The sequence below is a fragment of the Leucoraja erinacea genome, chromosome 7 (genome assembly GCF_028641065.1).
Source record: "Leucoraja erinacea ecotype New England chromosome 7, Leri_hhj_1, whole genome shotgun sequence".
Taxonomy (NCBI): Eukaryota; Metazoa; Chordata; class Chondrichthyes; order Rajiformes; family Rajidae; genus Leucoraja; species Leucoraja erinaceus.
Window position 1 is genome coordinate 69,758,089 of NC_073383.1, and position 71,068 is coordinate 69,829,156.

Consider the following 71,068-nt stretch of genomic DNA (forward strand, 5'->3'; position numbering starts at 1 on the left):
AAATGTTGCCATTGCGTCAAACGATAAATATAATGCAGAACTTCTATAAAGTGGCCCTGCTTATTTTACACCTCAAATGTTACTAAATTAGAACGTGCACATGGGACTTCGTTAACACTGCAATTATCTATTCGATTCTACACTACCGAGAACACTTGGCTGATGTTTTTCACAGATACATGAAGTTTTTTTTCATTTGTCCCTGCGATGTATGGATAAAATCGCACCACACTCTTGAGCTTCCAATTTGTTTTAAAGTCGCTTATTGCCAACCAAGCAGATGCAGCGACACTCCACTAATATGCTGAACTACTTCATCTCACAATAGTGTGCTTATTCAACTCACTGTAAACTTTACAAGGTCGTAAACGCAATGTTTGCGCCGCCATTGTGAAGTTGTCTGCAAACTGGAATGCAGTATCTTTTCAAACACCCCGCTTGGTCGGATGGTGAGGTTAGTTATGTGTTTTAACTTGTAAAAGTTCGTGTAGAGCGTCTCTGTGCAGGTTACATATCATGAAACACGTTTCCCCCAACTTTGAAGAAAGGTCTCGACTCGAAATGTCATCTATTCCCTTTCTCCAGAGATGCTGCCTGACCCGCTAAGTTACTCCAGAACTCTGTGTCTATCTTCCTCCAGAAGGATACCAGTCTGAAGAAGGGTCTCGACCCGAAACGTCGCCCATTCATTCCGTCTATCCAAAGATGCTGCCTGTTCCGCTGAGTTATTCCAGCATTTGGTGTCTATCTTCGGTGTAAACCAGCTTCTGCAGTTCCTTCCTACACAATATATCACTCACGACCCACAGTTTCTATCCCACACGACCCACTGGCCTTAAAAGTAGCATTGCCCCCAGTATAACATATGTTGAAAAGATATTCGTGGCGCTTGTCTCCAAACGCAGTTCCCCTTGAAGTTGTGCACTCAATGTTCAGAGTTGTTTCAGCACCTGCATGATATCGTGATATTTGCTCACTTGAAGAAGAAATCCATCCTTAATTTCACGGTCGACTTAAATGCCCTCAGATCTAGCTGGTTTTGTAACATGGGCAATCTGCCGGCTTGCAAATAACAATCGTAGAATCATAGAGGCTTTCTGGCCCTCCACGTCGACTTTAAATTCGGGGTAGATTTTACCTGCCACCGCACGATTGAACGTTGCTTAGTCCAAATTTTACGCCACCCCCCCCCCCCCCCCCCCCCCCCCCCCCCCCCCCCTCCTCCCTTGCTCCTGAATTCTGCTGTAAAGACGTAGCTACGTCTAGTGCAGAAAGTAACCGGGTTATGCCAAGAGAATGTTTAACCGGGACATACTTGCACTTTGTTTTTGCTCATCCGCTCTGTGCACGATCTCATTCGACATTCCAATAAACAGCTGTGTGTGTGCGTGATGAATTTTATCAACTTTTTCTTTTCTGCTGGAAACGATTTTAAATGCTTCCCGAACATGACATCAGCCCACTTTTCATGTAATGACCATAAATTAAAGCTTCACACACGCTCACCAATTAATTTGTCATTTACTAGCAAATGCTAAGCCACATTTAATTGTCCCCCAACGTACGTTTTGACTGTAACCCTTTCAATACTATCCTTAAATGTCACCCCCCTCCCTTTCCTCCTCCCTCCCCAGTCGACATATTTTATGTTGGGCAACAATATAACTACCATTAAAACAAATGTTCGTCCAGTAAAATAGAACCCAATTAATCATTGACTAAATTGACAATAACATCTACATATGCTACTGGATCTATTCCTGTCCTTTGCATACATTCGGTAGCTCTAGTGGTGGTAACGAAAGGTTACAGTTTCAGGTCTGATGTTAGTTTGAATTTGCCTAGACTGCAGCCACGGAACAGTAGAGAGAGGGGGAGACCTAATCTGAGTGCGAAATTTACTAACCTGCCATTTCCAAAGAGTTCCCATGCTGCTGTTAAATTAGATGTTTCTAAATTAAGAACAAGTCATCCCTATTAAATCCCAATGGGCGGAGGACGGTTTATGTGAAGCACTGTAATAGAAAGTAAGGGGGGGGGGGGGGGGGGGGGGGGGGAATTCAATTGTAATCTAGTCAAATTATCTGAAGCTCAATGTTAGGATTTTTTTTTGGCACTCTATTGAACTTTGGTTACCTGTTTCGGCAAAGCTGATGATCTCTGAAGTTTGTTCCTGCAGGTCTTTCCTGGAGACTGAAGTTGCATGGCCGTCCAAGTTCGGGATTTCCATCCTGCCGTCCTCTTTGATTTTCCCAGCGTGTAACTTCCTCAGCGCCGTGACCATCGCAGCCTTGGGGACGGGGTGAGTGATGTTGGGTCTCTCCTTCATCTGCAGCCGGTTTAAGATGTGCCGCTTGACGGCTTCCAAGAAGACCGTGTCCGCCTTCTGTGGCTCGTCCCGCTGCCCGATGCCGCACGTTGTGCAGAAGCTGGGAGTGAAGGGGGGCGAGGTGCCGGCGGAACCAGGGGCCGGGGTGGAACCACCAGACACCAGGGTCACCAGCAGACAGGCGCCGCTCAAACAAAAAAGCCTCATCTTCCCCAACCGGCAACAACCCCGCTGGCCGGAGATTGGACAAGAGCGCGGATCCACTTCCAGAATCACTATCAAATATGGCTTAAAAGTGATCTAGTGTTAGTGCAGAGGTTTCCAGGGATCGCTGGATGAGCCGCAATAAGCATTCTCTAATCAGAAATTGGTCTGCTCTCTAATTGTGAGTTGTTTCCAGGTCGCATCCGTTCCCTTGCGATAGATTACTTTTGTTTAAGGAAACTAAAGAGCCGCTGGGATACAGAGAGAGAGAGAGAGAGAGAGAGAGAGAGAGAGAGAGAGAAAATAGCATCCACCCTCTCAACACACTACTCTTTATTGCACTTCTGTACGACGTTGCTCGGAGTTTAGTCTGCGCGGTTTCAAAGCCCCCAAAAAAGTGATTGATCTGAAAGTACCAAGTTTGCAATATTGGCCCCCAAAAATAAATAATATATGTATGGAGAGAAAAAGAGAAATCCAGGCGAGAGAGACAGAGAGAGGAACAAATTCAACCGGGCTCCGTCAGGACAGCTCTTGTCTTGACCTTAAAGCAACAATCCAGCAATGATGATGTGCGCCAGGCTGGCTATTCAGTCCTGCTAGTCCACAGGCTTTGCCGAATGAGCTCGGGGCTCTGACAGTGGCGCTGATTTGATTCCCTGAACGCGCAATTTAACAGCATTAGCGATCCGCTCCCCGAGACGGTTCTGCCGACAATCACGACATTGTGGTACTTGCCTGAAAGTTTTATATAGCCGGTGGCATCACGTGGCAAGTTCCACCTATTAACAGGCTCGGTCCAGAGATAGGCGAAATTAACCCCTATTTCTCACCGTGGACGTAAACTTCCTGTGAAATCATCGCTTCCCCCTTTCTCACCGCTTATAAAAAAGGGAATTTCGGAAAGAGAAGGGGTGGTGTGTGTGTGGCTGTGTGCGAGAGAGAGAGAGAGAGATTGGTGACGGATTAAGGGGACGGATGATGATGAATGGGCTGGTTAGAAGAAAATATAGAATTGATTCCAATTCCTGTATGTCTCTTTGCTTTCTATTTATTTGGGTGGTCTGTGTATCTGTGTGCGAATGAGAGAGAGAGAGTGAGAGAGAGAGAGAGAGAGGGATAGATTTTCCCCTGACTCTCAATCTGAACAAGGGTCTCGACCTGAAACGTCACCCATTCCTTCCCTCCAGAGATGCTGCCTTGTCCCGCTGAGTTACTCCAGCATTTTGTGTCTATCTTCGGTTTAAACCAGCATCTGCAGTTCCTACACGAGAGAGATTGGTGGCAGATTAAGGGGACGTGTGTTGAATGGGCTGGTTAGAAGAGGGGGGGAGGGGGGGGGGGGGGGGGGGGAATGCCCAATTCATATTTGTCCTTCTACTTTTTGTTTTGTTTTTAAGAAGGGGGTTTTGAAGAAGGAGATACAAAAAATGTAAATGACATCAATGCATAGAAACAGAGTCCGAGCGATTTTAGTCGGCGTGGCTGTGTGTGTGTGTGTGTGAGAGAGAGAGAGGGGGACCAGATTTGACCAAGGGTCCGATTCTGTTATATATGTGCAGCGAAACTAAATGTAAACACACATATTCCGCACTGTACAACCCAAACCTTCTGTTTCCAGTGTTAATTCTGAACTGGGGAGAGGTCTCCAAGTGGTGATCACTCGGATTAAATAAAGTTAATGGTTGGAAAGGGCACTTTGTAAATTCACCAATTTAAAAGTGGCACGAAGACTTTACTTTCAGCACTTGTGGAATACATTCTTCCTGGTTCCGGGCGACTGTGTTCAGTGGTCAGTCCGGGTCAAGTGCGGTTATCTAAATGACAAGCGTTCTCCAGCCTCGGGCGCCACCTCTCCTCTGTAAGTGATTTGCATGGGGATAATTGTGCACCCATGTTAATACAAAAGTCTCATTCACTTCATGCGGGTCAGTCTTCGGGGGTGGGTGGGGGAAGGAGCTGCTTCAGAATGCATCGTAAGGCGAGGCCGGTCCAGGCAGGTCGGCCTTGGCCATCATTCAGGTAAACTTCAAGTGTTTGAGTGAGTGAGGCGTCTTTCAACGCTAAGTGTTAACAATTTTATTGGCTTCTAACGCCTTCCGCCTTTGGTTAATTCAAACTGACAGAGAACGTGAGCTCGGCCTGAGAACCCCTTTCAATCTGTTCCAAGTGACGCCGGGAATGAACAGTTTAAACCTGGAATTTGGTGGCACCAGTCAAGTTAAAAAAAATTGGCTTCACCCCCCATCTTGACATTGGTGTATGCAAACCCCGAGCGGAGAAGTCAGTTTCCTCTACGTCCTCTTTAAAAGCTTTCATTTAAACCTTTTCTAAATTCGCCGCTAGGTTTACAAAGAAGATGGGATCAAACGGGGACACTGCGAATAATTAGCCAGTCACTTGGCGTTGAGTCAATGTTCCTTTTAGCACACACAGTAACTCGCCGCTCGAAGGCACGTCCGATCAGCACAGCGCCACCCATCTTGAAAAATGTGCGAGCGGACAACTGCAAGTGGTGGTGGTGTCGGTGTAACTCGGTGGGACGAGTCGACCATCGCGCAGGAAGGATATCTGCAAATGCTGGTTTACACCGAAGATAGGCAAAAACAAATGCTGGAGTAACTCAGCGCGACAGGCAGCATCTCTGCACCCATCCCTTCTATCCAGAGATGCCTGCCTGACCCGCTGAGTTACTCCAGCATTTTGGGTCTATCATTGATGTGTGCATCCTGATTTGCAACATGATTTCGTGTTTTGTCATTGCCACAAAGGAGTCAGTGTCAGGCACGACACGACAGGTGCACTTTGCGAAGGTTTTGTAAATGACATTTTAGGTTTTGTTTAAAATCAACATCCTTTTTTTCTTCCCACTGTCGCCAGATGTAATCGTCAGTAAATAATACCTCGTTACCTCATTCACAGACGCAATCCCCACCTTAAGATACACGGCGTCTGCTGAGCTTGCATATTCTTGCCGTGTTACACTGTCAACGTTTTTTTTCTTCTCTGTTTCTGAGAAGTGAATGATATTCGAAGAAATATCTGCATAATCAAGAAGAAAAAAAAAGACACAGAGTGTTGGACTTTGCAGGCAGTCCCTAGCATCCCAAGCGAAATATGGAAGGAAATGCAGATGCTGGTTTACACCGATGATAAACACACAACGGTGGAGTAAACTCAGTGGGACAGGCAGCATCTCTGGATAGAAGGAATGGGCGGCGTTACGGGTCGAAACCCTTCTTCCAAGCGCAGGCTCGGCCTCGGAGATCGTTTCGCCGAACACCTCCGCTCAGTCCGCCTAAAAATACATGATCTCCCGGTTGCTCAACACTTCAACTTCCCCTCCCATTCCCATACCGACGGACCTTTCTGCCCTGGGCCTCCTCCACCGTCGGAGTGAGACCCAGCGCAAATTGAAGGAACAGCACCTCATATTTCGCTTGGGCAGCGGTATGAATATTGACTTATCTAACTTCAAGTAACCCTTGCATTCCCTCACTCTCCATCCCTCCCCCTTCATAGTCTTCCTGATTAAAAGTTATCCCTCTCTGCTTGGTTGCTACCTTCCCATAGCTAACAACGATCTATTCTAGATTATCCTCGATCAAAGACAATCTTTGTTGTCTCGTTTTCACACCTTACACTTCCTTATCTCTGTGTCTCCCTTTCCCCTGACCCTCAGTCTGAAGAAGCATCTCGACCCAAAACATCACCTATTCCTTCTATCAAGAGATGCTGCCTGTTCCACTGAGTTTTTGTCTAGCATCCCTAGTGAACATGGATAGGTGACATTTGGGGTTGGGACCCTTCTTCAGCCTGGCCGTTCCTTGTTTCTACTTTGCGTAATTAGAAATACGTTCTGATGTTCCATATCCCTACAATTTATACAGACTTGGGAACCTATCCTAGTTTGAAAACTACCAGTGCCAACCTCACTTCTGAATTAGTTTATGAATTCATAGATGCTGAATGATTTACAGATTCATAGATGCTGCCTGACCCGCTGACTTACTCCAGCACTTTGTCTTTTTTTGTTTGCAAACCAGCATCTGTGGTCCCTTGCATCTGAATTAGATTACGTGTTCAAATGCAACACTAAATATATAAGTATAGACATCTAGAATAACATTGCAGTGCGTTACTGAGGCACTGTAACACCGTTAAATATGTTATTTTTCCTATGCTAAGTCAAGACTATTTTTGATTACTGGGGTTTTCAAAAAAATATTTTAGGGTGATGTTGGAAAGGCCAGAATTAGAGCTCAGTCCTCATCGTCCTTGGGTAAATAGTGATGAGCTATCCTCTTACATAGAAAAGAAACACAGAAACATAGAAAATAGGTGCAGGAGAAGGCCATTCGGCCCTTCGAGCCAGCACCGCCATTCATTATGATCATGGCTGATCGTCCCCTATCAATAACCCGTGCCTGCCTTCTCCCCATATCCCTTGACTCCACTAGCCATTAGAGCTCTATCTAACTCTCTCTTAAATCCATCCAGTGACTTGGCGTCCACTGTCCTGTGGCAGGGAATTCCATAAATTCACAGCTCTCTGGGTGAAAAGGTTTTTTCTCACCTCAGTCTTAAATGACCTCCCCCTTATTCTGAGACTATGGCCCCTGGTTCTGGACTCGCCCAACATTGGGAACATTTTTCCCGCATAATTTTATGTTTCTATAAGATCCCCGCCTCATCCTTCTAAACTCCAGTGACTACAAGCCTAGTCTTTTCAATCGTTCCTCATATGACAGTCCCGCCATCTCAGGGATCAATCTCGTGAACCTATGCTGCACTGCCTCAATCACAAGGATGTCCTTCCTCAAATTAGGAGACCAAAACTGTACACAATACTCCAGATGTGGTCTCACCAGAGCCCTATACAACTTGAACGATTGTAGTCCATCCAATGAGTCAAAAGTACCAGAAATGAGACCCATTGGAATAGAAGTATTAGTAAGGGTGTCAGGGGCTATGGGGAGAAGGCAGGAGAATGGGGTTGAGTGGAAAACATAGACCAGCCATGATTGAATGGCGTAATTCTGCTCCTAGATCTTATGAAGAAATGGTGATATACTTCCCAGGCAGAGTGTTGTGTGACATGGAGGGGAACCTGCAGGTGTTGATGTTCTCAAGTACCTGCTGGCCTTATCTGACATGCCAGTAGTTGCCAGTAGAAATCTGCAGTGCATTCAATAAATGGCACCCACTGCACCCACAGCTTACTAGATATGGGGAGAGTTTAAAGTTGGTGCCTAGGGTGGCAATCAATATTGGCATAAAAATCATTTTTTAAACTATTTCAAAAAGTGAGGAGTGCACAGAATGAGAGTACCCCAATGTACAGATCAGTATTAGTTTAGTTTAGTTGGTTAAGAAGGAACTGCAGATGCTGGAAAATCGAAGGTAGACAAAAGTGCTGGAGAAACTCAGCGGGTGAAGCAGCATCTATGGAGCGAAGGAAATAAGCAACGTTTCGGGCCGAAACCCTTCTTCAGACTAAACTTCAGTTTAGTTGGTTGTCACAGGAACAGTGAAAAGCTTTTATTGCATGCTAACCATTTAAAAAAGAACTGCAGATGCAGGAAAAATCGAAGGTAGACAAAAATGCTGGAGAAACTCAGCGGGTGAGGCAGCATCTATGGAGCGAAGGAATAGGTGACGTTTCGGGTCGAGACCCTTCTTCAGACTGATCAGACTAACCAGTCAGTGGAAAGACTGTGCATGATTACTATCAAGCCATCCATCATGTGCAGTTACAGGATAAAGGGAGTAACATTCAGTGCAAGATAAAGTGCAGTAGACTCCGATTAAAGATAATTTGAGGGTATCCAATGAGGTAGATAGTAGCTCAGGACCACTCTCAAGTTGTTGAAAGGATGGATCAATTGCCTGCTAATAACTAGGAAGAAACATTCCCTGAATCTGGAGGTGTGCGTTTTCATCCTTCTGTACCACCTGCCAGAGGGGAGAAGAGGGAGTGACCGGGGTGAGACTGGTCCTTGATTATGTTGGTGGCCTTGCCGAGGCAGCGTGAAGTGTCAAAGGAGTCAATGGAAGGGTGGTTGGTTTGTGTGATGGTCTGGACTTCGTCCACATTTCTCTGCAATTTCCTGTGGTCTTGGATGAAGCTGTTCCCAAAATATGCTGCGATACATCCCGATTAAATGCTTTCCATCAAAGGAATGTACCAAGAACTAGGTTATTTAGTCTTATTACATTGCTGTTCTTGGAGTCTGCAATGTCCCCTATATTACAAAAACTTCCCCATTTCAAAAGTATTTTATTGGCTTCAAAACATTTTGCAATGTTAAGATGCAATATGAATGGAAGAATTTCTTTCCTTTAGCCGGCTAGTTTAGGGACCAGTGCCAGCAGATTAAATGTCTGACATGGAACTGGTTTGTATTACAAAGCATGTGAAAGTACTTCGTAATAAGATTTATTCGACGAACTGTCTTACTATTACAGTTTATCCTCAATGTGGTATTAATAGAGTTGAACCAATTTATATTGAGTGGGTTAAAAACTCAATTGAATGTATTTTTTAGCTCTGCAGTAATACAACTGTAACGTGCGGCTGGGGTGAAAGTGAACATTATTCGAATGTCACGGTCTTGGATACGGTACCCTGGTCTGAGAAAAATCTTTGGAAAGCAAAAGAAAACTTTCGATGCTGAAATTTTGAAATTTGAATTCAGAAACACTCATCAGGACAGGCATCTCTGTTTCCTCCGTCTCTCTCTTTCTCTCTCCCCATAAATGCTTAATGACAGCTGAGTATTGGCAACTTTTCTTTATTTCAAAGTTTAAAGAATCACCTTTCTGTATTTCTGTATGACACTAAGCTGGGGGGCAGTGTTAGCTGTGAGGAGGATGCTAGGAGACTGCAGGGTGACTTGGATAGGCTGGGTGAGTGGGCAAATGTTTGGCAGATGCAGTATAATGTGGATAAATGTGAGGTTATCCATTTTGGTGGCAAAAACAGGAAAGCAGACTATTATCTAAATGGTGGCCGATTGGGAAAGGGGGAGATGCAGCAAGACCTGGGTGTCATGGTACACCAGTCATTGAAGGTAGGCATGCAGGTGCAGCAGGCAGTAAAGAAAGCGAATGGTATGTTAGCTTTCATTGCAAAAGGATTTGAGTATAGGAGCAGAGAGGTTCTACTGCAGTTGTACAGGGTCTTGGTGAGACCTCACCTGGAGTATTGCGTACATTTTTGGTCTCCAAATCTGAGGAAGGACATTATTGCCATAGAGGGAGTGCAGAGACGGTTCACCAGACTGATTCCTGGGATGTCAGGACTGTCTTATGAAGAAAGACTGGATAGACTTGGTTTATACTCTCTAGAATTTAGAAGATTGAGAGGGGATCTTATAGAAACTTACAAAATTCTTAAGGGGTTGGACAGGCTAGATGCAGGAAGATTGTTTCCCGATGTTAGGGAAGTCCAGGACAAGGGGTCACAGCTTAAGGATAAAGGGGAAATCCTTTAAAACCGAGATGAGAAGAACTTTTTTCACGCAGAGAGTGGTGAATCTCTGGAACTCTCTGCCACAGAGGGTAGTTGAGGCCAGTTCATTGGCTATATTTAAGAGGGAGTTAGATGTGGCCCTTGTGGCTAAGGGGATCAGGGGGTATGGAGAGAAGGCAGGTACGGGATACTGAGTTGGATGATCAGCCATGATCATATTGAATGGCGGTGCAGGCTCGAAGGGCCGAATGGCCTACTCCTGCACCTAATTTCTATGTTTCTATGTTTCTATGCATGTCGATGGACCAAATACTGCAATACCCCAAGTTTTACTTTTGGACCACGGTAAAATGTGTTACATACCACCTTACCGTACAAAACAACCAGCTGTGTGCATTGTAAGGATGAGACACTCCCCACAGCCTCTCAAATAGCTTTTAATAATTTTTCTCTTATTTTCCCTTCCTTTCTTGAAGGCTAGCCAAGGTATCATTCCCTAGTTGCAAGACTGGATACAATGCGTGTATCAGGCAACGTCTGATAGTGAATAACACACATAAAACTGTTTATCTTTGAGAAATTAAGTGAATCAAGGGATGTAGAGTTAGTCGAAGTAAGATGCATTGAGATGGAAGATTAGCTGTGATCTTATTGAATGATGGAAACATAGAAACATAGAAAATAGGTGCAGGAGTAGGTCATTCGGCCCTCCGAGCCTGCACCGCCATTCGATATGATCATGGCTGATCATCCAACTCAGTATCCCATCTCTGCCTTCTCTCCATACCCCCTGATCCCTTTAGCCACAAGGGCCACATCTAACTCCCTCTTAAATATAGCCAATGAACTGGCCTCTACCTTCTGTGGCAGAGAATTCCACAGAGAGCCAGAACAAGGGGACAAATGGCGTATGTTTTCTTCTTTCACTTATGTTCATCTGGTGTTAAATTGTAAACTGTTCTCTGAGTTGTAACAGGAGACAGTGACTTCCTCTGGACCAGCTAAATCAGTGCAGTTCAATACTGGACTGTGATAGATTGGAGCTAGGATTGACAACATTCAGAGGTGGTAACTGTAACACAAGGGAACATATCATAATTAGTGGGGTGAACTTAAGTATTTGTAAAGAATTTATAAATTCATAAAGAAACCTGAAATGGCCGGATATATATTTAGTCCAACTTTAAACAGTGAGCAAAACTTTTCTTTTCAAAGTAATTCAAAGTTGACAAATCTCACTGCACGGGAAGCCATTAATCCCATTGTTTGCGCTTCCCAAGATTGTGATCTTGAAGATTATGGGAAATTGAATGCCTGCCCAATTATTCCTTAAATAAATTGAGCCCTCATCCCTGAGCTGCCTTTACAATAGTGAAATCAACACCTCACTCTTTTGATAAAATAATATCTCCTTGACTCTCCCCTAAACCTTCTACCTATTATCTAAAATCTATGTCCTCAAATCATTGACCTTCTCTACATCTAGGACACAGTAATTCAGACTAAGGGAATAGACATTTTAATTGTCACAACACCAAACTGTTAAATTACGTAGACTTGAAATAAATTATTGATAATTGTTAATGTACTCAATGTATTTAAGTGTTATTCAAGAATGAGAATAAAAACCCCATAAAGAAAAGATTCTTCCATAGCACATGGCTGTGGTGGTCTTTTCATGACCAGCAATGACCGACTGCTTGCTCCACCTGTTTAAGTATGTAGGCAAGATACAAAATGTTGGAGGAATTCAGCGAGACAGGCAGCATTTGTGGAGGGTTTAGGTGTAGGTTTATTAGTGCCACATGTACCGAGGTACAGCAAAAAGCTTTGTCTTGCAGTCTATGTAAAGAGATTAGATAATAGTATACATATATTGTATACAATCAAGTCAAATTCCAATACAATAGATAGAGCGAAGGGGAAGATACAGAGTGCTGAACATTAGTTCTCAACATTGTAGTGCAGCAGGTCCATGGACAAGGTCCAACATATGAAATGGGGAAGAGATGAGTTGGGAATATGGAATGAATGGGTGACATTTTGGGTCGGGACCCTACGTCAGATTTATTTATTCAGAAGTAATTAGGCTGCGATTTTACTGCACCTTTGAGGTCACTTGGCTAAGACATTGAAAGCGCAGTAATATCTCATAGCAAACATTATTACAGTTCCTGAGAGATGGTGCTTGAGAATAGGGAGGTTTCTCTGAAGATAGACAAAAAATACTGGAGTAACCCACGCGGGTCAGGCAGCATCTCTGTAGTCGGAGGAATAGGTGATGTTTCAGATCGAGACCCTCCTTCAGACAGATTACTCTGATATGACTTCATTTTGAGTCTTCACAATTGTGAGTCCATTGCGGAATCAAGGTACATTTAAGAGTGTAACAATTTGAAGTGTGTGCGGTATCAGTTTAAATGGTTAAATTGTCAAAGTGCCGCAGTCTGTAAAGATCGACATGCTAACTCTCAGGAGAGCAAAGGGCAGACTGGGAACACCATAAATGCACCCTTAGAGAACAAATTATAACCTTAAATCACTATTGACATAGAGAATGGAACACCGCTCCCCGTGGAAAGAAAATATTTTTTATCACCATAGCCACCTTCTCTTCCTATAATGCCTGACTTGGCAACACACTGATCAGCAACACATTCCAAACTTGTAAAGAGCAGACTGTTCCCAGCAATTCTCTGTCTCCACACCAGCAGAAAATACATGGAGCCTTCACTGAAACCACTTTAAAGAGAAACAATCATTTATCCCGCTGGTATTCAAAAATGCTGGAGAAACATCTATGCAGCAGCATCTATGGAGCGAAGGAAATAGGCAACGATTCAGGCCGAAACCCTTCTTCAGACTGATGGGGGGTGGGTGGATTTACCACTGGCAGCATCATGTTTAGCAACCAAATGTCACAGGGAAGAAGGGTGTCCAACTTCTCTGATGTAAAAATAATGGACTTCAAGGCAGCGCTTTGGAATTGAAAGAAACTCAATACTATGAGGTGTCAGTAGCAATATGCATCTAACGATAATGATTTTCCTTGGCTGTACATAAACATAACCCACAATAACAAATTATCAAAGGTTATGATGAATTGCTAAGGAAGGTCTTGGAAAATTAAGGCATTTTTACATTCAGCATCCAGCTAAGTTACTGCGCACTCACTCACACTGTAATCAGCTACAAAAGAAGTTGAAAGAAATTCAAAACAAAGGTTTAATCCCAATATATTGCTGAGCACTAATTGCCCATTCTGTAATGCAGGAGTCTAATAGTAGGCTGCATCCTGGGAAGAGATTGTGTTTGTCATTTAAATGGATCCTTTTAGTTTTAGAGATACAGCGCGGAAACAGGCCCTTCGGTCCACCGAGTCCACGCCGACCAGTGATCCCCGCACATTAACACCATCCTACACACACTAGGGACAATTTTACACGTACACCAAACCAATTAGCCTACATACCTGTACGCTTTGGAGTGTGGGAGGAAATTAAAGATCCCGGAGAAAAACGAGGTGAATGCCTAAACTCCGTACAGACAACACCCGTAGTCGGGATCAAACCCGTAGTCAGGATCGTACTTGGGTCTCCGGCGCTCTAAGGCAGTGGCTCTACCGTTGCGCCACTGTGCCGCCCATTTCATTAATAATTTACCAAATTTCAACACAGATCGTTCAACAAACAAATGACCAATGTTCCACAATTGTTAGGTTATTTAAATAAATAAGGCGAATCAAACAAATCAGGGATTGTGGTTTGAGAGAATTTATTTACATTTTTAATGTGTAACTACCATAGGGATTTTCCAACTTTTGTTGATGCTTTTTGCATTTAGTTTGGTGCATAGCGAGAAACCAGATGAATGGTTTGAGAGAGTGAGAGGGAGATACCAAGAGTTGAAAGTGCAAAGTATCGGAAAAGAGCCTGGAAGGCAATGAAAACAGAAACCCTGATATGATGATAAAGGAACAGCCCTAAGGTTGCAATGGAGAAGATTACATGGGAGAACATCTTATGATCTGGGTATGTGTTTGGTTGGTGCTTATCATTGTTCATGTTCTAATGCACTTTAAAGTAAACAATTAAAAAAGCAAGTGGGATAACATAAGGTAGGATATAGAAAACATAGAGCATAGAAAAGGATTTGAGTATAGGAGCAGGGAGGTTCTACTGCAGTTGTACAGGGTCTTGGTGAAAGACCACACCTGGAGTATTGCGTACAGTTTTGGTCTCCAAATCTGAGGAAGGACATTATTGCCATAGAGGGAGTGCAGAGTAAGGTTCACCAGGCTGATTCCTGGGATGTCAGGACTGTCTTATGAAGCAAGACTGGATAGACTTGGTTTATACTCTCTAGAATTTAGGAGATTGAGAGGGGATCAGTTATAGAAAACTTGCAAATTCTTATGGGGTTGGACAGGCTAGATGCAGGAAGATTGTTCCAAAACTGTTAGCAATACTCCAGGTGGGGTCACAGCTTAAGGACTGGGGTAAACCTTAAAAAACCGAGATGAGAAGAACTTTTTTCACACAGAGAGTGGTGAATCTCTGGAACTCTCTGCCTAAGTGGGTAGTTGAGGCCAGTTCATTGGCTATATTTAAGAGGGAGTTAGATGTGGACATTGTGGCTAAGGGGATCAGGGGGTATGGAGAGAAGGCAGGTACGGGATACTGAGTTGGATGATCAGCCATGATCACTTGAATGGCGGTGCAAGGCTCGAAGGGCCGAATGGCCTACTCCTGCACCTAAATAGGACATGTTTCTATGTTTCTAAAAGTAAGGCACATGAAAAAAGCGTTTGGCCGGGCATGTCTGTCTCGACCATGATGCCAAACTAGTAATCCCATCTTTTACCCACAGTCCATATCCCTCTATTTCCTGCCTGTTCATGTTTCTGTTTAAATGCCACATAAATGTTTATATCATATCTGCTAGTGAGCTGCAGACACCTATCACTCTCTTTAAAAAAAAAACCTTGCCCTTCACTCCACCTTTAAATCCGCCTCACCTCAAACCTAGGCCCTCTAGGATTTGACCTTCCCACCCTGGTAATAAAAGACTCCGATTATTCTCTTAGAATAATGGGAAGGTCTTAGAATAAAGGGGAGGTCATTTAGGACTGAGGTGAGAAAAAAACGTTTTCACTCAGAGAGTTGTGAATTTATGGAATTGCCTGCCACAGAGGGCAGTGGAGGCCAAATCACTGGACGGATTTAAGAGAGAGTTACATAGAGCTCTAGGGGCTAGTGGAGTCAAGGGATATGGGGAGAAGGCAGGCATGGGCTATTGATAGGGGACGATCAGCCATGATCACAATGAATGGTGGTGCTGGCACGAAGGGCCAAATGGCCTCCTCCTGCACCTATTTTCTATGTTTCTATGTTATCTACCCTATCTCTTGCTCCCATTATTTTTTATATATCTATTATGTTGCCCATAAGCCTCCAATGCCCTATATAAAATAAACCAGAGCTTGTTCAACCTCTCATTATAGCTGATACTCTCTAATCCAGGCAACATCCTGTTGAACATCTTCTGTATCTTCTCCGAAACGTCCACATCCTTCCTATAATGTGACAACCAGATGTACACACAATACTTCAAATGAGGCCCGTCAAATGTTTTATACTCCGAGCCTGTCCAATGAAGGCAACCACGCCAGATGCCTTCTTCACAAAGCAACAATGACATATTTAACGGAACTCAACATTTGTGGAGGGAAGCGGATCATCACATTTTGGGTCAAACCTGAAACATCTACCATTTCTTCCCCTCCACACATTCTGCTTAAGCTGCTGACTTCCTCCAACTAGCTGATTAGTTTTGCTCCAGATTCCAGCATTTTTGAGTCTCTACCATGTTTACCGCCCTATCCCCTTATGTTGCCACTTTCATGGAGCTTTGAACTTACTACCGAGATCGCTCTGCATCAACGCTCTAAGGATCCTGCCACCTACTCAGATCATAACAAATAGGAGTAGAATTAAGCCATTCGGCCCATCAAGTCTACTCCGCCATTCAATCATGGCTAATCTATCTCTCCCTCCTAATCCCATTCTCCTGCCTTCTCCCCATAACCTCTGGCACCTGTACTAATCAAGAATCTATCTATCTCTGCCTTAAAAATATCCACTGGCGGCCTCTACTGCTTTATGTGGCAAAGCATTCCACAGATTCATCACCCTCTGACTAAAGACATTTCTCCTCATCTCCTTCCTAAAAGAACATCCTTTAATTCTGAGGCTATGACCTCTAGTTCTAGACTCTCCCACTAATGGAAACATCCTCTCCACACCCACTCTGTCCAAACCTGCATCCTTTTCTCTTACGTGTAGGAAGGAACTGCAGATGCTGGTTTAAATCGAAGATAGACACAAAATGCTGGAGTAACTCAGCGGGACATCTCTAGAGCGAAGGAATGGATGACGTTTCTCTCCAGAGATGCTGCCTGTTCCGCTGAGTCACTCCAGCATTTTGTATCTATCTTCCCTTTCTCTTACATTTGACCTTCCAAATGCATCACTTCACACTTGCCTGGCTTAAACTTCATCTGTCATTTCTCCTTCCATATTTCTAACTGATTTGAAATTCTGATTTACATCCAGCAGTGTTATTTGACCACCTTCCAACCTATCCATAATATCGCCAATGCTCATGTCATTGACAAACTTGTCATCAAACTACCTACAATATATCTAAAAGAGTAATATTTATTTCCAACAGAATTCCCAACACTGACCCTTGTAAAATATCACTGGTCACAGGTCTTAAGTCAGAAAAACACCCCACCCCCTCCACTGCCTTAGTTGCCTATGACAGGCAAATTTTGCATGCTACTTACCAATTCAGCATGGATCCCATGTGATATTACTTTTTGAACCAATCTATAATGAGAGAACTTGTGAAATGCCTTACTGAAATCCATGTAGACAACATCAGCTGTCCTACCCTCATCGATCATTTTATTAGACGAATTATTAAATAAATTACATAATAACAACAATAAATATTAAGTCAGTAACCATTCACATTGACTTAAAGGCCATGGGCTTTAATTCTTTATGGGCTCTTTAATTCTTTAATTCATGGGCTTTAATTAAAACTTTAATTCTGTTTTCCTTTCCAGATGCTGCTTGACCTTCTAGGTATCCTCAGTATTTTCTATTTTATTGAAAATCTCCATAAAAGAGAGGCGTTGAATGTTCGGACATTGAGAACACTGATAGGGAGATTCTAGAATAGGGCAATTGAACAGCAAAACTCAAGATATAAATCTTATTGAATAATAGAAGATGTTTATGGGGCCAAAGGCGGTGCATGGTTTTCAACAGCAAGGAAATTGGCCCTTCAGCCCATCCCACCCGTGCTGACCAAAATGGCCCATCCAGTCCCATATGCCCGTCTTTGGTCCATATCCCAATATGTATCTGCCCAATTGTCCTTTAAATGCTGTATTTTACCCCTGCCTCAACCATTTCCTCTGGCACCTCCGTCCATATACCCACCACCCTTTGTGTGTCGTGCCGTCTATTTAATGTTTTCATGTGTAACATCAGCAGTTTTGTTCAATTACGCCCCTTAATATATATTTAAGTTGTTGCTTTGAAAATGTATATATTGGTCTGATTGAACTTAAGTTGTTTGCTGTTAATTTTACAGTTGGTTTTTGCCCTTTAAAATCCTGTCTGAAACATTTTTAAATTTGAGTCATTTGTTTCAAGATCAAAGTGCCATAAAATAGCATACATGAAAAGCATATTTTGAGTCTTGTGTTGGTTAATTTTACAGAAGATCAGAAGACTGCAATGCCTTCTACATTCTTCAAAGTCATTCTTATTGCCGTGGTACTATTGTAGCCTTCATTTTCCTAAGCCACCACTGGCTTGCATTTGTGGTGTCATTGAAACCATTTTATTCATTACGGCTTGAATGGATTTGATTGAGGAGATGTTATTCAGCCCGCAACTCACTTGATCATGCAGTTTCTTTCATACAGCCTAATCTAATCCAGGGGAATCGTGACAACAGTAATTGTCTTCTACATGATAGCCATCATATGTTAAAAGATTAATAAATCCTACCATGCAAAGTTATGAAATCCATCTTGCATGTTAGTGCTGTTGGTTGGTTTACTGCCTACTCCCACACCCCTTCATCTTGCTACATCAGCATTGCCTTATGATTCTTTTCATATGTTTTCATAGCTTTCCCTTCAATCATCAATACCATTTCCGTTAACCATTCATTGCGCCAGGGAGTTTACATTCTAATCGGCATCTAGGTAAAGAAGGTAATTCAGTAAATCTGCTAATTCATGGCTGGCACCAGAAAATTGGCCTTTAAAGTTACTGATAGAAAGCACCGTAGAAAGCATTTTATCAGGATGCATCGCAGCTTGGTTTGGGAACAGCTCCATCCAGGACCGTAAGTATTTTGCAGCAAATTTTGGACGCAGCCCAGGCCATCACACAAAGCAACCTCCCGTCCATCTATTCCATTTATACCTCACGCTGCTTCCGCAATGCCAGCAGCATAATCAAGGACGAGTCGCACCCTGGCTACTCCCTCTTCTCCCCTCTTCCATCAGGCAAAAGGTATAGAAGTGTGAAAATGCACACCACCTGATTAAGGGACAGTGTCTTCCCAGCTGTTATCAGGCAAGTGAATCATCCCATCACAACCAGAGAGCAGTGCTGAACAACTGAAAGTCCGGTCAAGGATAGTCTGAGGGACATCTACCTCTTTGATGTCCCGCAAACGATCCTTGACTGGACTTTGCTGGCTTTACCTTACATTAAACGCTATTCCCTTATCATGTATCTATGCACTGTGAATGGATTACTTGTAATCATGTATTGTCTTTCTGATGACTGGTTAGCATGCAACAAAAAGCTTTTCACTGTACCTTGGTACACGTGATAATGAACTAAGCTGAACTGGCCTGAAACATCGCCTAAACTAAATTAGAATTAGAATTAGAATTAGATCCTTTATTTGTCGTTACTGATGAAACAGGTTCAATAGGAAAATAATCTGCTATCCTTGCTCAGTCTGGCCTACCCATAGCTCAGTCCTGCACCGTATGGTAGACTGTTAACTGCTCTTCGAATAAACAAACTCACCTGCAACCCCATGACCAATCAACAGCCGCTCATCCACCTTCTCTAGCGAACCATCTTCTCCAAAAGAAATTGGTGTCAATCTTGCAACAAGTGTAAAGTGACAACATTCCTAAGGTAATAAGGAATAGAATTAAGCCATTCGGCCCATCAAGTCTACTCAACCATTCAATCATGGCTGATCTATCTCTCCCTCCTCACACCATTCTCCTGCCTTCTCCCCATATCCTCTAACACCTATACTAATTAAAAATCTATCTATTTCTGCATTAAAAATATCAACTGACGGCCTCTACAGGCAAGTACAGAGAAGGTTCACCAGACTGATTCCTGGGATGTCAGGACTTTCATATGAAGAAAGACTGGATAGACTCGGTTTGTACTCGCTAGAATTTAGAAGATTGAGGGGAGATCTTATAGAAACTTACAAAATTCTTAAGGGGTTGGACAGGCTAGGTGCAGGAAGATTATTCCTGATGTCGGGGAAGTCCAGAACAAGGGGTCATAGTTTAAGGATAAGGGGGAAATCTTTTAGGACCGAGATGAGGAAAACTTTTTTCACACAGAGAATGGTGAATCTCTGGAATTCTCTGCCGCAGAAGGTAGTTGAGGCCAGTTCGTTGGCTATATTTAAGAGGGAGTTAGATGTGGCCCTTGTGGCTAAAGGGATCAGGGGGTATGGAGAGAAGGCAAGAACAGGATACTGAGTTGGATGATCAGCCATGATCATATTGAATGGCGGTGCAGGCTCGAAGGGCCGAATGGCCTACTCCTGCACCTATTTCCTATGTTTCTATGTTTCTGTTGCAAGGAATTCCACAAATTCACCACCCTCTGACTAAAGAAATGTTGCCTCATCTCCTTCCTAAAAGAACGTCCTTTAATTCTGAGGCTATGACCTTTAATCCTAAACTCTCCCATTACTGGAAATATCCTCTCTACACCCACTCTATCCAAGCCTTTTCACTATTCTGTTTGTTTCAATGAGGTCCCCCCTCATTCTTCTAAACTCCAGCGAGTACAGGCCCAGTGCCGACAAACGCTCATCATAGGTTAATCCTCTCACTCCTGGTTAATCTACTCAACCTACTCATTCATCACTGCCTTGAAGAAAACTAGCAAAGAAAAACCGTACTCATGCAGACAGGATGAGGGCCCAGCAAAACAAGGGGGAAGCAGAGTGCTGTGCAGTTCTGGATGCCCCATTATTATAGGAAGGATGTGGAGGCTTTGGAAAGGGTGTAGATGTGGTTTAGGTTGGAAAGGGTGTATATTTGGGCGTATTAGCTACAGGGAGAGGTTGTGCAGACTAAAATTGTTTGCTCTGGAATGCCGGAGGTTTCGTGATAAAAGTATATAAAATTTTACTTCGGAGTCACGTGAGTGACTTCGTGAAGAACCCCGCTTCCACGCATGCGTGTCATATCGCTACACGCATTGCAACGAGTCACACAGGGGGGAACGGCGTTCCCCAAGCGGGAGATTTGAAAGTCGGGAACAGCAGGTAAGAGACTCTGCGTTCCTTTTTTCTACTTACTTTTAGGTGGCTGCGGAAAGCCGGCGGGGAGACCCGTGGAGGGCGAGCAGCCAGCAGCAGCAACGGCACGAGTTTCCCTGGAGGGGAACAACCTGTGCCCGGCTTCGCTCCCGCACCGGCAAAATTCACTTCTCGGCCGGGCGGGAAGCAAAGTAAAGAGGTCCCTATGCCAGTCTCAAACGAGACTGGCTTGGGAGCAGTCGGTAGCAGCCAGCGCAGAGGCTGCGGGACAGACAGCTCGGACCAGCGAGGGGCTCGGAACGCTCAGCGAGTGCAGCGGCACTTATGGAGTCGGAACGGGACGTTCGGGCTGAAAACCTTCTTCACAAGGTAAGGCCCAGGGTCCAGGGGATCCATAGGTACAGCGGGGGTTACCGGCTGCGGAACTGCCGCGAAGGACCAGGCCCGTGAACACCGGGGTCGGTCCAGGCGACTCGAACCCGACACACAGGGAACGACGGTCACCGGCGGGAGAAGGAAAGTCGGGAACAGCAGGTAAGAGACCCTGCGTTTCCTTCAACTTACCTTCTAGGTGCAGACATGGACCAGGTCCATGTAAGGTGCAGAAGGCCGGCGGGAGAACCACGGAGGAGCGGCAGCAGCAGCAGCAGCAGCAGCGGCAGCGGCAGCAGCAGTGGCAGCCGGCAGCTGCAGGAGTACTGACAGCGGCAGGAGCACAGGCAGCAGCAGTGGCAGCTGGCACTTCGTGAGGAGCTGGCAACGGCAGGAGCAGCATGGGCACATCGGTTCCCGGAGAGGGAAAAACACCTGTGCCCAACTTCGCTCCAGCATGGTGAGAAAGTTCATTTCTCGACAGCAAAGGACTTTGCAGTTGACTGGCTGCAATCTACTACAAGGGACCAGTATGTGAGTTCCAGGGTCGGTCCCAGCGGGGTTTTCGTTACAATAATTGCTTCTCGGCTTTTTGGCTAAGATCAAGTGTAGTATCTGTTCTTATCAATTTAATATCTGATACACCCCTTATCTAGGGACCATATATATTAAATAAAAACTATAGTAGCTGTTATCATCAGTTTTAATGTCTTATATGTCCCTTAGCTAAGGACCATATAAGTAGGAGTGCCCAGAATTGAGGGCATTAGAGTGGGGTTGACCGGCTGCAACGACCACTAGGGACCAGTACCGTCAGTACGGGGGTCGGTCCCAGGGGTCTAAGATAAAGGAGCAGCCAGGAGTGCTGAGAGCGTTGGAGCCGGGTTAAAGGAATAGATGGAAGCAGCTGTGCCAGTTATCCCCCTCACCGGCCATATCCACTTCACGGAAGGAAGGACAAAACTGGAGAAGGAGGACCATGGAACAGCGGGCAGCCAGCAGCAGCCAGCGGCACTTGGATCAACCGTAGTGGGATCAGCTGTGCCCGATGTCGGCCCCGCACCGGCCAGATCCATGTGACCGAGCGGTAGGCTAGACACAAATTAAACAAGGTAGTGGACTCAGAAGGGTCCGACTTTGCATAAAACCGCCGGCAACCAGCGCCCAAGAGGGCTGGAGCGGGAAGAAGCGGTGTATGGAGCCTTGCTCCAACGTGATAAAACCACAGCAGTACCTCTTTGAGGGCTGCACAATGCTTCTACCCCATCAGAGGGGAGCACTGTGGGTCAGTTCTGGGTTGACTTGCAAGAGGGGTCCGCAGAACAAAAGACAAGTGGGCAGCAGTTAAGCCCCACAGGGGTACCCCGTGTGGGACCCTAGAGATCTCTAACTCTATAAAAAAGAGTAGGCAGGACCCTGATGGGCCAGAGCCTGGTAATACAGCATCCCATGATCCTAACACAGCAGGGACTCTGCTGGACATGGTGGCTGATTACTTTAGCCAAGTCAAACATGGGTAGACTTGGATCCAGGATGGCAATAGTATTACTATATGTCTGGCCACATACGCCAACAAGGGAAAAAATTTACAAGCACTGGCCAGACATCTGCCACCTGGCAACGGTGAGGCATTACAGGTGCCCAGTGTAAACCAATGCATTTGGCAGCATATGGGGACGAACATCAGGAACCAGGACCTCAAGATCCAGAGAACCTTAAAGGGATTGACGGAAGGCATCATAGCATACACCCGCACCCTGGACTAAACGTAGGTAACCAAAGACCATCAAGACGCACTAGATCTGTTTAATAATATCCAATATGACCTGAACTACACGTGGAAGGCGGCCATTCAGCCAGCACTAGGACCCCAAAAATGCTACCATTTGCAAACAAAGAACCGTGTGTGGACTAAGCCAAGACACTGGGGCTGATTAAGGCCAGCGCAAGGGCCTATTTTGGAGCATGATACCAGCCACAGGCAAGGCCATAAAAAATGTGGCTCATACCAGTAGCAGTGTCAGAAATCAATATAACCTGCAGGATCCGTTTTAGGGTATGGCCAGGGCGGCCACCCTGGAAGATGCGGAAGCCTAAACCTCCCACACAACCCCGAACAAGAAATATTAAACCAGAACCTTATTTTCTTCTGTTAAAATAGGGACCTACGAGGGTAGGGGAGGTTGCAACACTACAGTTATGTATGGTATATAATCACTACAGATTCATATAATCTCAGCAGTATTCAGGGTTATCTGATAGGGGTTTTTCTCATCCCAATAACCACAGTACATCATACACCAGAAGGGCATTTTGTCCTTACATAAACCAAACAATCTAAAACCCACATGGTGCTACAAGATTTGTACACGAAAGATGGGATTGAACATATTTATTAAAATAAAATAGAGTAGGGTTGCAGGATTATCATTGATTTCACCCTATTTAACCCTCATTTTAAGATGGATGCTCTTATTATTGATAAAGACTTGGTGTCAGTTGCGGGTTTCTATATGGCAGGCATTGACTCAATAGAGGAACTTTGGCAATATAGAGCTTACAAAAGGGGCAATCATTAGCCCCAATATTATGTACTAAAAATCGTAAACCAGCTTGGCATTGTTATGTAAATAAGCCATAGGGTGATGTTTTCCCCCGTTCGGACCCATCGTTGGGGTACTAGGGTAAATTCAACCACACTCGGCATCTGGAATTTTCAGAGTACCCGACTGACCTTCTCAATCATGGTATTTCAGTCTTACAGGGGATGGTGTTACAACCATGTTCCCTAATGAACATAGCCAAAAAATTATTGATTTATCCAGTGACTGGAGGCAGTCATCCATGCCATAACACTATGGATTTATTGATTTGTAGAGTCTAACAGACCCACTACACTGTCAGACAGGACGATGAATCTCATCTCATCTGCACTAAGACTGTCAACACGGAAGCAGTACCTTGGACACATCAAGAAATGGGGCATATACTGCTTGGACAACAATCTCGACCAAAAGGCCAAAAACATTCTGGCCGTATTGGGATTTTTAACAAGCCTCCATTAGGATAATCGATGGAGCTACCGTGCCATTAATAGTGCCACAAGTGCACTCTCCAATTACCTATCACAAGGATCGGAACGGCACGCGGTGGGAACGCACCCCTGGTAAGCTAACCAGGTACTCCGAAATCTGGGACGTGGGTGTCGTTTCTCAACATGCTGAGGAGCTTGTAGCTCATAACAGCGTTGTCACCTCAGTAACAGACCAGGAAGATGGTTATGCTCATGGTGTTATTTACCGCACAACAAGTCCAGCCATTAAGCAAACTGAGCCTGGACTCCCTGATCATCTCACCGAGAAACTGGTGTTGTCATACAGGATTTAATAAAAGAAAACAGATCGGGTTCCTTGGGTCTAGGGTTTGATTTTATGGTACACCCATATGGCAAACGACTGTGAATAACAGGACCCATCTAACAATACATAGCATATACTCAGAACATTCGAGGTCAGAGTATGGAGTTGTTTATCTCTTACAAGAAACTGCATGATAGGGTCACGACTCAAACTATATCAAGGTGGCTCAAATAGGTCCTAAAAATGGCAGGAATAGACACTGATGTTTCAAACTCTCATTCCACCAGGACTGCAGCAACATCCGCAGCAATATTGTACAGGTACCCACAGACCAAATCCTCAGAATGGCAGGAGGGTCATTTTAAAAAAGGGTTTTTCCACAGGTTGTATAATAAACCAGTTTATTTGGAGCCATCATTGTATTAAGAAAACATTTTAGGTTCAACATAATAATTTGCCCGATAGGTTACAGGGTTATGATTCTCAAATTTTAAAAAAGTGTTATTTTTTCGTTATACCACACAACTCTTTGTATAATTGTGTTTTAAAACTACTAATGATGCTCTCTCCCAATACCCAAGGCAGTTGTGAAGCATGGACTCGTTCCACGGCATGAGGTCACAGAGCTTTGAAATCTTCACGAAGTCACTCACGAGACTCCGAAGTAAAATAGTAAGATTAAACGAGAACTTACCAGTTTGAAGTTTGATCTGTATTTTATGAGGAGTTACGATGAGGGATTTCGTGCCCTCCGCTCCCACCCTCGTATGATCATATCAAAAACTGGTATCTCTTTGATAATCTTACTATGTTAGATCATTATAGGTTCCTGTGACCTCACACCGCTGCTTTGAAGTATGACACGCATGCGTGGAAGCGGGGTTCTTCACGAAATCCCTCATCGTAACTCCTCATAAAATACAGATCAAACTTCAAACTGGTAAGTTCTCGTTTAATCTTACTATTATGAGGCATAGATAAGGTAGACAGTCAGAATAATTTTCCCAGGATTTCAAAAGTCAAATACTAAAGGGCATAGCTTTAAGGTGAGAGGGGCAAAGTTTAAAGGAGATGTGCAGGGCACATTTTTTTACAGAGGGATGAGTGCCTGGAATGCGCTGTCGTGGTTGGTGGTGGTGGCAGATACGATAATGGCATTTAAGCGACCTTTAGATAGGCACATGGGTGTGCAGGGAATGGAGGGATATGGATTATGTGGCTGCAGATATGAGTTGGTCTTGGCATCATGCTAGGCATAGACATTGTGGGTCGAAGGCCCTGTTCTTGTGCTGTATTGATCTATGTCCTATGTTCTATATTCAGATAAGACAACATAAGATAACTGGTGGAAGGAATAGAAGGGATTTGAAAAAAAATGCCTTCATCTTTTGGTTGGTGGTGGTTTGAAGTTCACTGCTTAACAGAGCAGTAGAGTTGAGGACATGACTTGAGAATGAAGGGACAGAAGTTTAGGGGTAACATGAGGGGGAACTTCTTTACTCAGAGAGTGGTGGCTGTGTGGAATGAGTTTCCAGTGAAGGTGGTGGAGGCAGGTTCGTTTTTATCATTTAAAATAAATTGGATAGTTATATGGACGGGAAAGGAATGGAGGGTTATGGTCTGAGCGCAGGTATATGGGACTAGGGGAGAATACGTGTTCGGCACGGACTAGAAGGGTCGAGATGGCCTGTTTCCATGCTGTAATTGTTATATGGTTATATAGAGCAAGTAATTCTCTTTGCATTAAAAACATTCTTAGATGAAGGCTTGTAATGTTGCTTCTTCTTGCACAAGTTGGAGGACAACTTGTTCTATTTGATCTTATTTGATTGAGCACATCAGGTTGATTGCATTCGTCGAAACAGGGTGGACCACGTGAAGGTTGCAATCTCCCACCTCTTTGTTATGCTGTAAGTACAGGTTGATAGACCAAGAGCAGAGAAATGGGATTGAATGAACATTTCTGTTTCAACCAACATGACAATTAATTCTCTTGTGTTGTGAACTTCTTTTGATTTTATTCCGTCTGAAAAATCTAATGATCTTTGTTGAGCAGATTTCCATTTTCCCAATGTTGTTGGACATTGGTTCGATTGGTAGATATCGATTAACCCCATACATAACAGACATTTCCCTAACCCAATAATACCACAGCTCATACATTGTATAAGAAAGAAAGCTCTTGAAGGAAGCTAACAAGAACAAACATTGAAACATGTGCCCTGAGATTCAAACAATTTCTCCAAGGCTCAACAGTTCGACCAATCATCAATTAACAGGATGACCATCTTGCACCATTATGTATACTGTTTACAATGCTTTTGCAGCAAACCAATAGAAATGATGCATTTAAGGTTAGTTTGCAAAACCACTACACATGTTATCAATTTAAGAGAAACAGGGAGAACACCTGTACCCCTTACCATCCTGCATATCAGTCTGAGCCTAGACTGGCTGGAGCCAATCAAAGCCAGTAAAGTTCAGCTGACAAGGTTAAGCAATTCTGACACATGCAGGGATCCTTCATTTTATGTGTCTTTAATTTAGCATATAATTCAGTACACATCCTAGGTGTCTCCATCTCTCCTTATCTCCTTCAATAGCCTCTTCTTGTAATCGAACAATTCTTGGATGGTCAGCATCAGCTTCTCCTAGGGGGACTTGTTAGTTACACTTTTAGTCTGCCTCATCATTCTAGGTACCACCACCTTACGTTCCGATGATACTCCTTTGGCTACTAAATCGGCATTATGATTTCCAATGTCTACTGGGGTCTGTCCTTTAGTATGGGCACTACATATTATTACAGAGATTTGTCTGGGTAGCATTAAGGCCTTCAATAAATTTGTCACCAATTGTTTGTGTGATATTTGGGTTCCTGCAGAAGTTAGAAATGCCCTATTCCTCCACAATTGTCCAAAATCATGCACCACCCCAAATGCATATCGAGAATCAGTGTAGATTTTTACTTTTAGATCCTTCCCCAATAATACAAGCCTGAATTAAAGTGAATAATTCAGCTTATTGCACTGAATAGGGTGATTCAAAAGCAGCTGCTTCTACAATTTCTGTCTTTTGATTAATAATTGTATATCCAGACAACCTCTCACCCCGCGGTCCAATGGATGCATTACCGCCCACATATAATGTGATGTCAGGGTCATCCATGGGTACATCCCTCAAGTCCTCTCTCACTGATGTTTCCTCCTCTATAACAAATAAACAGTCGTGTCCTGCTTCTGCTCGCTCTTCTGGGGGTGAAATGAGAAAAGAGGTTGGGTTAATTCATGTACAGTCTTTAAACTGCAATTTCAGACTGTTCAACGGGTAGATCTCATACGTATTTTGGCGGGACATTGTCAAATGCTGGGTTTGAAGCTGCCTCAACAATACCGATACCGAATGTGAACTGTCGACGACAATTTCCTGCTGGAGTGTCAAATTAGCAGCCGGTTGTAAACTATTGTAGATTGCAGTTAAGATTTGAGTGCAAAGCGGGTGTCCCCTAGCTACTGGATCTAATTTTGAGGAGTATTATGCAACCGGTCTATGTCTATCCCCATGCTTTTGCATTAATACGGAAGTGGCACAATCAAATAGAATTGTAGAATACAGCTGGAAAGGACGATCGTATAATGGCCTTCCCAATGCCAGGGCTCACATCAATGATCTTTTTTTCGTTCTCAAATGCTTCCTGTGCCTCCTTTGTTAGTTTAAATTCACCCTCCTTGCTAGTACAGACCCGACTCGGCCCTGGAGCTGCGGCGGCGGCGGTAGCAGTCCGGAGACCCGACTCGGCCCTAGAGCTGTGACAGCGGCAGCGGCGGTACCGGGGACCCGACTCGGCCCTGGAGCCGTGGCGACTGCAGCGACCACTCGCGGTGTTCGAACCGTCGCCTCGGCGCAGAGGGAGAACAAAGAGGAAGAGACCGAGACTTTAAGTTTTGCCTTCCACCACAGTGAGGAGGTGTTTGGTGAACTCACTGTGGTGGATGTTAAATTTGTGTTGATTGTGTGTTTTTGTCATTTTTAAAAAAATTATATGTATGACTGCAGGGAAACAACATTTCGTTCAGACCGGAAGGTCTGAATGACAATAAACAAATCTAAGTCTAAGTCTAAGTCTAAGTCTAGTATAGGGTGTTAACTCCTTTGTTTCTAGAGCTATATTTGGAATCCAGTGTCTGCAATAATTGACCATGCCCAGCATTTGTTTGGCTTCTTTTTGGACTGGAAATTTGCAAATAGGTTTGAGTCTGCTCTTCTCAAGACTTCTTTCAGTGGCCGAAATTATAATCCCTAGAAATTTTACTTTCTCCTGAGCTACCAGTACCTTTGATGGAGAAGCCACATATCCTAGATCGGCTAGATGATTTAATAGTTGTGCACTGTCTTCCCGATTACTGGATTCATCTTTACTAGCCACCAATAGGTCATCAACATACTGTACTGATGTTGAATTCATTTTAAACTTTAAAGTTCTTAGCTGATCCTGCAGACACCTGGAAAATAAAGTAGGCGAGTTGACAAATCCTTGAGGCAACCTGGTCTAGGTATATTGTTGGCCCTTGTAGGTGAAGGCAAACAAATATGGGCTGTCTTCATGAAGAGGAAGAGAAGAGAATGCATATTGTAAGTCGACTATTGACAAGACTTTGGCTGCAGCAGGTATTTGGGCTAGGATATGAGCAGGATTTGGAACTAGGACAGGAAGTGGTTCTACATCTGAATTGATTTCCCTTAAGTCTTGTACGAGTTTATATTGACCCTCCTTTTCTGGTTTCACAACGGCAAGAATAGGAGTGTTACAGATAGATTGGCACTTCGCCAATATTCCTTGTTCTAGCAAACCCCAAATTAATTTGTCTATGCTGCTCATGGTCTGCAGTTTCAATGGATATTGTTGGATTGAAGGAATTGTTACCCCTTTCTGGAGAGCTACACAGATGGGATTGATGTTCACACATCCATACATGTCCTCCACCCGTACTTGAGGTTTCACAGACTCGTATACCTCACTCCCCAGATGATGAAGTAAGTGGGTAACAACCTTCCTTAGGGCCTGGTAAAATTCAACAACAAATTGATTAGACGAATCTTGCTTCAGGTAATTATTCGGGTTTGCCAAGGTAATTGCCTTTCTTACCATCATTCCTAGGTCTTTAGCTCTAGCCGGGACATTCACCCTTCGAGTGATGTGAGGAGTAGTTCTTTTACATAACTAGCATATTCCGCAACTCCCTCTTTCCCTTCCACTAGTGCCATTATTTCTATTTATCATTCCTGTCCTTTGTATGATTTAAAGAAGGTTTCCAGCTCACTATTCTTCCTACTTCTATCGTAAGCCAGTATAATATGCAGTGGGGGTTCTTCGTCCAGATCTAAGGACCACCATTGAGAGGTCACTATGGAGAAACATTGTCATGCAGGGACCCAGGGGGTCACTGTTATGCCTCTATCGCCACATACTATTTTTAGTTGGAAAGCACTGAGTAAAGGGCCTGTCCCACGAGCATGCGACCTGCATGCGGCAAGCGCGACCTAAAGGGCCGGTCCCACCAGCATGCGCCTGCATGCGGCAAGCACGACCTAACGTGGTCGCTTGAGCCGTACGGCATGCGGCAAGCGCAACCAAACCAGAAGCGGGAGCCGCGCGGAGGTCGAGTGAGTGGCACGGCGTCGAGGCCGCTGCGGACCGGCAGGCCGTTGCCGCGCGGAATTTTTAAACACGGTCAATTTTTCGGACCCCCTCGCGATGTCGGGACCAGCTCCACACAACTCCATACGGCTCCGGCGATCGAAGTGGGACCGGCCCCGCGAGGCCATACGGCTCAAGCGACCACGTTAGGTCGCGCTTGCCGCATGCAGATGGGACCGGCCCTTTAGGTCGCGCTTGCCGCATGGAGTCGCATGCTCGTGGGACAGGCCCTATAATCTCTCACCATCAGGTTGCAATCTAATCCGGTGGTTTTCACAAATCTATGTTTGATTGTCTTTCCTCCATGCACTCCATCGACTGGCTCAGAGATGGGATACTGGCAAATGTGTCCTTGACACCCAGACAGATTCTGAACTTCTCTTGATTCTGGTAAATTATAAATTGATTCAAGAGATTACATGGATGCGCTTGTGTCTACTAGGAAAGTGCAGATTTTACCTTCAACCTGTAGAGGCAACATAGGTTCCTCATCAGACTTGCACCCAGTCACTACCAGGTTTGCTAATCGTAGGTGTGTAAATGGGTTACTCTGAGAAAAGGAGATTTGCCCCTTGGCTCCTGATTTTCCTGCCTGTGCTCTCTAGGGTCCTGTTGATCCCTCCATCCCTCCAGTTTCTAATCCGTAAACACTCCCACAAGCAGCAACGCAAATGATGGTCTGCGGACTTAACACGATCTAAATCTTAATTTTAAATTCTTAATATACTATAAGTTTATTTACATACATAGAATATTTACAAAATCTGGATCCTATGACAATACGAAAAGCTAGATTTTTACAATTTACAAAATGATTTAAAGCACTAGCGTACAATTCACGAACACTCGATCTCAACGCTGCGTCACGCTGTTATCACACAGTGAACCTCTCACTCTGATACCGAAGATTTCCCCCTTCAAAGTTTACTCTTTGCTGAGGGGTACTACTCCGTAAATGACTACTTTTCCTCCGAATGTTACTATCCCTCTGTTAAGACTGGACTTCTATAGGGGGACCTCTATCCTTCCTCTCTAAGTTTGACAGAAGTAGGGATACCCTTCGCTATTCGCATTACTTTTCATGAAGTAAATCAGGTTCCCGTCTCTCAGGTACTCTTCGCTATCAGGTACTAGTCAACAATCGACCAGAGGATTACTATTCACGGTTGATCAGCCAATATTCGGAATTGATCACGGACATGCGCCAACTCCGAAGTTGTCTATACAGGAATTCAAATTGCACCTTTACTCGCAGAACTTTAATATGAAATTCAGTATTTGAAAATTTGGCTTTGCAAATATAGACTTGAAATCGAACTCCTAATTTTAGTGCGTATCTCTTCTACTACACAGGCTCTTGAATCAACTAAAATTGCCCAGTTGAATTCTTGAATGGACTGGAGTATTCCGGCCAATCTATACTCTGTCCATCCAAGCCCAATACCTTCTCGAGGTTCTTTGTCCGTCATTTCAGGTAGAGACACAGATATCTAAGCACAGACACTCCTCTCTGCTGGGCTCCGAGGGTCCAGCGCCTAGCCGCTTCGCGCTATGAGTTATCGATACCGATTTTCGAAGCGCACCTTTTCAATTTGTGCTCCCGGCAAAGATCCAATCGAAGGCGAGACCTGTATTTTAGTCCCCACCAATTGGATACCAAGTCTAACCCTGGGCCACGCCTCGCCCGATGAAGCGCGTTTGGTTCTCGTGAAAGAAGCTGCAGTCTGCCAACTACGACCAAAGTTTTGGGCCTCTAACCTAGGAAAGGATCTCTAATCCAACCCCAACAGGGTCTCTAACCCCACCCTGGTTTTATGGACCCCTAACCCAAAGGCATGCTAACCACTAACCCGTGCTTGCTAGACCGTTTCGATTAGACCCTTTCCAAGCCCGCGAATGATTGATCCGCTCCGACTGATGAAGAGCCGAAAATCGATGCGTAATCTGCAACGTGGGCCTGATTTCTGCACTCGCGATCTAAACAGCTCAACACTCCTGATCACAAACATGTTTGGGGGTCTTTTGAGATCCTGGATGAGCCCCCAATGTAAATTGCTCATTTCTAAGCTTCCCCCCAGTCTAGTTTCAGTAAAAACACCGAACCAAGCACTTGAAACAACTAAATTTTATTTTAACAAAAGCGCATTACAGTTCAACTACAGCACGTGTTAAACCCCTCTAGGCCTCGTTCAGACAGAGACACTCCAGAGGATCACGGAGTCCCAAACGCTCTCCCAGAAGATCGACCCTGGACCTCGAGGTAGAAGACTTTTATATGTCCCGGGACCTCGAGGGGTCGAACCACAGGGGGGTGGTCACTTAATAATCCAATTACAGATATCGATTAACCCCATACATAACAGACATTTCCCTAACCCAATAATACAACAGCTCATACATTGTATAAAAAAGAAAGCTCTCGAAGGAAGCTAACAAGAACAAACATTGAAACATGTACCCTGAGATTCAAACAATTTCTCCAAGACTCAACAGTTCGACCAATCATCAAATAACAGGATGACGATCTTGCAACATTATGTATACTGTTTATAATGCTTTTGCAGCGATCCAATAGAAATGATGCATTTAAGTTTAGTTTGCAAAACCGCTATACATGTTATCAATTTCAGCGAAACAGAGAGAACACCTGGACCCCTTACCATCCTGCATATCAGTCTGAGCCTACACTGGCTGGCGCCAATCAAAGCCTGTAAAGTTCAGCTGACAAGGGTTAAGCAATTCTGACAAGTGCAGGGATGCTCTATTTTATGGTGTATTTAATTTAGCCAATATTAACATCTCCTCCTTTCCCCCCACTCCTCTTCCCCCCAACTCCTCTCCCCCCCCCCCCCTCTGCTCTCGCCCCTTCCTCTCTCCCCCCCCTCCTCCCCCCCACCACTCCCCCCCTCTGCTCCCCTCCTCTCCCCCTCCTCCTCTGCTCCCCTCCTCCCTCCCCCCCCCCCTCTCTGTGCCTCTGTGTCGCTCTGTGTCCCTCTGTGTCCCTCTTTGTGCCTTTGTTTCCCTCTCTATTTCCCTCTATGTGTCCCTCTCTCTCTACCCACCTCCCTCTCTAGCCATGCTTGTGAGTTGGGGGCTATGTGTGAGTGAATAGGGTGGGGATAGGGGTAAAAGGAGCGAATGAAAAAAATTAATATAATATCAATGACGGTGATTAGTGTGTGTGTGGGGGGTGGTTAGTGTGTGTGTGTATGTGTGGGGTTGGTTTGTGTGCGTGTGTTACACAGCAGGCCGCCCCCTCACCCTGCAACCGCGTATTGAGGAGACAGGACCTAACGGGTATCACTTGGTCTAGTAACATTTAAAAGCCATTTGGACAGGGGCATAAATAGGAAAGGTTTGGAGGAATATGGGCCAAATACAGGCAGATGGGACTAGTATGGATGGGGCAACTTGGTCGGCATGGGCTAGTTGGGCCGAAGGCCCTGTTTCCCTATAGTATGACTGTATGACTATGACCCCCTCCACCTTGCCTAGGTCATTCTGACAGCAGCTCCCTAGTCTGCGAAACCTACCATCAAGAAGGATAAGGGCAGCAAGCAGATGGGTAACCAAGTTGCACACTTATCACCACTGCTTCATTGTCACTAAGTCTAAATCATGCAAGTACCATCTTCAGAAGCACAGCACTAGCCCAACAAGAAGGTTTACCACCACCTGTCCATGGGCAATTAATACTGGCAATGACCAAATCCAGACCGCTAGATGCTAATCCACCCATCCACCCAAGAAGGGATTCGGCCTGAAATGTTCCCTATTTCCTTCGCTCCATAGAAGCTGCTGCACCCGCTGAGTTTCTCCACCATTTTTGTGTACCTGCCAAGTGAAATTAATTGTTTTTTCTCTCCCCCTCACTCCCCCGATGAAATTAATTGTTTTTTTCCCCCCCCCTCACCCCCCCCCCCCCCCCCCCCCCCCCCCCCCCCCCCCCCCCCCCCCCCCCCATGTACTGAAGGGTTCTGACTCAAAATGTCAACTGGCCCTTTTCTCCAGAGATGCTGCCTGGCCCGCTGGCTTTCTTATTTCCTACTATTTGTGGAGTACAGTTCTTATATCTCTCACTGAAGAAGAAAGTCACAAAACATTTGTTTGACAAATCCACAATTGCCTGTTAATAATTCCCTGGTCTCAGCTTCAAGAAATGTTACAAAATTTTGAGATTTTAAAAATCAAGTCTGTAATTTATCCCATCAGATAAAGCACAAAAATAAGTTTTATTTGACACCTAATTCACTTTCATATCTTCAGTATTAAAAAAAGTTATGGCCATTTTCATACTCGGAAATTAGCATCTTGTTCCCTATTGCTTTTCCATTGACTTAACACAAAAGCTGTGATCGAGGACAGTCAAAAGCCCATAACTTTCTTAAAAATTAAGAGAACTGAAAGAAATGTTCAGTTATTATAGATTGAAGCATTCTGAAACAAATATGAAACAATCTTACTTAGATGACTTGAAATTAAAGTATATAATTAAACATCTATCAATTTCTTAAGAATAGATTAACATTTTTAAATAGCCTAAGTGTCCAAATAACATTCACACAAGAATTCACATTGTCATGGATTTATAGGCCAAATGGAAGGAATTTCATGTTTAATACCTGTAAATTAATGGCCATTAATTTACCAATGGCCATCATCTTGCGAGTGGGTTTTTCTGGAACGCAATCAATTGGAACGTTGCGGTTACAGTGAATTTAAACCTGTATCGGCATGAAAAATACCTCCGGTTCGTATGGGGAAAAAAATAACTTTCGCAACTTAAAATGTGAATTAAAGGCATCTTAAGGAGCACTTTTATACATAAAATAAATGTCTTTTGTTTACCTGTCCGTGCGTGAAATCCGTCCCCGTTGTCGTCGTTGACGGCTTTAGAAGCTGATTTTAAAATTACTCCAGCGCTGAACCTGTCGGGCGATTAAAAAAAAAATACACAGAACGCCCGTCGGAACGATTCTTCAGCAAAAGCTTGCATTCCAACCAAATATAATCCAGGGCAAGGTAGGAAAAAAAACGCGTTTTAACCCCCCCCCTCAAAGGCGCCAAAATCGCGCACATGGCCAGTGGCAGAATTGCAGAGCCGCTGAAGGTAAGTATTGTAACATACCTATTTCATGGGATCAACATTTGCTCCTTTTTTAAATATATTTGCAGATGCTCTTTCAATCCATTTATGTATTTCTCACTAGTTTGCTTTCATCTTCCATTTCCTTCCTCTTAATTTCTTTAGTCACTCTTTACAAGCTTGAAAATTCACCCAGTTCTCAGGCCTGTTACTGTTGTGTGTAACTTTATAAGGCTTTTCTTTAAATTTAATACCATTCTGAACATCTTAGGTGAACCACAAAGTATCACTTTTCCCATGGAGTCTTTATATCTCAATGGAATGTGTACATTAGTTTAGAATTATATTTTAAAAATCCTTCTGTCTGCCACAACCTACGAACCATATAACCTTTTAGTTTAAGTTCCCAATCTATTTCATCTAACTTTCCCATTGTGCCCTGTGTAATTGCCTTGATTTAAGTTTAAATCTTTAGCTTCAGACTTAAACTTGTCAATCTCAAACTAAATGTGAAGTTCCATAATGTTATACTCACTATTCCCGAGGGGATATCCAAGCATGAGATTGTTAATTAACCCTATCCAGTTACATATGAATGGATCCTAACATATCCCAAATTGGACCAACACTTTATTGTCCTTGTCAAGGAGTCATAGAGGTACACCATGCAGAAACAGCCCTTTTAGCTGCTGAGTCCCCACTATCCACTTTCTGTCCCTTTTCAGTTCTATCTCAATCCAAATTCATAGTCAAGGCTGAGTAGTGCAGAGCCTGGAAAGATGCCAACACCAACAACGGTGAGAGCACAGTGAAACCACCAGGTTTTGACCTCCATCGCAAGCAATGGCGAACCCTGAACAGAATCCGCGCCCTCCATGCAAGAACAGCCCATCACCTGCATAAGTGAGGGATGACAGACAGCCCTGCTTGCAACTGCGGACATCCAGACCAGACCACCCCACACATCATGAATGACTGCCCACTGAGGCTTTTCCCTGGTGGCATCAAAGCCATCCACCCAGTAACTGATGCTGTCCTGGCCTGGATGTCTACCCTTGATCTACAACTTTAGGCTATGCACGCACACGCAAGATGAAGAATATTGGGTCAATCCATTTTTTCGTATTTATGCCACAAATTAATTTAACCTGCAGTGAATGCTTGATGTATTCATGTAAAGAACATGCAATCCTGGCTCTTTACTCCCATCCCCCCTCACCACACTGTTTGCCTTTCTCTGAGGCACTGTTCCAATTACATGTCCTACCTCTTCCAACCTCATCTATTGCGTCCGCTGCTCTAGATGTCAGCAGATCTATATCGGTGAGACCAAGCGGAGGTTGGGCGATCGTTTCGCCGAACACCTCCGCTCGGTCCGCAATAACCAAGCTGACCTCCCGGTGGCTCAGCACTTCAACTCCCCCTCCCACTCCGTCTCCGACCTCTCTGTCCTGGGTCTCCTCCATGGCCACAGCGAGCAGCACCGGAAATTGGAGGAACAGCACCTCATATTCCGTTTGGGGAGTCTGCATCCCGGGGGCATGAACATCGAATTCTCCCAATTTTGTTAGTCCTTGCTGTCTCCTCCCCTTCCTCAGCCCCCCTGCTGTCTCCTCCCATCCCCCAGCCTTCGGGCTCCTCCTCCTTTTCCCTTTCTTGTCCCCGCCCACACCCGCCCCCGATCAGTCTGAAGAAGGGTTTCGGCCCGAAACGTTGCCTATTTTCTTCGCTCCATAGATGCTGCTGCACCCGCTGAGTTTCTCCAGCTTTTTTGTGTAACCTTCGATTCTCCAACATCTGCAGTTCCTTCTTAAACACATGTCCTACCTCTGTCTGGGACATTCTGCTTTTCATTCCTATTCATTCATTCTACATTTCATTCTACTGTTACTTTATCACTTCTCGTTCACTAACCTGAACCCACCCTCGACCAGTGCCGCGTGGCAGTCTTGTCTTGCCCGCTGCTAAATTGTCAACCTACCAAACTCCCGACTCAACTTCAACTCTATCTCCAGCCCCTGGAAACACTGTTTGCATGTGGACTGGAAGGATGGGGAAAAATAAACTGAACAGTGGCGCGGCTGGTGGAGCTGCTGCCCGACAGCGCCCGAGACCCTGGTGCGATCCTGACCCCGGGTGCTGCCTGTGTGGAGTTTACACGTTTCTCCCTATAACTGTGTGGGTTTCCTTTGAGTGCTCTGGTTTCCTTCCACATCCCAAAGACATGCGGGTTTGTACGTTTATCAGCCTCGGTAATATTACCCCCCTTGTGTGCAGGGAGTGGATGCAGAAGTGGTAACTTTGAAATGGTGTGAACGGGTGATCGATGGCCGGCGTGGAGTTGGTGGGCCGAATGGCCTGTTTCCATGCAGTATCTCTAAATTAAAACATCGTAGAAACATAGAAATATAGGAAATAGGTGAAGGAGTAGGCCATTCAGCCCTTTGAGCCAATGGAAACATAGAAAATACGTGCAGGTGTAGGCCATTTGGCCCTTCGAGCCAGCACCACCATTCAATATGATCATGGCTAATCATCCAGAATCAGTACCGCATTCCTGCTTTCTCCCCATATCCCTTGATTCCTAGCCCTTAGAGCTCTATCTAACTCTCTCTTGAATACATCCAGTGAATTGGCCTACACTGCCTTCTGTGGCAGAGAATCCCACAGATTCACAACTGTCTGGTTGAAAAAGTTTATCCTCATCTCAGTTCTAAATGGCCTACCCCTTATTCTTGAACTGTGACCCCTGGTTCTGGACTCTCCCAACTTGCAGATCAATTTTCCTGCATCTAAGCCTGTCCAATCCCTTAAAAAAAAATTATGTCTCTATAAGATATCCTCTCGTCCTTCTAAATTCCAATTAACTCCACCGGATTTTCCGTGATAATGCACAGCAGGGGAACAGGTGAAGTATATTCCAGAGATTTTCCAGCCGCAGAGCTGAGGGAAAATCCCTCTTTCCTAGTAAACCATGGCTCAGTGGTGATAGTTAGTTCCTGATACTCTGCAGTATCAGGAACTAACTATCACCGCTGAGCCATGGTTTACAGCCTGTTCACCATGAGTGTAAAGACAGCTGAGGCAAGCTCAGTTTCATGTCTGTCATGCCAAGCAGCCAGAGGGCAGGGTGGAGAAAGATGAAAAACTGAAAGAAGCTGATTATTTTCCCTTTCAAACTTTATGAAATAATCTTTGCCAAAAAGGGAGGGTCAGCAGAGAGAAGGGGATAAAGTAAAATTTAATTTGAAGTTGGTATTACATATCCTTCTTATGCGTGACATAAGACACTTTGCACACAATGAGATTCCGCAAATAGCGATGCCTTTCATCACAGAGGTGCTGCGGGTAGTGCAGCTGGCCTGCCGCTCCCAGGGTTCGAGCCTGACATCCAACGCTGACCATATGGAGTTTGCTTGCTCGCGCTGTGACTGCATAAGTGTACCCTTGGTTCTCCGGTTTCCTCCCACATCCCAAAGATATTCATTTGTGTCATGTTAATGGAAGGCGGTAAATTATCCCCAGTGGCTGAGCGCAGGTGAGTGGTAAAAGATTCAGGAGGCAGTTCAAGATTTGTGTGAGGGAGAATGTGTTACGGGAATATACAGTAAGTGTAAAATATTATTGATAGGGAAAGGGATTGATCCGGTAGGCGGCGCGACTCACGCCAGCAGCAGCCTCTGCAGCCTGTTCGCGTTTTTATTATTTTTTGTCTGTGTTTTTATGTAGTTTTTGTTATTTTATGTTGGGGTGTGTGTGTGTGGGGGGGGGGGGTGGGGTGGGGGTGGGGGGGGGGGAAACTTTTGAATCTCTCCCTGCACTGGAGACCCGACCTTTTCTCGTCGGGTCTCAGTTGTCGTTGGGGCCGCAACGAGGAGCGGCCTCCAACAGGAAGAAGCCGGGGACTCAGGTGCCGACTCACCTCACCGTCGCGGAGCTGGCCGAGACCGGAGCGGGTGGAGCGGTGGAGGAGCGTGCTGCTGCTGCTGCCGCTGCTGCTGCCGCTGCTGCTGCTGAGTCGGAGGCTGCTGCTGCGGGTCTGTGGACGGCGGCACCGGGAGCCCGCGGGTCCCTGGAGGGAGACCGCTTTTCGGGGCTCCTGCAACGGCGACTTGTCCCGCCCGAGTTGCGGGGTCGAAGAGCTCCTGGAGCGGGGCCTACATCACCGCCCCGCGCGGCTTGGAACGGCCGCGGGACTCTGCGAGCGCACACCGGGGTCTTTAACACCAAGACCCGGTGTGCGACCTCGCACCACCCGGCGTGGCTTTGATGGCCGCGGGACAATCGCCATCGCCAGCCGGGGGCTTTGACTTTGACTCTGACATCGGGGGGGAGAGAGTGCAGTGGAGAGATAAGTTTATTTGGCCTTCCATCACAGCTATGTGATGGATGTTTATGTAAAATGTAATTATGTTGTGTCTGGGGTCTATTTGTGTGTAATGTATGGCTGCAGAAACGGCATTTCATTTGGACCTCCAGGGGTCCAAATGACAATTAAATAGACTATTGACTATTGACTATTGACTATTGGATTGCTTTGAGCTGGTATGGATTCAATGAGAGGAATAGATTGGGGAGGCACACACAGTCTCCTGCCCAGCGTAGGGGAATCGAGAACCAGATGACAGGGGTTTAACGTGAGGGGGGAAAGATGGGAACATGAGAGGGGTAGGTTTTGTCCAACAAAGGGTGGTGGGTGTATTGAACAAACTGCCAGAGGAGGTAGTTGAGGTTGATACCATTGGAACTTATAAGAAACATTTGGACAGGTACGTGGATAGGATAAGTTTAGAAGTATATGGGCCAAATACAGGCAGGTGGAACTAGTGTAAATTGGCCATGTTGGTCAGAGTGGGAAGTTGGGCCGAGGGGCCTGTTTCCACACTGTAGGACTCTATGACTCAATGTGCCAAATGATCCCTTTCAATAACATAGGTGAACAAACAATCTGAAATTAATCATACTTTGCTGCAATTTGTGGAAGGGATGTAACTCAAATGTACTGTTACATAGAAACATAGAAAATAGGTGCAGGAGTAGGCCATTCGGCCCTTAGAGCTTGCACCGCCATTCAATATGATCATGGCTGATCATCCAACTCAGTATCCTGTACCTGCCTTCTCTCCATACCCACTGATCCCTTTAGCCACAAGGGCCACATCTAACTCCCTCTTAAATATACCCAATGAACGGGCCTCAACTACCTTCTGTGGCAGAGAATTCCAGAGATTCACCACTCTCTGTGTGAAAAATGTTTTTCTCATCTCGGTCCTAAAAGATTTCCCCCTTATCCTTAAACTGTGACCCCTTGTCCTGGACTTCCCCAACATCGGGAACAATCTTCCTGCATCTAGCCTGTCCAACCCCTTAAGAATTTTGTAAGTTTCTATAAGATCCCCCCTCAATCTTCTAAATTCTAGCGAGTACAAGCCGAGTCTATCCAGTCTTCTTCATATGAAAGTCCTGACATCCCAGGAATCAGTCTGGTGAACCTTCTCTGTACTCCCTCTATGGCATGAATGTCTTTTCTCAGATTAGGAGACCAAAACTGTACGCAATACTCCAGGTGTGGTCTCACCAAGACCCAGTACAACTGCAGAAGAACCTCCCTGCTCCTATACTCAAATCCTTTTGCTGTTGGACTCCCCGAGTATTTTTGAAAAGTGCCAACAACTCTAGTGCTCAGTTTATTATGCTCTGATTAACACCTCTGCAGTGTAACACTTGGTTATGTACCCAAATGTTGCCTTGATTACCTGCCCAAACATTAGAGTAGGGCTTGAACCCACACCCTTCTCGTCCACAAGGGGCAGCACAGTGGCACAGCGTTGGAGTTGTTACCTCACAGTGCCAGAGACCCAGGTTCGATCCTGACTATGGGTGCTGTCTGTATGGAGTTTGCACGTTCTCGCCGTGAGCACACGGGTTTTCTCCGGGTGCTCCTGTTTCCTCACACACTCCAAAGACGTACAGAGTTGTAGGTTAATTGGCTTTGGTAAAATTGTGAATTGTCCCTAGTGTGTAGGATTGTGCTAGTGTATGGGGTGATCGTTGGTCAGCGTGGACTCGTTCAGCTGAAGGACCTGTTTCTGCGATGCATCTCCAAAGTAAAGTGAGAATATTGAACAGGTTGACACTTAAACATGAACTGATTGTATCCCTTGCAAAGAAAATAAGTTGCTGCAAGATCTCAGTGGGTAAAACTGCATCTGTGGAGGCAAAGGAATTGTCGATGTTTCGGGTCAAGACCCTGCATCAGGTCCTCATCTCAACCTGTATCATCAACCATCTCTTTGCATCCACAGCTACTGCTTGACTTGCCGAGTTCACAAGTTATAGTAGAATTAGGCCATTCCACCTATCAAGTCTACTCCGCCATTCGATCATGACTGATCTCTGCCTCATAGTCCCATTCTCCTGCCTTCTCACCATATTCTTTGACACACGTTCTAATCAAGAATTTGTCTATCTCTGCCTTAAACATATCCACAGCCTTCTGTGGCTATGAGTTCCACAGATTAACTACCCCCTGACCAAAGAAGCTCCTCCTCACCTCCTTTCTAAAAGAGCGTCCGTTAATTTGGAGGCTATGACCTCTGGTCCTAGACTCTCCCACCAGTGGAAACATCCTTTCCACATCTACTCTATTATTAGTCATTATTCTGTAAGTTTCAATGAGGTCCTCCCTCAACCTTCTAAACTCCACGAGTAGAGGCCCAGTGCTTTCAAACGTTCATCATATGCCAGCCCACTCATTCTTGGAATCATTCTTGTAAACCTCCTCTGGATCCTCTCCAGGGCCAGCACATACTTCCTCAGATATGGAGCCCAAATTTGCTCACAGTACTCCAAATGCGGCCTGACCAGCGCCCTATCGAGTCTGAGCATTACATCTCTGTTTTTGGATTCCAGTCCTCATGATATAAATGAGAGCATTGAATTTGCCTTCCTTACTACATTTTCGACTAGCAAATTATTTTTTGGGGAGTCCTGCATCAGCACTCTTCCCCCCCACGTATCTTAGCATCATCTGCAAACTTGGCCACAAAGCCTTCCCCTTATCCAAATCATTAATATACGACGTGAAGAGAAGCAGCCCAAGCACTGACCCTTGAGGAACTCCACTAGTCACTGGCAGCCAACCTGAGAAAGCGCCTTTTATTGCAACTCTTTGCCTTCTGCCATCCAGCCAACCCCCTATCCATGCTAGTATCTTCCCTTTAATGCTATGGGCTCTCATCTTACCTAACAGCCTGACATGCGGCACCTTATCGAAGGCCTTCTGAAAATCGAGGTAAACAGCATCTACAGCTTCCCCTGTCTGTCCTGCTATTAACTTCAAAGAACTCCAGCAGATTTGTCAGGCAAGATCTTCCCTTCACAAAACCATACTGACTTCGGCCTATTTTATTCAAGTACGGCGTAACCTCATCCTTTATAATTGACTAAAATCTTACCAACAGTTACCAAAGTTCTATCCAGCAGCTTATTCTTTGCTCAGATCCACCATCTGCAGCATCGGTGTCGTGGTTTTCTCCCTTCATGTTTCTGCACATCATGAAATGGTGATCTATTCAGTGCCACTTTTCCGTTAAACCTTTTTACGGGGTTAACATGACTGTCACTGAATCAAAGCAATTCATTGCTTAGCCTCAGCTTGCAAGGGATGTGCTGCTGGAATGTTTCTTCTTCAGAAACCCCCTTTTATCTGTTCAAAGTTGAGTTTGATGTGACAAATTGTTGTTCTCACTTCACTCCTGCCACCGGAAGAATGTATAAGAGCATGAAAATTGTAACATCCAGGTTCAGGAGTAGATTCGTCCCTTCAACTATCAGGTCATTAAGCACTATAATCTCCAAATAGGCTCTGAATTATGAAACAGTTAGGCATCTTGATTGAGTTGGACATGGGGGGCCTGTTTATGTAAGTAAGTAAGTAAGTTTATTGGACAAGTATTCACATACAATGAATTTGCCTGTATAGCTCTATGACTTGTGTGCTGTATAGCTCTATGACTTTATGACTATTATTAATCAAATGTATCCTCCATTGTAAGCCTTTGGTCCTTTAGGAAGGGTTTCGGGCCCCGATCAGTCTGCTCCAAGAGGGTTTCGAGTTTGGAACTCCAAGGAATTTGCCTTTTGTGTTTTTGACTATTATAATCAAATGTATCCTCCATTGTAAGCCTTTGGTCCTTTAGGAAATACAGATATAACCTGACTGTAGGTAAAATGTCTAACATGAAGAATCCATGTTGTATCTCTAAGCTAAACTAATCTAAATCACGGGTATTTAGACTGCTCTAGATCAAACCACAAAGCAAAGAACAATTTATGTAAGATTTATGAAGAATATGTACATCTTTTAAGGGAAATTTATCAAGCAAACGAGGAAGAACAGAACAGGAAACTATAATATAACTATAAAACTAATAAAGGAATATTGAGTGCCCAATTTATGCAGAGTTTAGGCAATTGAAAGAAGTGTTTTAAGAATATTCACATGTACATTATGCTGCACCATTCACCAATATATTACTTGCCTCCAACATTGTTAGCTAAGTTACATGTTAAAGATTAAATATCTGGGAAATGCTAAATTGGCCAGGCACTATCTGTGAAGGGGGAAACAGAAGTAATGTTTCAGGTTGATGACTTTTCTTCATAGCTGCCTGGACTGCTGAGTTATTTCCTGAATGGGATTTTTGCAAATTTGCAAATGACACAAAGCTGGGTGGCAGTGTGAACGGTGAGGAGAATGCAGGGCGACTTGGACAGGTTGGGTGAGTGGGCAGATACATAGCAGATACAGTTTAATGTGGATAAATGTGAGGTTATCTACTTTGGTAGCAAAACCAGGAAGGCAGATTACTATCTAAATTGTGTCAAGTTGGGAAAAGGGGAAGTACAACAGGATCTGGGGGGTCCTTGTTCATCAGTCAATGAAAATAAGCATGCAGGTACAGCAGGCAGTGAAGAAAGCTAATGGCATGTTGGCCTTTATAACAAGAGGAGTTCAGTATAGGGGCAAAGAGGTCCTTCTGCAGCTGTGTAGGCCCTAGTGAGACCACACCTGTGTGCAGTTTTGGTCCCCTAATTTGGGGAAGGACATTCTTGCTATTGAGGGAGTGCAGTGTAGGTTTACAAGGTTAATTCCCGGGATGGCGGGACTGTCATGGCGGATGGCGGGGTCGAGGAGTACCTGGAGCAGGGCCTTACATTGCCCGGCGCAGCTTCAACGGCTGCAGGACTTTGCTAGCGCCCGCCGGGGGCTCCAACAACAAGACCCGGAGCGCGGCCTTGCATCACCTGGTTAATGGCCGCGTGACAATTGCCATCGCCCACCGGGGGCTTTGACTCTGACATCGGGAGGGGAATGGCGAGTGCAGGGGAGAGATACGTTTTTTTGCCTTCCATCATCGCGAGGAGGAGATGCGCTGTGATGGATGTCTGTGTAAATTGTGTTGTGTCTTGGGTCTTTTTTTCTTGTGTGTATGACTGTAGAAACAACATTTCATTCGAGCCTCTATGAGGTTCAAGTGACAAATAAATTGTATTGTATTGTATTGTATTATTAAGGGGAGACGAGGAAACACTTTTTCTCACACAGAGTGGTGAGTCTGCGGAATTCTCTGCCGATTCTCTGGATATTTTCAAGAGAGAGCTAGATAGGGCTCTTAAAGATAGCGGAGTCAGGGGATATGGGGAGAAGGCAGGAACGGGGTACTGATTGGGGATGATCAGCCATGATCACATTGAATGGTGGTGCTGGCTCAAATGGCCGAATGGCCTACTGCACCTATTGTCTATTGCCTATTCCAACATTTTCTGGAGTTTTATTTTTGTATATTTCAAATTTCCAAAATTGGCAATATTCAACGTTTGTGCACATTGGAGATCTGCTTTGAAAGCTGTGAACAATGAAATTGCTAATTAAACATCTCCATTAATTTTACCAGTCACAGTTCAATTCTTAAGATATTTAAATTATGTCCCCATTAATCTAACATCAAATGATTAATGTAATCATAGTCATAGAATCATACAGTGTGGAAACAGGTCCTTCAGCCCAACTTGCCCACACCATCTATCATGTCTCGTCTACACTAGTCCCACCTGCCTGCTTTTTAGCCCATATTCCTCTAAACCTGACCAACCATGTACCAGTCTAAATGCCTCAACTACCTCCTCTGGTAGCTCATTCCATACGCCCATCACCCTTTGTGTGAATAAGTTAATCCTCAAGTTCCTATTAAATCTTTCCCCTCTCACCCTAAACCTGCGTCCTCTGGTTCTTGATTCCTCGAATCAATATATAATTACATGCCTGCTTTTAGTTAAATTTAAGACTGCGCAAATCATGTACAAAGCAAGAAATAATTTACTTCCAAGAAATATACAAAAACTGTTTATGGAAAGACAGGGTGGGTATAATTTGAGAGGGGAACATAAGATGGCATTGGTGCTAAGATGGTGCTAAGACTGATGCTAAGATGGCATTGGTGCAATAGCTTACATATATCTTAGGCTAATATGCAATTTCTTAATGTATCTTTGTAATTCTTTGTACTGTTTGATGTGTATATGGACCTGTGTCTGAAATAAAGCTTTAATAATAATTTTTAAAAAACTCATTGTCAGAACAACTCTTAAAAGTATGTGCATAGCAATCTGTGGTGTGAATTTGTGGAATGGTCTGGAACAGGAGATAAAACTTAGGACAAACATAATTCAGTTTAAAAAGATGTACAAAAACACTTGTTTAAAAGGATTTTGGGATGAGGATAGGTGATTGTGAGTGGGATATTTGTTATACTGATTGTATTGGGAAGGGTGATTATAGGGTGATGGGTTGTATATATGACTAAGATATTGTAGTATATGAGGATTTTTTCTTTTATTTTTATTTTTTTCTCTCTTTTTTGTATGGCTTTGTAAATATTTGATTAGTGTATAAATGTAAATAATTTGGTGTACATATAGCTGCTGGTGTATGGTGTACATATGCTGGTGTACATATGGTGTACATATAGCTGCTAAACTTGTATAAGATAATTATAAGCAGTTGAATAAGGGGTGGGAATTAATAAGCTTTGGCTTCTTCCTGCTCCTTTTCGGACACATACGATTTCATTTATTTATAGATATTGTTTATGACACTTTATAAATATTCTTGTTTTGTTTCTTGTATGCTGTTTCACATTTGCCTTTTATTCTTTTATTCTGTTCGAAATAAAGAATGAAATAAAATAAAAAAATAAAAAGTTTGGTGGAAGTTATGATAGGTTACTGGGTTTATGCAGCAGCTAACTGAAAACCCTAGGACGAGATGAGGCCATCATTGCTGATTAATTCTGTAAAACAAGTGAGACCATTTGACCATAAGACATAGGAGCAGAATGAAGCTATTCAGCCCATCGAGTCTATTCAGCTATTCAATAATGGCTGATCTATTTTTCTCTCTCAGCCCCATTCTCCTGTCAAATAGCAGATGAAGACATGGTCATGATGCCTCCCCAAGTTAAATAACCTGCCAATACCTGATTAGTTTGCTCAGTGCTGCCATCCATACCTAACATCACCTGGCATGGCCCTTTAAACTTTATGTTAGACTTTGGAGATACAGCGCGGAAACAGGAACTTTGACCCACTGAATCCACGCTGACCAATGATCACCCCCATACGCTAGCACTGGCCTACGCATTCGGGATCATTTCCCAATTTCACCAAAGCCAATTAACCTACAAACCTGTACGTCTTTGGAGTGTGGGAGGAAACCGGAGCACCCAGAGAAAATGCATGTGGTCACAGGGAGAACATACAAACTCCATACAGACAGAACCTGTAGTCAGGATCGAACCTGGTCACTGGCGCTGTGAGGCAGCAACTCTACCGTTGCGCCACCGTGCCACCACACCGAATGGGGCTACTCAAGACATAATAGTGATGGAAACGGCCTCATAGATTGGGCATCTGCCAATGACCTCATGCTTCTGTATGATCCAAAGGAGCCAAACAGCTTCCATTCAGCCCGCTGGAACACTGGTACAAACCCACACCTAGCGTTTGCCAGTAACACAAAGAACCATCAGCCACCAACCCGCCTGGGTTCTGGAGAAGTTCCTATGGTCACAACTCATCACCACAACACCACTGGTTGCACCAACATCGAGCAAACCTGTGAAGCGGTGGAACTTCCGCAAGGCCGACTGGGACAAGTTCCAATAACTTACCAATGCAGGTGACTCGGGCCTTCCCCCCCCAGACAGGACCAACCTGGACTCTTCCTACCAAGCCTACTGCAACACGCTTATCAGTGCAGGCAAGAAAACCATCCCCTGTGGCTACTAGAGGGATTACATTCCATGTTGGGATGATGGGTGTCAACAGCTATACGAAGATCATACTGCTGCTGGCACCAAAGAGGATTCTGAAACTACTGCCATTACATTGCTCACACGCTTGGATGAGAAACGACAAGAACGCTGGATTGAGACGGTTGAATCGATCGGCTTCACCCACTCGAGCCGTAAAGCGTGGCACACGGTCAACCGCCTGGCCGGCAGAGCTACGTCCAAACCCAGCAAATGCCCAGTGACCGCCAACGCAATCGCATCTGAAACTAGTCAAGAATGGTCGATTCGCAAACTCTGACCGTGATTTCTTGCGCGAAGTGAGCAAAGAGGTGGCCGAGTCATGGAAAACTGACAGAGTGGATACGGACCTAACAATGGCCTTCACCCCCGAGGAAATGACCACAGCACTCAAGATGTTGAAAGCAGGAAAGGCCCCCGGATCAGAGAGCATAAACCAGGAGTTTCTACTACATTCTGGAGATGCTGCTACCAATTGGATCCAACAGTACCTGTCGACCTCTATGGAGAAGTGCAAAATACCAAAGATCTGGCGTCGTGCAACAGTCATCGCTCTCCCAAAGCCGAACAAGCCAAAACGATGATCCAAAAAGCCACCGGCCCATCTCGCTCCTACGTATCCCATATGAACTCCTTGTTGTGCAATTTATGTGCAATGTGACGAATAAAACTGTATTGTATTGTATTGTATTGAGAGGCTGATCCACGGGCGTATCAACCCCATCATGGACCCTCAACTACCCCATGAGCAGGCTGGTTTCTGCCAAGGTCAATCCACTGCGGACCAGGTAACCCTCCTCACCGAAGGCATCAAGGACTGCTTTGAGGCAAATGAGAAGGCAGGAGCAGTTCTTATAGACCTAACACCATGTGGCACCGGGGACTAACTGCAATGCTACTTCGGGCGCTACATCATACCTACATCATGGAGCTGATATCAAACCGCAGCTTTGTGCTTAAGACCAGTGATGGACAGCAGAGAAGGCTACGTGGACTGAAGAATGGCGTCCCACAGGGATCCGTCTTGGCTCCGTTGCTTTTCAACGTGTACATCCATGACCAGCCAGAGACCATCGCTGGAAAATATGGCTATGCTGACGACCTAGCCATCCTGATGAGACACAAAGGGTGGAAGACAATCGATAGCTCCTAGAGTCAAGACATGGGGACTTTGGCAGTATACCTACGATAGTGGCGTCTAAAGCTGAGCGAAGGCAAAACAGTGTCAACAGCATTCCATGTAAACAACAAGGAAGCTAAGCGAGAGCTAGCTGTCTTCGTTAACAACAGGAGCTTGGACTTCCAACAAACATCCACTTACCTCACCGTAAAGTTGGACAGGTCGCTTACATTTCGTCAACACCTGGCTGGTCTCCGCGACAAGGTCATGGCACGTAGCAGCCTCATCCAACGCCTGGCAGGAACAATTTGGAGAGCCAGTCCATCAACTCTTCGCACCTCTGCCTTAGCACTAGTGGATACCCCAGCTGAGTACTGCGCACCCGTATGGAGTAGAAGCAGACATACTAGCCTGGTAGACATGAATCTGAACAGCACCTTGTGAACCATCACTGGGTGCCTTCCACCTACTCCAGTCAAGCAGCTCCCTATACTTGCTGGCATTCCACCTACAGGGATCCGAAGGCAAGCAGCAACTCTGGCACTATCTCGTCGTGCCATGGACCCAGATCACCTCCTCCATCAGGCTATCAGCAGAGAGCAGAGACCACCCCGACTGAAATCCTGTCACCCCTTTGCTCCACATGGAAAACAACTCCTAGCATCCATCCAGCCAACTGAGACAAAAGCACTGGATAGCCACCAAGTGGTCACAGGAGTGGGAGGCAACCTCATCTCCATTACACAGCTACATCTCCTCACCAGATAAAAGCTGTCCAGTGTCCGACCTCCCCAGAGGAGCATGGGTGAAGTTCAACAGACTTTGTACTGGAGTTGGGCATTTCAATGCCAGCGTATGGAGATGGGGGCTCCGCCAGAGCCCAACCTATGAATGTGGAGCAGAACAACAGACAGCCAACCGTGTCATCTCTGTGTGCCCGCTCTACCACCCACCAAATGGAGCTCAGTGCCTGGCTGACATTGACTCAGAGACAACAACAAATGCCTGCTCAACACTCGGCTTGAGATCTAACTATTCCTTTGGTTTATGTTTCATTCGCAAGAAGAAGAAGAAGAAGAAGAAGAAGAAGAAGAGAAGACCGTGCAGACCTTATGACCTAAATTCTCCACCTCTCAATAGACAATAGGTGCAGGAGTAGGCCATTTGGCCCTGCAAGCCAGCATCGCCATTCAATGTGATCATGGCTGATCATCCCCAATCAGTACCCGTTCCTGCCTTCTCCCCATATCCCTTGACTCCGCTATCTTTAAGAGAATTTGATAGACTGATGAACAATGACCCCCAAATCCCATTGTCCTTCCCCTTTTCCCAATGATGCCATTTAGATAGTAATCTACATTCCTGTTTTTGCTACCAGAGTGGATAACCTCACATTTATCCACATTAAACTACATTTGCCATGCATCTGCTCACTCCCCAACCTGTCCAAGTCACCCTGCATTATCTTAGCATCCCCCTCACAGTTCACACTGCCACGCAGCTTTGTGCCACTTGCAAATTTGCTAATGTTACTTTGAATCCCTTCATCCAAATCATTGATGTATGTTGTAAATAGCTGCGGTCCCAGCACAGAGCCTTGTGGTGACTCCACTAATCACTGCCTGCCATTCTGAAAGGGGCCCGTTAATCCCTATTCTTTGTTTCCTGTCTGCCAACCAATTTTCTATTCATGTCAGCACTCTACCCCCAATACCATGGGTCCTAATTTTGCCCACTAATCTCCTATGTGGGACCTTATCAAATGCTTTCTGAAAGTCCAGGTACACTACATCCACTGTCTCTCCCTTGTCCATTTTCCTAGTTACATCCTCAAAAAATTCCAGAAGATTAGACAAGCATGATTTCCCCATCGTAAATCCATGCTGACTCGATCTTGTTACTGCTATCCAAATGTGCGGCTATTTCATCTTTTATAATTGACTCCAGCATCTTCCCCACCACCGATGTCAGGCTAACTGGTCTATAATTCCCTGTTTTATCTCGCCCGCCTTTCTTAAAAAGTGGGATAACATTAGCTACCCTCCAATTCACAGGAACTGATCCTGAACCTATAGAACCTTGGAAAATTATCAACAATGCATTCACGATTTCTAGAGCCACTTCCTTAAGCACCATGGTATGCAAACCATCAGGCCCGAGGGATTTATCAGCCTTCAGTCTCATCAGTCTACCCAACACCATTTCCTGCTTTATGTCGATTTCCTTCAGTTCCTCCATCACCTCAGATCCCCTGGCCACTACTATATCAGGAAGATTGTTTGTGTCCTAGAAACATAGAAACATAGAAACATAGAAAATAGGTTCAGGAGGAGGCCATTCGGCCCTTCGAGCCAGCACCGCCATTCATTGTGATCATGGCTGATCGTCCCCTATCGATAACCCGTGCCTGCCTTCTCCCCATATCCCTTGACTCCACTAGCCCCTAGAGCTCTATCTAACTCTCTCTTAAATCCATCCAGTGATTTGGCCTCCACTGCCCTCTGTGGCAGGGAATTCCATAAATTCACAACTCTCTGGGTGAAAAAGGAATCAGTCTTAAATTTTTTTCTCACATTCTAAGACTGTGACCCCTTAAATGACCTCCCCAACATTGGGAACATTTTTCCTGCATTCTGAGACTGTGTCCCCTGGTTATGGACTATAAGATCACCCCCAACCTTCTAAACAGTGAATTTCCGTCTGCATCTAGCCTGTCGGCCCGAAACGTTTTTATAATTTTATATGTTTCTATAAGATCACCCCTCAACCTTCTAAACTCCAGTGAATACAAGCCTAATCTTTTCAATCTTTCCTCATATTGACAGTCCCGCCATCCCAGGGATCAATCCCGTGAACCTACGCTGCACTGCCTCAATCACAAGGATGTCCTTCCCCAAATTAGGAGACCAAAACTGTACACAATACTCCAGATGTGGTCTCACCAGGGCCCTATACAACTGCAGAAGAACCTCTTTACTCCTATACTGAAATCCTCTTGTTATGAAGGCCAACATTCCATTAGCTTTTTTCACTGCCTGCTGTACCTGTAAGCCAACTTTCAGTGACCGGTGTACAAGGACACCCAGGTCTCGCTACACCACCCCCTTACCTAACCTAACCCCATTGAGATAATAATCTGCCCCCTTGTTTTTGCCGCCAAAGTGGATAAACTCATATTTATCTATTTTATATTGCACCTGCCACACATCTGCCCATTCACTCAACCTGTCCAGGTCACCCTGCAACCTCCTAACATCCTCTTCACAGTTCACACTGCCACCCAGCTTTGTGTCATCCGCAAACTTGCTAGTGTTGCTCCTAATTCCCTCTTCCAAATCATTAATACATATGGTAAACAGTTGCGGCCCCAACACAGAGCCTTGCGGCACTCCACTCGCCACTGCCTGCCATTCTGAAAAGGACCCGTTCACTCCTACTCTTTGCTTCCGGTCTACCAACCAATTTTCTATCCATGTCAACATCCTACCCCCAATACCATCTGCTCTAATTTTAGTCACAAGTCTCCCGTGCGGGACCTTATCAAAGGCTTTCTGAAAGTCTAGATACACTACATCCACTGGCACCCCTTCATCCATTTTATTTGTCACATCCTCAAGAAATTCCAGAAGATTAGTCAAGCATGATTTCCCTTTCATAAATCCATCTTGACTTGGACTAATCCTTTTACTGACTAATCCTTATAAGATCATAAGTCTCCGGGAAGTGGCGGCGCTGTTAACAGCTGCGGCTCGCCTGCAGTCCGTCTGTCTTTACTTTTTTCTGTTGTTTTTTTTGTCTTGTTTTGGTTAAGTTTTAGTTTGTTGGGTTGTGTTAGAGGGGGTGAAACATGTTCTCTGTCTCTTCCTTCGGGGGAATGCGACTTTTTCGTGTCGTATCCCCCTTCTCTGCCTCCGTCTGCGCTGAGGCCTAATGGCGGAGCTGGCGGCCTCCAGCCTGCGACCGACCTCGAGGCTCCGGAGGCAGAGCCAGCCAGGACTTACCAACGAGAGGCTGGCCGTCTTCAGGGCTGTGGCGCGGTGGCCCGACTTGCTGGTGCGGCGTTCTGGCTTTCGGTGGCGGCCTGGAGCTGATGCAGTGGGGCTCGGAGCTGAGACTGCGGGACCCGGAGCTGGGGCAGCGGCCTGGAGCTGGGGCGGCTGCCCGGAGCGGAGACTGCGGGACCTGGAGCGGCGACTGCGGGACCCGGAGCTGGAGCAGCGGCCCGGAGCGGAGACTGCGGGACCCGGAGCTGCGGCAGCGGCCTGGAGCGGAGACTGCGGGACCCGGAGCTGGAGCAGCAGCCGGGAGCGGAGACTGTGGGACCCGGAGCTGGGGCGGCGGCCTGGAGCGGAGACTGCGGGACCCGGAGCTGGGGCGGCGGCCCGGAGCGGAGACTGCGGGACCCGGAGCTGGGGCGGCGGCCTGGAGCTGATGCTGTGGTGGGCCGTCTCGGAGCGGAGACGGCGTTCCGGCTTTCGGCGGCGGCGACATCACCACGGAGGTCCGCTGGACTGGAGAGCGGCATCTTTGGCCTGGATCGATCGCCTCAGCGCAGAGGGAGAACAAGGAGGGAACAGACGGAGACTAAGACTTTGCCTCCATCACAGTGAGGATGTGCTTGGTGAATTCACTGTGGTGGATGTTTAATTTGTGTTTATTGTATGTTTTGTTATTATTGATTCTGTGTATGACTGCAGGCAACATAATTTCGTTCAGACCGAAAGGTCTGAATGGCAATAAAGGATCTATCTATCTTACTGCTATCCAAATGCCTCATTATTACCTCTTTAATAATTGACTCCAGCATCTTTCCCACCACCTAAGTCAGGCTAACTGGTCTGTACTTCCCCGTTTTCTCTCTCGCTCCTTTCTTGAAAAGTGGGATAACATTAGCTATCCTCCAATCCACAGGAACTGATCCTGAATCTATTGAACATTGGAAAATGATCCCCAATGCGTCCACTATTTCTAGAGCCACCTCCCTGAGGACCCTGGGATGCAGACCATCAATGTCCTCCTTAGTGAAGACAGATCCAAAACCTTAATAATAAATTCACCTTTTTCGGTCATCAAGGGTCCAACTTTGGTCTTAACAATTTTTTTACTCTTCACATGCCCAAAGAAGCTTTTACTATCCTCCTTTATATTCTTGGCTAGCTTACCTTCTCCTTCTCTCTCGACAGTTCTTCAAGCCTACCTCGATCAGACATTCCTACCCTCTTAATATCTCTGTACTCAGCGTGGCAGCTACATTTTTGACACCTCCATGAAGTTCTTTAACTGTTAATCTACAATACACGCCCCATATAAACACGTTATTGGTTAGTTCGTCATTCCCTCACCTAGAATTCTTTTGTTGGAATTCAACTGGCTATTTATTTCAAATGAATTAATGCCTCCATTGTGTAATATTGCATTGGTTTAATAGGTGACATATGAATTGCATATGAAAATCATAAATGTAGCATGCTCATGCAATCTTATTGCGTAAGTTGAATAAATCTGATTTTCATTGAAAGTGACCAGATGTTGCACATGTACATCTCGAGCTGAATAACATAACCTCTTCCAGGTGTCAGGAGGTAAAATAACATTATACTAGATGTCCGTCAGTTCTATTGCAGAACCTATAACACTTTTTCTTTCAAACCTTAACATTGAATAAGAAGAAACCTCAGCCCAGACAATTCCATGATAATTCCATGGCATGATGCAGGCACTGGAAAAGCCCTACATTACTGGGAGGTAAATCAAGTTGAGTTTATTGTCATTTGTACAAGAATAGTGAAGTACAACAAAAAAAGCCATTCATGCCAAACACAATTTTAAATGACAAAATGTTAGCACACGACAAAAGTGTTTTATTGTATCTCGGTACACGTGCCAATAAACTAAACTAAAGAAGCAGACTTTGCTAAATAGGTCGAGATTTTTTGACAAAAGTTCCCCATGTTAGCACCTCAGTATAAAAAAAAGCCAAACAAATCTGTCTGGATCTGGGGCCTTTTAAAGTTGCCTTGCTCACTGGATCTGAAACAATGGCATCCTGGAGGCAATTTGTCCAGCTGTGAGTTCTGATTTGCAGGCCGCATTGAAACACTTAGCACCAAGGATTATTCTTTGATTTCGTAGGTGTTCCCCATCACTCTTGCGTCCCGTAGCAAACTCGAGAGCATTACTCGGCACAGCGATAAGTCGCAGTGAATAACATCATGAATTTGACACATAAGCCACTGCTGCTGTGTCTCGTTAAACCTCACACTGCAAAGTTCCTGCTGAGTGGTGGGAGATAGTTTGAACAGTCTTGCATCCTTCCAGTGGATTAAAGGGGGTGCGTTGCAGTCTTGAAATTGGCACCATGACCCAGCTTTGCTTGGCTCCAGCCTGCACTGAACCGGCTCAGTTTAGTTTAATGTCACGTGTACCGAGGTACAGTGAAAAGCTTTTGTTGTGTGCTCACCAGTCAGCGGAAAGGCAATACGTGATTACAATCAAGCCATTGACAGTTCACATGGTGTGGGAATAACGTTTGGTGCAAGGAAAAGATGGTCGTTCAGCACTGCTCCCTAGATGTGGTGGGATGATTCAGTTGCCTGACAACAGCTGGGAAGAAACTGTTTCTGAATCTGGAGATGTGTGTTTTCCAATGGTTCCAACTGTTAGCTAATGGCCAATCGAATGGAGAAGGGGAACTCAGAATGGCATCGAGAAATTCAGTTAAATTTCTTTAGTCAAAGGGTGGTGAATCTGTGAAATTCTTTGCCACAGAAGGTTGTGGAGGCCAAGTCAAGGGATGTTTTTAAGGCAGAGATAGATAGATAGAGATTAGTGAGGGTATCAGGGGTTATGGGGAGAAGGCAGGGGAATGGGGTTAGGAAGGAAGGATAGGTGAGCCATGATTGCATGGTGGAGTAGACCTGATGGGTTGATTGGCTTCATTCTGCTCCTATCATTTATGGCATGAGAACTTCATACCTATTCATCAGGAGGTCAGCAGAAGCCAAATCTCATTGCCCCTCCCCATTCATCCACCAAGTTTCCATCAACATCTCCCCCCTCACATTTGGCAGTCTCTTTATCTGCAATACTTGAAGTAGAATCAAATCATCCTCAACCCTGACGCAGTGGACAAGAATAGTCGATTTCTTCACATTGACAGATTCAGCAATGAGTTATTTGGTAGTGAGAGAGAGTCTGAAGAAGGGTTCTCGAGCCAAAACGGAGTCTGAAGGAGTGTCTCGACCCGAAACGTCACCCATTTCTTTTCTCCAGAAATGCTGCCTGGCCCGTTGAGTTACTCCAGCAACATGTGCCTATCCTTAAAGAGTTCTTTGGCAAGGGGCCAGGATTGGGATTGTTTGTTGCTATAAACCACTGCTCCCGCTTTCAATTGTCAGACCTCTGTGGTGCCACATTGTCAGAGGTATTCTCTTTTGGGTGGATCAATGAGCCAAAACCACATCTCTCCACTTATGAACATAAAATGATTCCATGGCACGACTCAAAGAAGAGCGAGAATGCTATCCCCAGTGTTCTGGCTAATATTTATCCCCAGTTTTCTAAAAAAGGATGGATTATCTGGTCATTATCAAGTTGACGTGGAAAAGCTTTTCCCACTGAGAGTAGGGAAGATTCAAACAAGGGGACATGACATGAGAATTAAGGGACTGAAGTTTAGGGGTACATGAGGGGAACTTCTTTACTCAGAGAGTGGTAGCTGTGTGGAATGAGCTTCCAGTGAAGGTGGTGAGGAGGCAGGTTCGTTTTTTTATCATTTAAAAAAATTGGATAGTTATATGGATGGGAAGGGAATTTATGGTCTGAGCGCAGGTATATGTGAGTAGGGGAGATTATGTGTTCGGCACGGACTTAAAGGGTCGAGATGGCCTGTTTCCGTGCTGTAATTGTTATAAAATGGTTATTATATGTGCTTATGGGAGCTTATTGCACCATTGTGTTTCCTACAAAAGCGAGCAAACGTTATAAGGACTTCATTGAATTAAAAGTGCTTTGGGAGAACCTGGAAGGCCAATAAAAGATGACCTCATTACAACAAAATGTCCTTCCCGTAATTATATTTATAGAGTACGAAAAACCCTCTCTGGATATTCTTGAGGCTTCTTGTTGAGGTATTCTCGTTGACAGTCAGCAAATATTCTTGACTGAAGAAGGGTCCCAACCTCAAATGTTGGCTGGCCATTTACCCCCAGAGATGCTAACTTCCCCCAGCACTTTTTTGTTTACTCAAGATTCCTGCACTCTCTTGTGTCTCCAGCAGTTATTCCTTATTTTTGTTTGCTATGGGCATACATGCAGATGTGATCTGTGTGGATGGTTGTAGGCTAGATTGTAAATGATTTTGAATGGACATACTCTGGTTGACATAATTGAACCTATTAGTCAAGAGTTAAGAATATTTTATTGTCATATGTCCCAGATAGAACCATGAAATAAAGGAAAGACATCCAGCCCTAGTACAGCAACTTTTTATGGTAAACAAAAATGTTGGGAGAAACTCAGCGGGTGAGGCAGCATTTATGGAGCGAAGGAAATAGGCAACGTTTCGGGTCGAAACCCTTCTTCAGACTGATGTGATGGTGGGGGGGGGAGGGGGAGGAAGAAAGGAAGAGGTGGAGCCAGAGGGCTGAGGGAGAGCTGAGAAGGGGAAGAGAAAGTAAGGACTACCTGAAATTAGAGGTCAATGTTCATACCGCTGGGGTGCAAACAGCCCAAGCAAAATATGAGGTGCTGCTCCTCCAATTTAGGGTTTCGGCCTGAAACGTTGCCTATCTCCTTCGCTCCATAGATGCTGCCTCTCCCGCTGAGTTTCTCCAGCATTTTTGTCTACCTTCAATTTCCCAGCATCTGCAGTTCCTTCTTAAACAGCAACCTTTTAGTATAAGGTACACAAAAAAGCTGGAGAAACTCAGCGGGTGCAGCAGCATCTATGGAGCGAAGGAAAAAGGTAACGTTTCGGGCCGAATCCCTTCTTCAGACTGATCGGGGTGGGGGGGCGTGGAGAAGAAAGGAAAAAGGAGGAGGAGCTCAAAGGCTGGGGGATGGGAGGAGACAGCAGGAGGGCTGAGGAAGGGCAAGGACTAACAAATTTGGGAGAATTCAATGTTCATGCCCCCAGGATGCAGACACCCCAAGCGTAATATGAGGTGCTGTTCCTCCAATTTCCAGTGTTGCTCGCTCTGGCCATGGAGGAGACCCAGGACAGAGAGGTCGGAGATGGAGTGGGAGGGGGAGTTGAAGTGTTGAGCCACCGGGAGGTCAGGTTGGTTATTGCGGACCGAGTGGAGGTGTTCGGCGAAACGATCGCCCAACCTCCGCTTGGTCTCACCGATATAGATCTGTTGACATCTAGAGCAGCGGATGCAATAGATGAGGTTGGAGGACATGCAGGTGAACCTCTGTCGCACCTGGAACGACTGCTTGGGTCCTTGAACGGAGTCGAGGGGGGAGGTAAAGGGACAAGTGTTGCATTTCTTGCGGTTGCAAGGGAAAGTGCCCGGGGAGGGGGTGGTACGGGAGGAAAGGGAAGGATTGACAAGGGAGTTATGGAGGGAGCGGTCTTTGTGGAAGGCAGATATGGGGGGAGAGATGGGAAGAACTTTTTAGTTTAGTTTAGTTTAGTTTGGAGATACAGCGTGGAAATAGGCCCTCCAGCCCATCAAGTCAATGCCGACCAGCGATCACCGTACATTTACACTACCCTACACGCTAGGGCCAATTTAACAATTTTTACCGAGGCCAATCAACCTACAAGGTTGTACGTCTTTGGAATGTGGGAGGAAACCAGTGCACTCGGAGAAAACCCACACGGTCATGGGGAGAACGTACAAACTCCTTATAGACAGCACCTGTAGACAGGATCGAACCCGGGTCTCTGGAGCTGTAAGGCAGCAACTCTACCGTGATGCCCTAGGACAAGAGTTCCCACGCTGGTGTAAATTTCGCCTACCCAGGGGGTAAATTTGTTGATTCTGGATTTGTACATATTTTTTCTCATTGACTGACTGTGTTTGGTTCTGGTATACCAGTATCTGTTCATCATTAGTTGTTCATAAATAAGTGAAATAACATTGTTATGTGCTATTAAAGTTGCCAGGGGTAAACGGGATGAAAAAGGTTGGGAACCCCCTGCCCAAGAACTTTAGACAGATACAGAATCAGACTGCTGAGTATCTGTCGCCAATAACGCTGTGGACTCCAACCTTAAGAATTACATTTAAATTAAAAAGGTTTACCCTGTAAATTATTATATTCTTAACCTTGACTGAAATGAATGAGCCGGATAGTTTAGATGTGCCTGCTGAAAAAGGTTTTGTTACTCAGATTATCCGTTAAACGAGCAGTCAAACCCTTTATGGCTACAAAGGGTAACTTTGCTCTGCCAATGTGCAGCCTCGAGGTGTGAAGGCAGGAGTGTGAGATCTCCTCCATATGTGGCTTTCACATTTAGGTGAGATGTAAAAGTTCCTAGCTTCACTGCAAATTATAAACATGCAGAGATGTTCTGGAAGCGATTTATTCCGAGCAAATTCGTGCTGTCTTCAGCATTTTTTCTAAAATTGTTTGATGAATTCTTTGCCACAGAACGCTGTGGAGGCCAAGTCAATGGATATATTTAAGGCAGAGATTGATATATTCTTGATTAGTACAGGTGTCAGAGGTTATATCCTGAAGCCGCAGTCTGCAGAGCTGTTACATCCTGAAGCTGCGGTCTGCGAAGCTTCTATCCGTGGGCGCAGCATCCATTGGGGATCCCCGGAGAAGAGCTCCGATCGCCGGCCCACGGTCTATAACATCCTGAAGCCGCGGTCTGCGAAGCTTCTAGCCACGGGCGCGGCCTGGACTTACCATCTGGAGCCTGGGTTCCCTCGCCGGGGACAGCCAGAGAAGAGCTCCGACCGCCGGCCTGCGGCTTACAACATCTTGACGCCGCGGCCTCCGGTAGGAAAGCGCCGATTCGGGACCTCAAAGCCGTGGAGTGTGTTTGACTGTCCCGGCGGTGGAGTTTCAACCATTCCGATGAGAGGGCCTGTACATCGGGCCATTGGTAGCGGCGACTACGGAGGTTTATGGCCCCGACCACGGGTGAACAATGACGGAGGTCTGACTGTACTTTGTGCCTTCCACCACAGTGAAGAATGCTGTGGTGGATGTTTGTGTTAAATTTTATTCTGTATTGTGTGTTCTTTTTTGATTGTACCGCTGCTGGCAAATTCATTTCATTGCACTTATATGTGTATGTCATCAATAATACTGATTGATTGATTGATCGATTTATTGATTGATTGATTGATTGATTGATTGGTTACGGGGAGAAGGCAGGAGAATGGGATTAGGAGAGAGAGATAGATCAGCCATGATTGAATGGTGGAGTAGACTCGATGGTCCAAATAGCCTAATTCTACTCCTATTCCTTATGACCTTATGAGCTTATGACTTTATGTAACACTTTCCTTTGATTAGGAAATTGTGACATCATCTTCAGGTTTAAGTAAAATAGTAAACCGAAGATAGGCACAAAAAGATGGAGAAACTCAACGGGACAAGGACAAAGGACAAAGGGCATTTATTGTCACATACGCATATTGGTGCAATGAAATTGGAGCTACCATGCAGCGCACAAATAAGATAAACACAACACTATAGAATTTAACATAAAATATAAAACATCCCCCACAGCGGAATCAACGTTTCCCATTGTGAGGGAAGGCAATAAAAGTTCAGTCCTCTTCCCCTTGTTCATCTCTGGCAGCATCTCTGGAGCGAAGGAATGGCTGACGTTTCTGGTCGAGATCTTTTGTCAGCTGAAGAAGGGTCTCGACCCAAAATGTCACCCATTCCTTCTCTCCAGAGATGCTGCCTGTCCAGCTGAGTTACTCCAGTTTTTTTGTGTCTATCTTCGGTTTAAACCAGCAACTGCAGTTCCTTCCTACACATTAAGAAACAGTAAGTTGGGCACTTGAAAAGCCTGATTCAAGCAGCCTAGTTTTACTTTAACGAGCCGCTGACATGATGGACTGAATGGTCACCAACTGCGCAGTAAATCTCACTGATTCTACAAAGAAAACTACAAGGAAGAAACTCAGATTTCTGTGGGTCATTGTTCAAGAGGTATGGGGTTATTCCACATTCACGGAAATTTGGTATAAATTAGCCTAGGCCTTTCTGTGCATAAAAACGTTTCCAATTTTCAGAACCATGGAACTTACGTCAGGAAAAGATCTTTGTTTGGCCATCACCAAAGGAGACTACACTAGTTATTCTGCAAGCAAGTGTACAACTTTTCATGTGCGTACAATCACAATGTTTATCGCAGGTACTATCGCAATGTTTAAGCGGGTACTATTGCAATGTTTAATAAACATTTAGGCAGGTACATAGATAGGATAGGTTTAGAGAGATATGGGCCAAATGCAGGCAGATGGAACTAGTGTAGATGGGACATGTTGGTTGGAGTGGGCAAGTTGGGCCAAAGGGCCTGTTTCCATGACTCCATGACCATCTCACCTGGTACAGAAATATTGTTTGTGATATTTGGCATTCAGAAGTTATAAAGTTGGGCTGTCTGACTGCATTAATAAATTATAAATTAGAAAGGTATTCATTGAAACTCTGCACCCACACATTTTCACAGTATGTTATGGCATCAAGCATCCTTGGTGTTGTTCCATTGACGAGCAAGTTATAAAAGATAGTCAAAGGACTCAAAGAGTTGCAGTAACTCAGTGGGTCTGGCAGCGTCTCTGGAGAATTATGGATAGGTAACATTTCGGGTCGGGACCGGGCTGGAATGTCACCCATCCATGTTCTGCAGAGATGCTGAAGGTAGAAACAAAATGCTGGAATGGGACAGGCAGCATCTCCGGAGAGAAGGAATGGATGACTTTTCGGGTCGAGACCCTTCTTCAAACTTCCCGCTGTGTTAATCCAGCATTTTGTGTTTATCTTCTGTTTAAACCAGCATCTGTCGTTCCTTCCTACACATTTCCTCTTCTCCAGAGATGCTGCCTACCTGTTGAGTTACTCCAGCACTTGGTGTCCATTTGTGTAAAACCAGCATCTGCAGTTCCTTGTGTCTAAAAAAATCTAGCACGCATCCTACTACGAAGAATATTGAACCTAGTATGTGATTATAAAAACGTTTCCACATCTCTTTTCAATCAAAGATCACTTTGGTTCAGTTGTATAATTCTAACAAATTAAACCCTCATGGCGCCCTAAGGATTAGCCTATTAAAATTATCCAACTGATAATAAATATTTGTTTTCATTATTAAGCCAAAGATGTAGAAAAAGCACTATCCTCAGCAAATTTATTCTGTGGATGAAAAATTAATAAATTGTTTCAGTCCTATGAAGGAAGACCATGGACAATAGGTGCAGGAGTAGCCCATTCGTCCCCTCGAGCCAGCACAGCCATTCAATGTGATCATATAACCATATAACCATATAACAATTACAGCATGGAAACAGGCCATCTAGGGCCCTTCTAGTCCCTGCCGAACACGTATTCTCCCCTAGTTCCATCTACCTGCACTCAAACCATAACCCTCCATTCCTTTCCCGTCCATATAACTATCCAATTTATTTTTAAATGATAAAAACGAACCTGCCTCTACCACCTTCACTGGAAGCTCATTCCACACAGCTACCACGCTCTGAGTAAAGAAGGTCCCCCTCATGTTACCCCTAAACTTCTGTCCCTTAATTCTCAAGTCATGTCCTCTTGTTTGAATCATGGCTGATCGTCCACAATCAGTACCCCGTTCCTGCAAGAAAACAAGGGCAAGATAACTTTGCGATCTACACTAGACCTAACTGGGTTCAGGGGTATTTAGTATTATTGACCCAAATTCCAAGGTACAGCATAACTGCAATAGTTCAGACCAGATCACATAGAGAGCCTAAGCGTGTCAAAGATCACAAAACTGCTGTTTGGTTATTATAGCTTATCACATAACGAAGACTTGTGCTATAATTAAAATATTTTGTGTGGCTTATTGTACACCATTTAAATTATTTTGATTTGTTTTAATTAAAGGGCAGCAGTGAGTGATTCTGTTCTCCTGTGATCCTGACCTGCACTGTCAGCTTTTAATGATCTCTTATTTTGCAGTGTATTTATAAACCGAAAGGAGCATCTACCAGAAAACCATCTGAATGTGAATCAAATAGAGGTTAGTAACTTGAGACAGGGATTCTCGTGGGTCATATCATTTTCTTTTCGAAAAACGTTGACAGTCAAAAACTTTTTTTCCAGGATGGAAAAATCAAATATCAGAGAGCAGGGCTTTATGGTGAGAGAGGCAAACGTTAAAGCAGACGGGACGTTGGGTCGCCGTTGTGACGCCAGAGATCCCCGTTGTGATGCCAGTCAAGAACAACCCGTTCAGTTATTTCAATTCCGTCAACTGCGCATGCGCGTATATCGGGCCCGGCAAATGAGAGCACACTGCCACTCAAGGTAGTAAGTTAGTTAAAGTTTTTGAAGGGAATTTCTTTGAAAAATAGAACAAAACTTGATACTGCACACCGCAGGCGCCCCTAAATTTGTTGCGCTATCGTGCACTGTTTTGGCAGTATTTGGGGAACATACATACATACAAGATGAGACTTTTTGTTATATAGTAATATTGATGTGTGGGGCAGGTTTTTTTACACAGAGGATGGTGGGTGCCTGGAGCACACTGCTGGGGGTGATGGTTGAGGTAGATACGATAGTGGCATTTAATAGATTTATGGATGGGCAAATGCATATGCAGGGAATGGAGGGATATGGATTCGGTTTTGTCTTGGCATTATGTTGTCATTCCAAGATGGCGTCCAACCCAGGCGACTCTTTGTATGCCAACCACAGAGGTGGATCTGCAATCACTCATTACAGTCGCTCCACTCTTTTAAATCTCTATTCCAACAGCAACATTTCTTAGTTCAACTATGCTCTTCTTAATCTCCTCTCACTTAACGTTATTCACGTTATTCCCTTTATCATGTATCTGTACAACGTGGATGGCTTGATTGTAATCACGTATTGTCTTTCGCTAGTATTTAGAAGATTGAGGGGGGATCTTACAGAAACTTACAAAATTCTTAAGGGGTTGGACAGGCTAGATGCAGGAAGATTGTTCCCGATGTTGGGGAAGTCCAGAACAAGGGGTCACAGTTTAAGTATAAAGGGAAAATCTTTTAGGACTGAGTTGAGAAAAACATTTTTCACACATAGAGTGGTGAATCTCTGGAATTCTCTGCCACAGAATGTAGTTGAGGCCAGTTCATTGGCTATATTTAAGAGGGAGTTAGATGTGGCCCTTGTGGCTAAAGGTATCAGGGGGTATGGAGAGAAGGCAGGTACATGATACTGAGTTGAATGATCAGCCATGATCATATTGAATGGCGGTGCAGGCTCGAAGGGCCAAATGGCCTACTCCTGCACCTACTTTCTATGTTTCTATGTTTCTGCTGACTGCTTTGTGCACCACATAAGCTTTTCACTGCACCTCAGTACATATGACAATAAACAAAACTCAAAATCAAACTTAAACTATGTTGGGCACAGACATTGCGGGCCAAAGGGCCTCTTTCTGTGCTGCACTGTTCTATTTTTTATCCTCTGGACACTTCCAGATGTGCGGTGGGTCATGATGGGTGGAGTTGGAGACTAATTTAAGTATCCTTTCTATTACCACCACAGAATTCAAAACATTAAGTAATTATTTATTTTATCTTTGAATTATAATAAACCTTTGTAACATTTTTCCTCCTAATTAAAGCCCTTAGCCTTGCCTCTTTCTGTTCCAATCTCATTTCAGTCTCTTACTTGCTCTTAATCTAATCAAACCCTCAACTTTAATTCAGCTGAGAAAACAAATTATCGGCTATCTACAGGCCAAAAATGATTTCTTGTGAAGATTTGCGAAATCAATCCCAATTTTCATACATCTTTCCTCCATTTCCTGCAGTTCTATATCAGTGCATTACTTATTATCTTGAATTATTCAATTATTTGTACATCAATCACAATACTCTCCTTCCTCAAGCCCCGTGGATTTATCAATTATTTTTTGGAGCCATTATTGTGCAAACTCCCATTAAAATTAAATTGATCAAATCCATCCTGCAGCCTAAATCTAGAAATTAATGCTACCACTTATTCCAAATAATTAACAATTAATGACAAGCAATATCTAGATTTGTTTACTCAAAACGATAGCCAGATGCTGGAGCATTTACTAAACACTGCTTGAATCGCGCGCTGTTGTCTTAAAATCAGAATCCTCGTTTAGTTAAGAGTGTGGAAACACAAGGAACTGCAGATGCTGGATTCTTGAGCAAAGCAAAAAGTGCTGAAGGACCATAATGTCTGCGGAGGGAATGCACAGGTGATGTTTCGGAGCGGAATTCAATCAGAAGAAAGGTTCCAGGGGAAGGGTTCCAACCCAAAATGTCACCTGTCCACCTGTACCTCCCCAGGTGCTACCTGACCCACTGAGATCGCCCAGTTCTTTGTGTTTCACGTTTTAGTTAGAAGTGCATATGTTATTCAGCCTGGTATTGACAATACTTTTCTTCTAGGTGGAGATAAGAACATGCTGATGTCTGAATCAATATTATTGAATATGTACTGATATTTGTTCATCTTCCCACACCGTTTCTTGTGTTGCTGGAACGATGCACGGTAATTACTGTGAACTCAATTATAATAGGAATATAGATGGACACAAAATGCTGGAGTAACTCAGTGGGACAGGCAGCATCTCTGGATAGAAGGAATGGGTGACGTTTTTGGATCGAGAGCCGGTCTTGACCCGAAACATCAACCATTCCTTCCATCCAGAGATGCTGCCTGTCCTGCTGGGTTACTCCAGCATTTTGTGTCTATCTTAGGTTTAAACCAACATCTGCAGTTCCTCCCTACACATAGGAATACAGATGTTACAAAGGTATGGAATTTAACACTCCAAGTTTTGTCTGTATGTATTTCTAGATACACTCGGCTTGTGTATAGAAGATTGAGGGGGGGTCTTATAGAAACTTACAAAATTCTTAATGGGTTGGACAGGCTAGATGCAGGAAGATTGTTCCCGATGTTGGGGAAGTCCAGGACAAGGGGTCACAGCTTAAGGATAAGGGGAAATCTTTTAAAACCGAGATGAGAAGAACTTTTTTCACACAGAGAGTGGTGAATCTCTGGAACTCTCTGCCACAGAGGATAGTTGAGTCCAGTTCATTGGCTATATTTAAGAGGGAGTTAGATGTGGCCCTTGTGGCTAGGGGGATCAGGGGGTATGGAGAGAAGGCAGGTACGGGATACTGAGTTGGATGATCAGCCATGATCATATTGAATGGCGGGCTCGAAGGGCCGAATGGCCTACTCCTGCACCTATTTTCTATGTTTCTATGTTTCTATGTTTCCTTTCTTATTGTCCATTTCTGTTTCCGAGAGCTGATCTTATTTTCCCCTTTGCCTAGTTTCATTTTTTCCCCATTTGCTCTCATTTTCATGTCATGCAATGACAGCCCAGCATTTAACATCACGATGACATTGAGCTGCGACCTACTGAGAAAGAACTGTTTTCATTTCTCATCACAAGTAGCAGCAAGTTCAGGACACCCACCGCAAATGTGAGCGTCCATGAACTCTGGCCAAGGTCCACAGCAATTTTACAAAATAGGCTGCTCCGCCCGACTTCACATGTATGGAGTGTGAGACTTTTGGAATTCCCCAGTATTTACAATGCTGGGATTCTCCCAGCAGTCTCTCCCTAATAGCATTGTGTGGGAAGAAACTGCAGATGCTGGTTTAAACCGAAAGTAGACACAAAAAGCTGGAGTAACTCAGCGGGACAGGCAGCATCACTGGAGAGAAGGAATTGTCAACGTTTCGGATCGAGACCCTTCTTCAGACTAGTTAGGGATAAGGTGAAACGAGAGATTCTCTCTCTCTCTATCCCTCCCCGTCTCGTTTTCACCCAACAAACAGCTAACAATGGCCTGTTTCTTTTATCATTGTTACTTTGTTTGCATCTTTCATTCATTGTTCTTTATCTCTCCACTATCGCCTATATCTCTCCTTTCCCTTATCCCTAACTAGTCTGAAGAAGGGTGTCGACCTGAAATGTCACCCAGTGATGCTGCCTGTCCCGCTGAGTTACTCCAGCTTTTTGTGTCTACCCCTCTAATAGCATTGTTCTGCAATGCACCTCGAGGACTGCAGTGATTCAAGAAGGCAGCTCAGCACCACCTTCTAAAGGCTAATTAGGCCCGAGCAATTAAATGCTGGCCACATCTTTTGACTGAATATAAAAAGCAATTTGATCTGGTGCAGGATCTATGCGTCCATTCACTTTGGTTTAGTTTAGTTTAGAAATACAGCGCGGAAACAGGCCCTTTGGCCCACCGAGTTCGAGACGACCAGCGATCCCCGCATACTAACACTATCCTACCCACACTAGGGACAATTTAACACTTTTTTTTACATTTATACCAAGCCAATTAACCTAAAGACCCATATGTCTTTGGAGTGTGAGGGGAAATCGAGGATCTCAGAGAAAACCCACGCAGGTCACGGGGAGAACGTACAAACTCCGGGAGTGTCTGGGAGCTCAGTGTCAACCTTGTAGACTGAACATATGTGCTCTGGAGATAGACACAAAATGCTGGAGTAACTCAGCGGAACACGCAGCATCTCTGGACATTAGGAATGGGCGATGTTTCCGTTCAAGACCCTTCTCCATACTGAGAGTCAGGGGAGAGGGAGAGATAAGGAAGTGTAAGGTGTGAAAATGGGACATCAAAGAGGATGGTGATCAAGGAATATGTAGAATAGATCATTGTAAGCTAGGAGAAGGTGACAACGAAGCATACAGAGATACAATTTAATTAAGGGTACAGTCCATTCCTTCCTACACATATGTGCTCTCAGTTTTCAAGAGTTAGATTTAGCTCTTAGGGGCTAAGGGAATCTTGGAATCTTGATCGGAAAAATACATGCCAGAATCCTCTTCATAGACTTCAGCTCTGCTTTTAATACAATCATTCCGCAGCAGCTGGTGGAGAAGTTGGAGCTATTTGGGGTTGATGCTGGCACATGCAACTGGGTCCTGAACTTTCTATCGCAACGGCAGCAGTCAGGGTGGGCAGTAGGACATCAAAAACCATAGCCGTGAGCACTGGCTCACTCTAAGCCCCCTGCTGTTTAGTCTGCTGACACACGACTGTACTGCTAGACTCAACAACAACTTCATCAACAAGTTCGCTCTGACACAACATGCCTGGGTCTCAATTTTGACAATATGAGTCGGCTTGCAGGATGGAGGTCTGAGCTGCTCAAGGGTTGGTGTAAATCCCAAAACCTCATTCTCAACGTGGGAAAAACTAAGGAGATTGGTGGTGACTTAAAGAGGGCGGGGAAACAACACAGATACACCTGTTCGATGGAGCCGATGTGGAAAGGGTCAGCAGCGTGAATTTTCCTATGACTACACCTGTCAGATGACCTGACGTCCAGGGCCAACACCACAGCACTGGTCATTAAGCTCCAGCAGCGATCACCCTCTCCGAAGACTACGGAAAGCAGGTCTCCCCACCACACACCTACGGACTTTTTATAGGGGGACTGTCGAGAGCACATTAACCAACGGCATCACTTCCTGGTTCGGGAGCTGCAAGGCGTACGAACGGCACCAACTAGACAGGATTGTGAAGACCACCAGCAGGATTATTGGTGCTCCACTTATTTTCCTGCTGGACATATACAGGAAGAGATGTATCAGCACAGCCATCTCCATCATCAAAGACCCCTACGGAACCCACGCATCAGCATCTCATGGCCATCTGGGAAGAGGTACAGGAGCATTAGCTGTTCACCACCCAGGATGCTCCTCAGCTTCTTCTCGCAGGCTATAAGACTGATAAATGGACTTTGCCCCCTGCCAAGTATCGCGCACCAACCACCAACCTGGACACACTGCAGCAGCTGTCGATCGGAACACCTGTTGATGTTTAGTAGAGTGTTAAATTTGTTCATGATATATGTATTTTTATTCCTATTTATTTTTACAGCACACTGAATGGACACTGGTTGAGCAACGTTTTTTTGTTTCCTCTGGGTATGTGAATACTCAGGAAATGACAATAAAGATATACAATACAATACAATCTTGAAAACGTTATTGTCATTCAGACCTTTCGGTTTGAACAAAATTTCGTTGCCTGCAGTCATACATATAATAAAATAACAAAACACACAATAAACACAAATTTAACATCCACCACAGTGAATTCACCAGGCACCTCCTCACTGTGATGGAAGGCAAAAATCTTAAGTCTTTGTCTCTTCCCTCCGTGTTCTCCCTCTGCGCTGAGGCGATCCAGGCCTGCGATGATGTGACCCCACCGGGTGATGGTAAGTCGGTCCCGCGGCTCAACCGTGCTCCGCGAACAGGTCGGTTCAATCTCCGCGGCCCAGGGTGGTCGAAGCTGCCGCCCTCCAGTCCAGCGGACGAAGCTGTTGCCGCGGGAGCTCCGGAAAAACAGGTCACCAACCTGTGGCCTGCGAGCTCCCAACGATGTCGTCTACTGGGCCCGCGGCCGAACCTCCGAAGTCGGGTCGCCGCCGCCGGGACGCCGCCACAGCCCAAGGGATATGGGGGAAAAAAACGGAACGGAGTACTGATTTTGGATGATCAGCCAATTATCGTACTGAATGGTGGTGCTAGCTCGAAGGGCCGAATGGCCTACTCCTGCACCTATTTTCTGTTTTTTTAAGTTTCTATGCTCGGTATTCAGACAATCTGCGCCTGGTCTCTGCGATGCCCTGAAGACCACGCTGTGTGCGCTGTATAAAATGCAGGAGATTGGATGAGGTGCAAGCGAATTGCAGTTTCACCTGGAAGGATATTTTGGGAATGGATGGTGGGGAAGGAAAAGGTAAAAGGACAGGTGTTGCAGCTCCTGCGGTTGCACGGGAGAAAGCCTTGGGAAGGAGAGAAGGAAGAAGGGGAAGTAGGAGGTTGTCAGTGGACAAGGAAAGAAGCCAGGGAGATTTGGAGGCAATGTTCTCTATGGAATCCTGATGGAGGAGGGGGAAGATGTATCAGACGTTGGAATCTCATTGAAGGTAGCAGAAATTATGAAAGAAGATCTGTTGAATGCAAAGTCTGCTGGGATGAAAGATGGAGTGTTTTTATTTCAGATTTCGAACATCTGCAATTTCTTGCCTTTTGATTATCCCTTTCAAAATATCTCTAAAAAACAGTATGTCATCTGCTACGAATTATCACAGACAAACTTTATATACTTTATTAAAATCACAATGTTAATCAGGGTTTCCCAATTTCCTGCTTTCGTTTTGTCCTCTCCGCTACGTAGTAAATTCTATGCTTTTCATTATGTGAAGTGAATTCACCATAGTCCTTCTTTCTGCAGTGAAATGGCCTTTTGTCAGGAGATTGTCATTCCTAAGGCCCAGAACCACTCTGGTAAGTCTTTCTACAAATTTTTAATGTATCCCTATATATTTTTTGAAATTAGGTGATGTAAAAACTGCTCCTTTTCCTCTGGAATAAGTCTCAACGTTGATCTGTATAATGTCAGTATTACATCTTCTGAACTCCAGATGCACCCCAGAATACCCAATTACCTTTTTAATAACTGCCTGACACCGACCAGATGCCTTCAGAATACGATCACTCCTAAATTCTTTTTTTTCTTCTATTTCAAAGACCTCTATCATGCCAATGAAGCCCCTTTCAAGTCGTACCCGCTTGTTGTTACTTGATCCTGTGCACATTATCCTACATTTATCCATATTAAATTCTATCTGCCCTATCTCACTCCCATCTAAGTAATTGGACCAAGTCCCTCTGAAGATAGTCGGTCTCCTCGTGACTTGCTTTCAGATCAGAAAATTTAATACTCCAGATGCTCGAATCCATTTTATGCACCGAAATTACATATAGCCAGGGGTTCCATAATAGATTCTTATGGAAAACCAGGTTACTGTTAGGTACATTGAGCATTACCTCCTTGTCATTGTCCTGCCCTTTGTTGCTTCTCGATCTGCATAAATCATCTGTCAATTATCTCATGGGCCACAAGGCTCTTTTAACGGCCCCATATGAATGACATTTGCACAATGTCTTTTAAAATCTGCGATGAAACATTTGAGTAAAATTGCCGCCAACTTTTTACTTTGGTTACCATTTACAGAATTACACAATTCGACCAAATGTTAAGGCGCTGCTGGCTATTCTGTGCGTTAATGTGTTTATTTAAATGGTCATTAAGGGATCATTTCTTTCTGTCCATGCATTACATTAATTTACAGCACAAGAACAAGCCATTCAGTTAAATGGTCCACATTGCTAATTACTTAAAATGCTGTCGCTATCTTGGTTCCTATAGCTTTT

The 71,068-nt window shown here is 44.7% G+C and overlaps 1 protein-coding gene, 1 long non-coding RNA gene and 1 pseudogene across 2 annotated transcripts in view; 1 reads left to right on the forward strand and 2 right to left on the reverse strand.

The window, feature by feature from the left end:
* The window catches only part of LOC129699094 (inhibin beta B chain-like), a 6,466-nt gene extending 2,689 nt beyond the window's left edge, over positions 1–3,777 (reverse strand). The window contains exon 1 of the mRNA XM_055638744.1: positions 2,137–3,777. Within this exon, the coding sequence (XP_055494719.1) occupies positions 2,137–2,536 (400 nt within the window). The 5' untranslated portion in view covers positions 2,537–3,777. The remainder of the gene's footprint in view (positions 1–2,136) is intronic.
* A 17,804-nt stretch (positions 3,778–21,581) lies between these two features.
* Positions 21,582–21,689, forward strand: LOC129699165 (U2 spliceosomal RNA; annotated as a pseudogene).
* Positions 21,690–25,345: 3,656 nt separating this feature from the next.
* Positions 25,346–37,317, reverse strand: LOC129699095 (uncharacterized). Its single transcript, XR_008723781.1, has 3 exons — positions 36,976–37,317; positions 34,911–36,415; positions 25,346–27,615 (listed from the first exon to the last, which is right to left on the reverse strand). It is a non-coding gene; the product is annotated as an uncharacterized LOC129699095 (long non-coding RNA).
* Between the last annotated feature and the right edge of the window lie 33,751 nt (positions 37,318–71,068).